Consider the following 71,280-nt stretch of genomic DNA (forward strand, 5'->3'; position numbering starts at 1 on the left):
CGCGGAGGTGAACCTCCCCTGAACGCAGAGGTGGCAGGTTTGTTGTAGACGATTGCTCAAACGCCCAAGCCTGAGCCTTTTTGTGTGCGTGATAGAAGCCAGGGCAACCTCTCCCAGATTACCCCGAAAACAAAGACACGACAAGATAAGTGACTTCGAGGGAGTAAAGGTCGTTCTGTCGGAGAACGTTCCAAACCTACGCAGACCCTCGATTCTTTGTACCTTCTTTCAAACGTGATTTCAAAGCAAAGCAAAACAAAACAAAACCAAAAACAAAGACCATCATCTTCATATTGGACTCAACAGTTTGCCTAATCCCATTAAAGGATTAGCAACTACCCGCCACTTTCCCTAAAAGACCCCAAGTTGTAAAGACGCAACCGCTTGGAGACCTCTCCGGACAGCCCCTTGTCTAGCTGAGCTAGGAATTTCTGCAGAAGGGACATTCTTGATTCCAGATGTATACTTTTTCTGGGCATTAACTGCAATTTCACGAGTTCTTTTTCTTCCTTTCAAAGAGAATGCAATGCAATGCAGCAGCGTAGGAAAATGCCCCCTAAATCAGGAGGCAAACTCATTCTGGAAATGATGGGCAGTTTGTATTTTCACGAACCTCTTTCCCGGCAGAACATCAACACCTCCCCCTTCCACCACCCCCACCCCATCTGGTCTGCTTCTCCCCGCCCCCCAGTTGTTGTCGAAGTCTGGGGGTTGGGGCTGGACCCCCTGATTGCGTAAGAGCAAAAAGCGAAGGCGCAATCTGGTTGCGTGGAGATTCAGAGCGCACGGAGTTCGAGAGAAACTTTTATTTTGAAGAGGCCAAGGAGGGGGGGGGGGCGCTTCATTTCCTGACAGCTATTTACTTAGAGCAAATGATTAGTTTTAGAAGGATGGACTATAACATTGAATCAATTACAAAACGCGGTTTTTGAGCCCATTACAGTTGGAGCTTGAGGGAGAAAAACAGAGGAGGGGACTACAGGAGAGGACTGGAAACCGTGGACACTTTTTACTCCATATGTAGGATTTTCAATACGAATTGACATAGGAGGAGAAGGTAAGAAAGGAGAAAAAAATAATTTTTGTTTCTAAGAGAAGTCCCTGATCAGGCCCTTTGGGCTACAAGAGAAGTAACTTCACTCAAACTTTGGGCGATGAGGGAAAAAACGGAGTTGAATTCCAGCTGTGTGTCCAGAGAGTCATTTATTTTGAATAAACTTCACTTGGAGGAAAGATAACCATAGAGTTAGAAAGTCTAGGGATTTAAAAAAACACATTTTCCAGACCTATTTTTAAAAGCAGTGTTTTCCTAACAACCCTATAGCCTACCAACGAAATTGTTTAGGCTTGCATTTTTGAGGTTTCTTTTGGGGTTGGGGGTGGTATTCGTGTATACTGGGACGAGCACCAAGTAATGCTGGGAGTGGGGGCAGAGGTGTTTGCCCTCTTCTTGGCAGTAGGTCCTGGAAGGCGACAGGTTTTTAATGAGTATTTTCATTCCTCGCCCGCGGTTTGGCGGGACGGCGCTGCAGCCGGTGGTGTGGAGCGCGGCTGGAGGACTGGGGGAGGTGGAGGGAGAAGAGCGCCGAGTGGGGCGCGGGAGGGGATGCGAGGAGGGGAGGCGTGAAGGGCTCGGCTGGAGAGGGCCGGACCTTGGGTGCCAGCCGGGGGCACATGGCGCCGGCCGAGGGCGCTTAGTACTGGACGGAGCAGAGCGCCGGGTGCGAGCCGGAGCCAGACACAGCACAACCGTGGCGGCTGCAGCACACGCAGAGGGGGCGCGGACGTGGGCGAGAGTCTGGGGGAGTCCCCAGCGGTTTGCGGGATCAGTGAAGTGAGAGGGAGAGCGGGCGCCAGTCCCGCGGTGCGCTGGGGTTGCGCGCCCTAGTGCGGGGGCGAAGGCGTCGCGGGCGGGCAGGCGGTCTGGAGTAATGACAAACACATTTGGCCCCGAGTGAAGAAGTCGTCGTCGCCTCGCATTCCAGCAAGTGGGATTTGAGGAATTTCGTACTGCGCTCCAAGGGGCCCTCATTGTGCGCTGTGGTCCCCACCCCCACTCGTCTCCGCGAGCCCCCTTTTCTCGGTGGAATCGTTTTCTTTGCAAAGCCGGGGGCTCTACTGCTGCCCAGTCCCGGCCACAGGAAGGAAAGAAGGAAGATCGCCAGAGAAGTTCAGAACTTCTCTCGGGGAAGTTAGGGACGACTCGGAACGGAGAAACTTGGTTCCCAGGTAAGAGAAAGATGGTAAGCGAACCGGCCTCACCATCTCCCTCCGGGCACCTGAGCTCAAGATCCCCCCCCTTGGGTGTCCCTTTCCTCGCGGGGATGCGTAGCACTCGCCGCCTGCACTCGCCCTGCGCTGCTCCATCCTCTCCAGTGCCTCTGTTTCACTCTTTGCGCCAGCCTCCTTGCCTGCTTCCCAGCCCCTCCTTCCTCCTCCGTCTATCCCCATGGAAATCGGCTTTTCCTTGTGAGATTAACTTCTCCCGGCACTGCGGGGGGGACGGGCGGCGTCCACTTGGCTCGGAAACAATTGGGGTCAGCGGTTCTGTTCGGAAAGGGTCTCAGCCAGCTCAGAGCCAGAGGGACTTGAGTACAACTGCCCTAGGGGCCAGGAACCCGGCCGCCTGGCCAGGTGTGCGGGAGCTCCAGTGTCCTGGCCAAGCGTCCCCAACGGGAAGAAGTCCTGGGCCCTCTGTCTGTTGGCTGTGCGTCTTTCCAGCAGCCGGAGCGCCAGTCCCTCTCTCAGCAGAGCCTCCCTAGCTCTGCTAAGACCTCAGGATTGCAGAACGAGTACCTTGAAGAACTTGCCACTCACTCCATCTGCCAGGGTGAGAGGCAAACCCGGGCTGGAGAGGGAGCGCGGACGACCTTTATCAGGTCCGGACTGCCCCGAGCCCGGCCCAGCTGCCTGGAAAAGCCCCGGGCTGCGCCGTGTGGGAAATGGCTTTTTGGCTCCGCAGTCGAATTGCTCAACGTTTTGGACCGACTCGTCTCGCCGCAGTCGCTCGCGACCAGAACTAGGCAGCTTTTTAGAGCAGGGAGACATCCGGGGCATCCGGGCAGGACAGTCAGCCGCACAGCTCAGGGACTAACACCCCGGAGCCCAGCGAGCGTCCGGGCTTCTGGAGGGGAGGAAGAGTCTTGCGCACCGCAGCTGCAGCCCTGGTGGCTCTGGTTTTAACATCCCCCACCGTTTACCCGCCTCTGACCCACTCGGACCCTGGCGCTTCTGCTTTGCATCTCTTCCCTGTTTCCTCTTGGTTTCCCCCCTTCCTCTTGGTTTCTCTCTTTCCACTCTCCCATGATAAAGGGGCCCTTGCTCCGCTCCCCGACAGGCGAGGGCCCGTCCATCCTCGCCTTGACACCCTGGTCAGTCCCTGCTTCGACGCTCTTACACAGTCTTGTTTATGGTTTGATCCAAGTGTAACTGGGATGAGTCCCCGCAGCGGAGGTGGGGGTGGGGGTGGGAGGCAGAAATCGGGGCACCGGGAAGGAGCGGGTAGCTGACCCTCGGACCTTGCACCAGTCCTTAGGTGGACCGAGAGGGACTCGAAGCAGAACCTCGGCTCCCGGCCGCAGGTCTGCTTTCTTCCCGGGGCGCGGACTGGGGAGGGGCGTAGGGGGAGGGGCAACGGGCCGGGCTTTCCAGCTGCAAACGCGTCTGGCGCCGAGGCGGGCCCGTTTGGTGCCTCCTGGGGACCGGCCGTGGGCGGCGCGCAGCGCCTGGACGCGTCCTGCGGACGTGGTGGCCAGCGCCTTCCTGCAGACTCCAGCGGGTGGGACTCTCTCTGGCCTCCGGGGAGCTGCGACAGGGTTACATGCTGCTGATGGACGAGTGGCAGTTCTGGGGGAAAAGCTAAAGCTTGCTTGGTGACTGAAAGGTGCGGCTCTCAGCGTCCCTTGAGTCGGGCTTCGAGGGGCCCACGCGCAGCATCGGCCGTCGGGGTGCTGGGGGGAGGTCCCGCGCGGGACGCAGGCTCCGGGCAAGTTGCTTTTCTCTGCAGCGCTCTGGTCCTGGCTCTGCCGATGCATGTCTTTTGCAGAAATGGCTCTGCGGCTTTTCCTTTTGTTTTAAACTGAACAGGGAGTGAGAAATCGGTTGGAAAAATAGATCGGAGTAGCTAAAAAGGACCTCGGATTTGGGGCGCTCCCCTCCCAGCCAACTGCAGTCCTCCCCTTCCCGGAGAAAGGGAAGCGAGGGGAGCTTGCGGGAGCGAAGGTGCGCTGGGTTGCGGGGGCAGAAGCGAGCATGCTGCAGGGCGGCGCAGGGGGAGGCCCGGTTCTTTGAAGACAGGAGGTCTCAATCTCAGCGCCCCGCGGCCTTCTTCGTGGGCAGCTGCCCGCGGCCGTGTCGTTTTCGGGCCCATAGGAGGCGCTGGCGCGCGACTGTAACCCTAAACCCCTCGGCCCCTATCCCTCCACCCCTCCCGGCCCCCTCTCAGGTCTCAGCCGAAAACAATGCAAACGCCAAGCTTCGTGCCTGGGGCTCCAGGGCCGCTGCAGCTCTGAGGCCGGGAGTGCGGCCGATAGGGACGCTAAACTCCGACCGAGCGGGCAGCCCTCGCCACCAACCCCGGAGTGGCAGAACGGCCGAGGGCGTGGGGGCGACGGGAAGGGAAGCGGCTGGCGCGGGTTCGTGTGGGGCAGCGGGGCAGTAGGCGGGACCGTGCGGAACCTCCCCGGCGAAGGTAGTCGAGCTGCCGGGCCGGGCTGCGCTGTCGGGGACCCGGAGCCTGAGCGGCCGGCGGGCGGGCCAGCGAGCGGGCGGGCCAGCGAGCGGGCGAGCCGGGTAAGATTCGCGGGGCTGCTGCGCCCTCTAGTGGCCTTCCGGGGCGCGCGACGCCCGGCTGTCCTGCCTCTGGCGCTCCGCGCTGGCGCCGCGTCGGAGCGCGGCGCTGAGCCCGAGGGCCCCGGGCCGACCCACCCTGTCGCCTTTGCGGCGGCCTGAGGCCTTGGAGAGACGCCTGCAGGCACGGTGTGTGTGACTGAGGAGGCGCTGGGGGGCGGCACGGGCGGGGTGCAGGGTTTGGGGATGGGCTGGGGGTGTCGTCGTGATTGAGCGTGGGAGAAGCGGAGGAAGGTGGAGGGTATAAGGTCCCGGGCGCTTTTGGGGGGTAGCCGCTGACTTTTGAGGCCCCTCGCAAGGTCCCCTGCCGCGCGGGAGCCCCCCGGCTGTTTGTTTTACGACCCTACGCTATTGAGCAACTGGAACAGTCGGCGCGGCCCCCGTGGAGAGAGGGTTTACGAGGGGTGACAATGGCCTGCGAGCAGGTAGGGCTGCGAGGCCAGGGTTACGGCGTTTCGGTCGCCACCCCGAGCGGCCCAGGTGGTTCCCTCCTGCGGGTGGGCGCCATCTCCCGGGTGGCGAGAGCGTGGGGGAAACAAAGCCCTGGGTCACCCGACCTCTTCTCCAGTGGCTTCTCCTGCCGAACCCTCTGAACCTGTGCGGCTGGGATGGCAGCGCCGTCTTCCGGGCTCCCGAGGCCCCTCTGCCCTGGCGGCCTCGCTCGCAGCGACGGTGCTGGTGCCTGTCCCTCACCGAATTCTCCTGGGGCCCCGAGGACAGTGAAGCGTTTTCGGTCAACAGTTGCCCTGTTCCTGCTTCCATTCTGTGGGCTCTGAACTGAAGTCACCACGACACCTAAAAGTACGATCCAAGAAAAGAAGAGATTGGAAGTTAAGATTTGGGACATTTTAGCACAGAACTAGCAGCGGCGTCTGTCTCCACGGACCCCGGGACGCACGTCCTTGGACCAACACTGTCATCTGCTGGCCACACTTGAGAACTGCAACGACCCTCTGTGGGAATGGGCTTCGTGGAGATTCGAAGCAAGTTGTGGCATGAGAAAGATGCATTTTCTGCCTGGTAGGACCAAGTGGAAGATGACTGGTTTATATTTACTACAAAGCTGCAAGAATCATTGGGCTGATCACATTTGTTTTGTGGACCTTTGTGTAGTTTTTCGCCTTAGCTCGTTCTTTGCATTTATGTAACGAGCGAAGTGCGGACCTACCACATCTGACTATCAGAGCAGATCTGTGAGGAAGCTAAGCGGATATTTGCATATCCCTTTAAGAGTGAGGCGCTGGAGTTGGGAGCTTGGTGATCTTGAGTGCGCCGTAAGTGACTACACCCAAGGGTTCTCATTAGGAGTCACACCAGTTCGGTGACAATCAAAAGGAGGTGTCATTTCAGGCTTCCGTGGCTTAAAGATCTGATGCAGGAAGAGCAGAAAGGTTTACGAGCTCAGATTGTCCCATAAAATGCTCCCAAGTAAAAATACTCCAGCCACCACCCATCACTGGAATGTCTGATGGAGCGCAGAGAGAGCAAAACAGCGCAACAGCGTCTGGTGGGGTGTAGATTCTGGTAAACACACCCTCCGTGAAGTTGCCATCAGTGCAGGCCAGCATCTGGATTGCCGGGGCTGAAGTTAGGAGACCGAGTACGACATTTGTCACAGGGATAAAGCAGGATATGTAATTTTCACAGTTAGAATTAACTTAGAGCCAAAATTAACTGAACCTTGGAAATCTGAATCTTGAAGTTGTCAGTGGCTTTGGGGACTGTGAGAGCGTCTCCTGTGGCCTTTAATCATGCCAGGGTGGGGTGAAATTCAAGATTCAGTGGCTCTGCGGCGGGATGTGTTGAGCCGTTGGCGATGGGGAAGCTGGCTTTCTGAGAAGGCTAGCGTGCTCTCACTCTGGAAATAGTGCCCAAGCTCTGTTTACTCTCTGGCTTAGTATGTTGTCTTTGGTTATGGAGTTGCCCTTCATGGCTCTTCACTTCTGTTTGCAGGGATAGGGTTGGAAGCCCATTAAGGACGGTGGGTGCAGACAGATTTCTTTTTCTGTTTTATGCGATGGTATGTATGGGTTCAAGTTCAAACAACCTTGATTGTTATCAGGCCTTGGTTGAACCTGAGTTTATTTATTATTATTTTTTAAAAGATTTATTTATTTATTTATTTATTTGAGAGAGAGAGACACAGCCAGCGAGACGGAACACAAGCAGGGGGAGTGGGAGAGGAAGAAGCAGCCTCCTGGCAGAGGAGCCTGATGGGGGGCTCGATCCCAGAACGCTGGGATCACGCCCTGAGCACAAGGCAGACGCTTAACAACTGAGCCACCCAGGCGCCCCTGAACCTGAGTTTAGATCCACCTCTCTGATATGCAGGTGATGAAGGGCAGGTCCAAAGGCCTTTGGGCCTGTCTTTCTCAGTAAGTAGAAGTTGAAGGAGTTACTCTGACACCCCTGTCATTTCAGACATCTTAGGGGGCGCCTGGGTGGTGCAGTCTGTCCACCAGGTTGAGCGTCCGTCTGACTCTTGATTCCAGCTCAGCTTATGATCTCAGGGTCGTGAGTTCGAGCCCCGCATCGGGCTCTATGCTGAGCACAGAGTCTGCTTGGGATTCTCTCTCTCCCTCTGCTCCTCCCCCCACTCACGCGTGCCCTCGCCTTTCTCAAATAATAAATAAAATCTTTACAAAACATCTTAGGGGTCTGCAGGAAAAGAGTCCATATGGAAACCAATGGCTGCAGTTTCCAAGGCACTTTTGATTAAACTATAACTTAGTCTTTACAATAACGTGGTAAGGCAAGCCAGCAATCAGGTGTTATTAGTCCCCCTTTAGAGAAAAAGAGCCGGAGGTTCAGAGAGACGGACTAGGCGTCCGATATGGCGTGAACCTAGCCAAAGCGATTTCCATCATAGTTTAGAGAGAAGGAATGAGAAAGACAAGAAAATACCACGGAGGAGCAGGTCACTTGGCCTGAGAGGGAACGTGGCAGAGGTCTCTTCTGCTTGTTTGTTTCTCTAACTCTTGGCAGCGCGTTCTGCGTTGTGGTTATAGAGGATGGAGACTGAAACCCAACTTGTAGCTGGCATGAGAAGACGTGATTACGATTTTTTAAAGACAGATTTGGGTGAAGTCCGTGGCTCTCCCTGCAGAGTGATTTGTTCCTGCTGGCTCGTGGCATCCCAGGTTTCTCCGAATTCGTGACCTCAGTTCCTCGTGCCTGCACACCTGACTTTCGGATGTGCTCTAGGATAGGGGCTACTGATGGAGGGTGAACGTTGACTCCCCGAGTGGAAAAAGCCCTGGACGTACCGAGCCGGACTCCTCGACATCCTCACTACACGGCCAATAGGCAGGGAGGCCATTCTCTCTTGTTGTTTTCCATTACCTCCCTGTAGGGCAAACACGCTGTAGTTACTCACGACGAAATTGTCTGAGTTACAGATGAGTCATGACATGAAACTTCACAAATACGCCTGGGTTTCCAGCCAGGGCACTACTCTTATCAGAGGAGGGAGGTTGAAATCTTCGGCAAACTCATTGATTCTCAGTGCTCGCATCATCGCTGGCTCTGAGGCCCTGTGTGCATCGCCCACGTTGTACGTCAGTAAAGAACCCTCCTTGGCAGCAGGACCACAGTATCTGGATGCGCAGAAGGAAAGCTGGTGGGGCTGGCCCAGGGCAAAACGCTCCTCAGAGCCTGCCCTGTGAAAGCAGCCCTTACACGGGGGGGGGGGGGGCTTTAAAGATGCGTCATTGGCAAGCCCTGCTAGAGAAATACAGGATAGAAATGTGATAAAACCCAAGACCTGAAGCTGGCCCTGGAGGCTGCTTTGAAGTTGGCTAAGTGGATTATCGTTGGGGGCTGATATGTATATGTACGAATACACAGGCCTTTACTGCTAATTGTGGTAAATCAGGCTGGCCAGCCTGGCTCTGGGGCCTGCTGTGCCAGCAGTGAGGAAACCCTGCAAACTGCCCCCCTCCACCTCCCGGGCACATGCCAGGGGCCTCAGAAGCCATCAGCCAGCCAGCATTGTGCAAATTGCATTTGGGTTCACAGCCCTGCAATTGTTCTTCTCTCACTGGGGTGAGCAGAGAAGGGAGGCAGGGCCCCAATTTGCATTAGGAAACAGTGCTGGTGGGGGGGAGGGAGGGGACACTCAAGGCTGAAGCGCTGACCTTCCCTGGAGGGAGACCATATGGTGAATTGGAGAGAGCACAGACTCCGTGTTAGAATTCTGGCTTTAGCACCAGCTGTGTGACTTGGGGTGACTTGCTGAACTTCTCTGAACCTCAGCTGGCACTTCCGAAAATCAAATATGTCTCGGGGTTATCCTTAATAGACATGGCACACATGGGAACACTTTGGCTTGTTAGTACATACTGGTTTCTTAATCCTGCCCTGGACAAAACAGAATGAGCATTTTTTTCCTGTCCATCCCTCCCCCCAACCCATTGCCAGTATTCTGCCTTTCACCCTGTCTGTCTTCCTCCTCCATTTTCCCAGTAGAATTCAATGAAGAAGAAATCTGATTGTACACATGGGCCATCTTGCCTCCGTAAAAGCGAAAATGTACGATCAGGGGCTAACCACAGGCATACACGGAACTTCTCCTTTTTTGATGTGTTTTTTGGGTTTGTTTGTTTTAGGCCAGTTTACTCAGGAGTCATGAACATGCATCTTAGTTTCCAAAGCTAGTGATGGAACAAATTAAATCCCATGAAGCCTTCTGTTGCATGTGTTGGGGGTTTGAGCAAGTCAAGGACCCAGGACATCCTAGGCCAAGGCTTAGGTGTTTTTATTTCATGGGATATCCCAAGCATTGCACCCCTGCCGGGACCCCTCTGCGGGGAGGCTCTCCAGTCAAAACTTGGGTGCTTCGCAGTGTCCACACCTGCCAGTCTGTGCACAGGTGTTTCATTGACTGCAGTCAGATCACGTCATTACTGACTTCACGTGGGGAGTGGTGGGGGCGATAAATACGGTGAGTGGGGATGAGCACGAAAAGAAAAAGATAAAAAGGGGCCTTTTCAGAGTATGACCTGAATAGACTGTTCCGTGGCTTCACCTTGGGGCTCCTTGGGTCCCTCTTTAATAAGAATTTTCCCTCCCTTTCCCTGCTTGTGTCTTGCGACATTCATTTTCAGTCCCTCTCCACTTCTCTTCCGTTCCTCCAATTTCGCGGCAGGAAATTGGAGGCAAAGACTTGGTTTCTCCCGGTCTCTACCAAATTTTATTGGGTGGTTTGCCGCATCCCCCCCAAACACGGACATTTAGGCATACTTTTCTCCCTGTTGCCTCTCCCTGCCTCACCACCCTCACGGCTCCTTCTACACCTGCGCCCTCCGTGCTGTGTTCAGCCCGACCCAGCGCACTGGGTCCTGAGTCTGCTAGGGGCCCGTGCAGGGCAAAGGGACGTCCTCCAAGTGAGCTTGGCTTTGACTTTCAGAAACTTGAGATCAGAATGCCTTGTCAATATGAAGGTGTTTGTTGCAGCCCAAGCGTCTGTTTTCCCAAAGGTCATGGATGATGTGAACTTCACATACAGTCTGTAGTGAAACACCAAGCAAATGACAGCCTGTTTTGAGTGAAAACAGCTCCAGTTTGGAAGTTGAGTAAATACATGTGTGCTTGTTTTTCACATTCTTCATTTAAATGGGTTAAAAGGAACAGTTCTGCTGGGCTCTTGGATGCATTCTGAGACCATAAAAGCCAGACTTTTTGGAATTTGAAAGCTGCGTGCAACCCAAAAGGGTTTCAGCTTCAGATGGCTCCTGTCATGATCTTGGGGTCCAATTGGGCTATGGGGTTCTTTTTTAGGTATCTTAACTGCTTTGACCATGAATCTTAAACCAAGGGGTTTTCAACTAAAATGATGCTGTTAACATTTTCCGTATCGCAAAGCACAAAAAGAACGAGGCTCACCTGGGTGGTTTTATTGGCTAACGCTGCCTCTGTTTGACATCTGGTTTTCCAGTTTTCCGGAACGATGGGGACTTCCCTTCTGGCCTTCCTGATCTTAGGCTCTCTCCTCACAGGTAAGGATCCCAGTACTCTCTGACTTCACTGTTCTGTAGGAAACCTTGCCTTCTAAGTTCTGTGCTCTGGGAGTGCTCCCTGTACTCAGCAAACACAGTCCAAAAGAGGGAAGGGAAGTTGAAAATGATGAGAAGTACCTAGAATGATCACAAATCTTCAGTTCCCTTTGACCTGTCACACTGACTCCCCGTCAGAAGGAATGCTTGCCAGTGGCAATTTTAGTATATGGACAATCCTGGCATTGACACGTGGTAGGAATAATTGCCTGAATTTGCCCACTGCTCTTTTCTTTTTACTGGGACATGGCTTTCCAGAGACATTTGTGAATATTCCAAGGAAATAAACGGTGGAAGATTCGTGACCAGGGAATCATACCTTTCTTAAGTGGAAGATGCTTAAATTGCTGGAAAAATCTTAGAGCACCTTTTCCCTTGGAATCTGATTGGTAGAATATTTGACTCGGGAAATCCTACTAACGTTTTTCTACCGGGAGGATACTACTTGGACCATTTGTGGAAATATTTATTGGCATTTTTTTAGTTTTCATCCAGATGTTTGTACATCATAGATGTTCACCATAAAACCACTGTTTTTCTGGTCTGAGGAGTTGAGTCTGTTAGTGTCTGTAGGGCTTACCTATACGGGCACGTTAGCCTTAAGCAAGGTCAGTGGTTCGGTAGTTCCAAACTCCACCAAGTATCCCCCGCCTGCAGGAGGATAGGTGACCCGATGCACTTAGGACTTCGGCCTTAAGCTGCAAGAGTCATGGTGAGTACACAGTGAAGTTGAGTGGGGTTCCCACATTGGGCTCCAAAGGAGATTTAGAGACCATTGATGAATAATTAAGTCATAACACCTCTTCTGTCGGTTTTAGAGACAGGGAAAGCTGGACTGAAAGATGAACTTAGAGTTTTCACTCTTGGGCTTTAAGTATTCTTACTTCAAAAATTAAAATCAGGAGCTCTCGGCTGGCTTAGGGAGTAGAGCTCGAGACTCTTAATCTCAGGGTCGTGAGTTCAAATCCCACCCTGGGTGTGAAGCCTACTTAAAAATAAACAAATACAATGAAATTTAAATGAAAATCCGTTGGTTTCTGGGAAGTCATTAGGGAGAAGGCATGCCAGCGTGTGGTGAGAAATGGAAAAGACGTAATTTTTTTAAAGCACAAACCTGCTTTGTGCTTCGTGCAGTCTCCTTGCCCCCCTTCTCACCCCATTTCGTACTAAGGGGAACGTCTGCAGGGAATGGGGACAATAAAGAACCCATATGTGCTCGCGTCTCTGCCCTCTTGGGATATTTTATGGGCACACACAAGAGTCTGAAATATGGAATTGGAGTCAGGCATCCTCTCTCCATTGAGTGTCTGCAGGGGTGAATCTCGGGGTTTGGTGGGTGCTTTTGAGGCCTTAGGAGCATTTGCGGCTCTCAGCAGATGCGGCGGCTGTTATAATGGGGGGCCTTTCATGGGCATCGAGGCCGGCGGGTTTTTGCGCAGAGACGCTCATTGTTCGGGTAAGCTGCTGCTGTTACTCCTCTCAGCTCTCTGGGTGAGCCTCTCCTTTCTGGCTGCACCCTATTCAGAGCCTGCTTCCTTTTACAGGGCCCAGCCGAGTCTTCTGCCAGCTTTCATTACCCTCCATCCTGCCAAACGAAAATGAAAAGGTCGTGCAGCTGAATTCATCCTTTTCTCTGAGATGCTTTGGGGAGAGTGAAGTGAGCTGGCAGTACCCCATGTCTGAAGAAGAGAACCCCAATGTGGAAATCAGAAACGAGGAGAACAACAGCGGCCTTTTTGTGGCCGTGCTGGAGGTGGTCAGCGCGGCGGCGGCGCACACGGGCTTGTACACCTGCTATTACAACCACACCCAGACGGAGGAGACCGACATCGAGGGCAGGCGTATCTACATCTACGTGCCAGGTGAGCCGTGCGCGCCCCCGCCCCGCGCTCGTGGTCCTCGTCCCTCCCGCCGACCGGATTAACGTCTGAAGAAATAGCATACTAAACGTTTATGGGAGAAAAGGTGAAAAATACGAGAGAACACACAACATTAACTCAAGGTCACTCGTGAGACCATTATCAAGAAATATGTATGGGCAACGTTTTGGAACCGTGTTAAGTTTTAAAAATCATTTTTGTCAAGGCACGTTTTATTGGCATTGTGCAAAAAATCTGAAATGCCCTCATTTCCGTTCAGTTCAACCAAGTTTGACAAGTATTTGCAGTTTATTGTGTGTCAGGCGCCATGCGAAGTGTTGGGGACACAGAAATTAAGTAGGTAGGTCCTGTCTTGGAGCTGCTTATTGTTTATTTTAATAGCTTCCACATAACCATGCTGTTTTTTCAGATGGAATGAAATATATATATTCTTGATTAATAGGTGGGCTTTTTCTTTTTGATTAAAATTTGGGGGCAAATCCATACTCATGATGCTGTCTCTGACCTGGGAGAGACAGGTGCCAAGACAGGAGAATGATGGGATGAAGCACACTGGGGTTGGATGAGGGGACAAGCCTGTGAGAGAAAATGGGGAGGCATCCCGCAGAGCCTGGGAGGGCTGTCAGCCTGCATCGGTGGTGTGACCTTGAGTGGAGGAGGGAAGGCGGGAGGGTAGAGTAGGTGACACCTAGAGCTCTGTGTCAGGGAGGTCTGGGAGCCTAAGGAACCCAAGGGCCACACAGTGCTTGACTGGGGGGACCTCTGGAGGGCGTGGCCTTGGGGTGTGATGGATTTCAGAGCCTGCCCCTAGAGTGGAGGACGGTGGGGTGCTTTCTCCCAGCAGCCCCTCTAATCAGCTAGGCTTAGCCGTCAGCTTGAGGTTCATCTGGTTTACCACCCCCTAGTATATTCCCAGCGCACTCCTGCAATGATCTAAATCTACATCCATACCTGTATGTCTGTATCTGTACCTTCATGTATCTCTGTCTGTCCGCATATCTAAATCTGTGTCATCTCTATCTGCGTCTACCTCTATCTGTATATTTTGGCTTCTACCAAGGTGAGTTGTTTAAAGCAGGGCCATGATGTTACGCAAACATTGCATAGATAGTGCATAATGGTAGGGAAGACTTGCATTTTTAATGGAAGCCCTGGCTGAGGTGTTATGATATCAAACTGTGTATTTTAACCTGAGATGGATTCATAGCTTTGTTTGCTGAAATCTTTACTAACAGAGTTCGAGGATTTGGAACTCTGAGCACAAACTCAAGCAATGGCAGTCTTCATACGTAAATTAAAAGGGGCTGTAGCTAAGTACTTGGCTTAAAACAAGCAGACATACAAACCATTGATACCTCTTGCCATCCTGTTCTGGCAGAGGTGAGGTAAGGGGGTCTCTGAAGTATGTCTTCCTATCTTTCCGCCTTTTCTTTGTAAGTTTTTTTTTTTTTTTAAATCGGCCACTCTTCTTGTCCTCTGTCACTGTGGGCACCCACAGATCTAGATAGACCCTCTTCATTTCTTTCATGACACTCAACTGTCTGAACCCTTCTTCCTAATAATAAAAGATTTTAAGAAGGGTAGGCATTGAGAATGGCACCCCAGTTTTGTTCACACATAAATGCCCCCTGCTTTGAAGAGAACAGTAGGTATATGGGCTTGTTAAAGGCATATGGTGTTTTGATCATCTTAAGATTGTCCAAAAATTCTTGTTTCTCCCCTACCCTCAGCACAAGCATACCCAGGTCGGCTCTGCACTGCCATCAATTAGAGGGTGTTTATCTGTAGTCACGGAGGGTAAGGGCCCTTCTGAGACTGAGGTCTGAGACTCTCGGTACTCCTTCCTCTAGTAGCTTACGTGCTGGTATTCTTTTGGAAATAAAATTCTCAGGCTGTGGGACTATAAAGTCTATTTATTACTCGACTGATGATTTTTTAATAGGTTTATGCCCTACTTCTCAGTAATACTGACTATAGGCAATAGGGATTTTTGAAATTATGAATATTTTCTCTTGCTTTGAACAGATTTGATTATCGATCATCTTTTTGGTAGTGCTTAAATTTTGATTTCAACTCCTGGCTAATATTTACATTCATCACCAGTCTTTTTTTACTGGGGTGCAGGCATTTTGGTGGCGTCTGTACTTTAGCCCTCTAGCTCTTAACGATGATTAAGTCAGTGTGGTGACAGTTCTGGATATATGCGAAGGTATCATTCGTACCTAATGTGATCAATGCCAGTGGGATAATGTTTCTGAATATACGTGTAAAGGTGAAATTAATGCCTGACGTGTTTCTCGTTCTTTCCTAAACCACAGACCCGGATGTAGCCTTCGTGCCTCTGGGAATGACAGATTATTTAGTCATCGTGGAGGATGATGATTCTGCCATCATACCTTGTCGCACGACTGATCCCGAGACTCCGGTCACCTTGCGCAGCAATGACGGGGTGGTGCACGCCTCCTATGACAGCAGACAGGGCTTCAATGGGACCTTCAGCGTTGGGCCCTATATCTGTGAAGCCACCGTCAGGGGAAAGAAGTTCCAGACCATCCCATTTAATGTTTATGCTTTAAAAGGTACTTGTACCCTCTCTCTCCTTCTTTAAATAGTTGAAGGTAAAATAATTAGATGTATATAGTATTTTTTAAAAAAATCATAGTCCCTGATGATGGAGACCCTGAATATTTGGGGATTTGGGACCCCACCTTTACCATACAAGGTTAGGCTGCCCTCTGTGGCTGTAATAACATTAAGCTTAGCATTACTAAAGACAAATGCTGCTTTACCCCTGTAAGATTTCATATTTCATCAGTTGACTTCGAAATACCGTAAGGAATTCTTTTCTCGCATAAGCCTCTTACTGTTGTACCCACATTCCTGACTACAGAGGCCCTAAAAACAAACACACACCTGTGGGGGCTGGACGCGTGGATTAACTTCAGTAACTTAAGAAAGGTGATTTTGATTTTAAACAAAGCTTGTTGCTACGGCCCTCCCTTTGATGTGAGTGGTTCATGGGAATGGGAAAGGATAATGCGTGTTTGGGGTCAGCAGTTTGGGGTCAGTAGAATGCCACTGAACGCTGGGTATGGGCTTCTTTGATGCCAGCGCTGTGCTCAGTTCTAGAAAAGTGCTGAAAATAGCTGGGTAGCAGGGCGGGAGAGAGAAGGAGAGAAATGGTAGGGGAGGAGCAAAGTGCCCAGAGCAGTGCTGGTCGGTAAAGGCTGGTTGATTAAATGAATAAATACATCCATAAAGGTGGTCGCAGGAGAGGAGAACCATCCTTAACCCAAATGCTTAGGAATGTGGTGTTCGTTTTTTTTTTTTTTTTTAATGATTTTTAAAAATTATATTATGTTAGTCACCATACAGTACATCCCCGGTTTCCGATGTAAAGTTCGATGATTCATTAGTTGCGTATAACACCTAGTGAACCATGCAATACATGTCCGCCTTACTACCCATCACCGGTCTATACCATTCCCCCACCCCCCTCCCCTCTGAGGCCCTCAGTTTGTTTCTCATAGTCCCTAGTCTCTCATGTTTCATTCCCCCTTCTGATTACCCCCCCTTTCTTTATCCCTTTCTTCCCCTACCGGTCTTCCTAGTTCTTATGTTCCATAGATGAGAGAAATCCTATGATAATTGTCTTTCTCTGCTTGACTTATTTCACTTAGCATTATCTCTTCCAGTGCCGTCCATGTTGCTGCAAATGTTGAGAATTCATTCTTTCTGATGGCTGAGTAATATTCCATTGTATACATGGACCACGTCTTCTTTACCCATTCCTCTGTTGAAGGGCATCTTGGCTCCTTCCACGATTTAGCTATTGTGGACAATGCTGCTATGAACATTGGGGTGCATATGGCCCTTCTCTTCACTACATCTGTATCTTTGGGGTAAACACCCAGTAGTGCAATGGCTGGGTCATAGGGTAGCTCAATTTTTAACTTTTTAAGGGACCTCCACACTGTTTTCCAGAGTGGCTGTACCAACTTGCATTCCCACCAACAAGGGAGGGATCCCCTTTCTCCACATCCTCTCCAACAATTGTTGTTTCTTGCCTTGTCAATTTTTGCCATTCTAACTGGCGTAAGGTGGTATCTTAGTGTAATTTTGATTTGAATTTCCCTGATGGCTAATGATTTTGAACATTTTTTCATGTGTCTGTTAGCCATTTGTGGTGTTCGGTTCAATTGGAACTTAGTTTTACTCTTGCTGCTGTTGTCTGTGTAGATATTTTTTTTTTAAAGATTTTATTTATTTATTTATTTGACAGAGATAGAGACAGCCAGCGAGAGAGGGAACACAAGCAGGGGGAGTGGGAGAGGAAGAAGCAGGCTCATAGCGGAAGAGCCTGATGTGGGGCTCGATCCCATAACGCCAGGATCACGCCCTGAGCCGAAGGCAGGCGCTTAACCGCTGTGCCACCCAGGCGCCCCTGTGTAGATATTTGTGTGTATGTGTGTGTGTGTTATGTTATAACTATGCGCCAAATTACGCATGCCAACACAAAATCAAAGCTTCTGAAACCTCAAAAATTTTGTCTTGATCACAGTGGTTGGAAAATTATTTTTCATGGGGCAGCTTGGTGGCTCAGTTGGTTAAGCGTCTGACTCTTAACTTGAGCTGAGGTCATGATCTGAGGGTTGTGAGTTTGAGACCCGTGTCAGGGCTTAAGATTCTCTCTCTTCCTCTCCCTGTGCTTTCCCCCTGCCCCAACAAAAACAAAAAGCTTAAAAAGAAAAAAAAATTTCAGAGTTTTAAAAAAGAAAGCAAACCCAAACCTTGTAAGGTTCTAACTGTACTACGGATGTTGAGGTCCTTGTGTTTGTTCTTCTTTTAAATAGCAACGTCAGAACTTGATCTAGAAATGGAAGCTCTTAAAACTGTGTATAAGTCAGGGGAGACGATTGTGGTCACCTGCGCCGTCTTTAACAACGAGGTGGTCGACCTTCAGTGGACTTACCCTGGAGAAGTGGTAGGTACCTGCAAGGCTCCTGGTGGCATGGAGTGGAACACAGCAGGGCTCAGAAGACCTGTCACTGATGGGGCATGACACCGAGCTTCTCCAGACCTCAGCTTCCCATCATTGCAGTGAGCCCGTCTGACTAGATCACTTTGTGGCTCTTCGGGCAGTGGGGGAGGTTGAGACGCTAGCTGGACCAGGACTTCAGAATCTATAAAGGTTGTACTCTGAGCTGCCTTTCTCATAAGTCAGAAAGAAACAGGAAGGTTCTATCTATATGGTTCTATCTGTCTATCTATTGATCTAATTCCCCTTCACTCCTGATTTGCAAATTTCTGCTCCCTGCTCTTCTTTGGCATTTGATTGCTTCTCTCCTTTTATCCATTTCTCTCCCCTGTGCTTTTGCTTCCCCTCTTCCTTTCTCTCTGGGGCATCGATTGGATATTGGACATTTTCACGTATGACCTTACGACCTCACGCATTGAAGAGACATTCTTAGTCCGATATGTGTACATCTTCCCTGAATGTGAGGCAGTTTGGTTTCACTGTCCATACTTGATTGCCTTTAATCCTTAAAGCATAAACATTTCTTCTCATTTATTGGAGATAGACATTTTCCCCCCAAACCACAGTGCGTGCTGGTGGTACTGTTTTATGAAACAAAGTTTTTAATCAGATATAAAAATAATACAGGCTTATTGTTGTAATGTTATAAAATGTAGAGAAACAGTGGAAGAGTCACTTCCCAGGACATCACCGTTAATATTTTAGGAAGATACATCCTTTCAATACTTTGTATACAAAATAAATGTAGTCATTAATAGGTATTATACTTCAAATAGTACTTTGTCCCGTCCTTTTTCCTTTGGCAGTATAGCACGAACACTTTACTATGTCATTACATATCCTTTTAAAACATGATTTTCTAAGGAGCTAGCTTAAGAGAAATTTTTTTATTAGACTTTATTTTTTAGAGCCATTGAGGTTCGTAGCAAAATTGAGCAGACAATACATGCAGTGAGCATGCACGGCTCCCCCCATTACCAGCAGCCCCACAGGGTGGGGGTGGGGAAGGACCCTAAAATCCAGGAACCTCCATTATTAGCACCTCATCCCCACCCACGGTCCACAGTGAACGTGAGGGTTCACTCTTCAGAACTAGGTTCTTACAGTTGGTTTTCCTCCCCTTCTGCTGTAGAAAGGCAAAGGCATCACCATGCTGGAGGAAATCAAGGTCCCGTCCATCAAATTGGTGTATACTCTGAGGGTCCCCGAGGCCACGGTGAAAGATAGTGGAGATTATGAATGTGCTGCCCGCCAGGCCACCAAGGAGGTCAAAGAGATGAAGAAAGTCACCATTTCTGTCCATGGTACATTCTGCTTTCTAAAACGTCAGTCCCTGCTGCTCACGGTCCCCTGTGTGGTACTCATTACTTAATGGAAACTCTTCCCTGTACAGAGAAAGGGTTCATTGAAATCAAACCCAACTTCAGCCCGTTGGAAGCTGTCGACCTGCATGAAGTCAAACATTTCGTGGTGGACGTGCAGGCCTACCCCCCTCCCAGGATATCCTGGCTGAAGGACAACCTGACTCTGATTGAAAATCTCACGGAGATCACCACGGACATAGAAAAGATTCAGGAAATAAGGTAAAGAAACACCCTTCCCAAGAATGCCTTTCTTTTACTGTGTCTCTAGATAGACTGAGCTTTGTGCATGTCTGACCACACACACCGAGACTCAATCTAGAAAATGAGCAATCTGACACAGGAGATACTTGAAATCAGGTACCTTTAATGATAGCCTTGCCACGTGCTAATACTGTGCTGATAAATATTTAACAATAAAATAAGAAAAAAGAACTAAAGAGCTCTGTTCCCACTGAAAGACCATTTCCTGCATCCAGGAAGGGATGGGGAAAGGAAGTAAAGTTGGACCCACTTGGACTGAGTATATTCCGTGATGACCACTGTCTGTGTGGCGAGTGGACGTGCATGGTGACGCCAGTTGCGGGCAGTTATCATGTCAACCTACATGAAACAAAACACCATTGGTTTCATTGGAAACACATCTGCGCCAGGGAGGCCTCCACCGCAAATAAGCGTAGTGTCCGGTTAGATCTGGTTTAGAGAAAATGTACAACGAATAGTTTGGATCCCTGCCCTCTGATGAAAGAATCTACTGCTCTCATCTCTCAACTAGGGGTGGAGTAAGTCACCTTGGCCTCAGTCTCCCCGTCCGTAAAGTAGGGTTAATAATGCCTAACATCCTCCAAGGCAAGGGGTTAGAGCAGACGCTCTCTTGAGGTCTCTTGCCGTTGTAGGCTCTGATTAGCATCCCAGAGCAGAAGGTATGTCTGGAGCGCCAGGTGCTCCGTCCCCGCCCTCATCAGAAACCATCCCAGAGAGAGACACGTCAGTCCTCTGTTCGTAGCCTTCAGGGAAGAGGGGCAGACCTTCTTTCATCGGTTCACTTAAACTTGGGATTTGCTTTCTTCTTTCTGAACTAAATCCCATGTGTCATTGAGAAGTAGTGTCAGAGAAAACAGAGTTGTACAGCCTTGGGAGAACAGCGATGGAAAAAGTGTCAAGTGCTGAATCTGGAGGGCTTTTCGGATGACACGAGATGAAGGTGTGTAAAGAGGTGGGCGGTGCGGAACTTTCCATTAGGCTGTGAGGCCAGAGAGGAACGGGGTAATCTTGGCACAGCTAGCACTTCGGACGCTTGCAGCAGCATTACACGCAGGCCATACTCCATAGTCAGGACGAGACAAAGCTCAGCAACAGAGAGGTTCTGGGAGGCTGCCTGTGAAAGTGATTCAAGAGTTCCTCTAGCACAGATTCACCTAGTTGCCGTTGGGGGCCAGGGAACGTAAGGATGAATACACTGGGTGGGGGATGTGGCTTCCTGTAACTTAGAACGAGCCGATCCCCAGTTTCCTTGGCTAAGCGCGTGTAGACAACGAGTGACCGAGGATTGCGTGGTGACCAGTAGCCAGGAGTGCCCGTGGGGACTCGCTAAGAAAATCCCAGCCCGAAGCATGTCCAGTATGGTCAGTAGAGGACAAACCAGCCCACTGTGCTCCCGTTACAGGTGCTGGTGCCCAGCATCTTGGGCTAGAAGACTCTACATTTACAAGGGTACTTTTGGGCTTTCAAAATCCTTTTGCATGTATAATTTCACGTAATTAGTTCTGAAAAGGACACTGTGCTATTGCATGTAGTTATCCCACGCTACACACACAGACGCTGAGGCTGGGGAATTTCCGTGATGCCCAAGCTCTTCTTGCCTTGTAACCAGTGCTTTTCCATCCATCCCGTTGCTTTTCAGCACTGTGATGTTTTACATATTGATTGATGGATGGATGGATTTAAAGATTTATTTATTTGACATTTGACAGAGAGCACAAGCAGGGGGAGTGGGAGAGGGAGAGGCATTCTTTCCTTCTGGGCAGGGAACCCAATGAGGGGCTCGATCCCAGGACCCTGGGATCATGACCTGAGCGGAAGGCAGACACTTAACCGACTGAGCCACCCAGGCGCCCCTGTGGTGTTTTATAAAGAAGGGCAATCGAATGGGCAAATACTTCATTGATGAACCCACACAAACACACGGAGCCAAATGTCATTTATAATACATGGAAGAAATCTTTAGGGGAAACTTCCCTTTAGTAAAGTATGAAGAAACAGGTTTTTGTAATTTATTTTTTTTAATAGGTGATGGAATCTTGTGCTTTGTAAGTATTTAAGCGTCAAGAAGGGACGTTACAAGAAACCTCGCTCCGTTCCTGCCGCCATTTGCCCCGGTCTCCCTGCCTCCCCAGGCAGAGGAAGTACTTCAGTATTATTAGTCTCATTAGGTTCTTCTGAAACCTTCCAGAGTTTCTTTAAGTGAATACCAACAAGTAGGAATGTTATATCCCAGAGACCTCTCCATGTCGGTGTGGAGACTGTGTCCTCATTCTTTCTTCCAGTGGTGTCCCATTGTTAGGCTGAACCACCTAAATCGGATATTTAGGGGAAGCAAGTATTTTTAAAAAGGTAAAAATCAAGGGTTTTGTTTTTTGTTTTTAAAGGAAAGTTGGTGGGTTGTGCCTACTTTCATTCAGAACTCAGGCCTTACCAGAACTGATCGCTGTGCTAGCCACATAAACTGTTGCTCATCTCAAGATGTCTGGTCTTCTGTTTAAGAATTAAGTGTCTAGGGAGCACCTGGGTGGCTCAGTCGGTTAAGTGTCTGCCTTTGGCTCAAACCCATGATCTGAGTCAGGGTCCTGGGATCGAGTCCCGCATCGGGGTAGCCTGCTTCTCCCTCTGCTCCCCACTTGTGCTCTCTCTCGCTTGCTCTCTCTTTCAAATAGATAAATAAAACCTAAAAAAAGAGAAAAGAATTAAGTGTCTGTAAGTCAGACCTTCAGCATATAGAAAGTGCTCCGAAAATCCCAGAAAAGTGATGATACGGACAAAAAAAAAAGATGTTTTTACTTTTTACGAAAACAAACTTTAAAGTGAACTTGGTAACTGAATGGTTGGCATCTGTTTGGCTATGACTTGCTGACACACGATCCTTTTTGTTTCAGGTATCGGAGCAAATTAAAGCTGATCCGTGCTAAGGAGGAAGACAGTGGCCATTACACGATCGTCGTTCAAAATGAAGATGACGTGAAGAGCTATACTTTCGAACTCCTAACTCAAGGTGCGTCAGTGCAGCATAAACGTAATGTTAGCTCAGTGGTGAAGTGAGTGAGTGCCCCCCAGGCAGAGCCTGGCACTTTTCTCCCAGGGTGTGGAGAGAAAAGCAACACTTCATGGGAGAAGCAGCGGGTGTAGACATCACCTGTCAGGGAGAGCTTTGTGGGCCTTATGAATTCACACAGTTCTGGGAAGTTCCAGGCTGCCCTGAAACAGTCTGGGGAATTCCTAGCTTACAACACCACCTGCTTCTCAGTCTGGCACCTCCAGTTTTTGGAAGAGTAAAGTGATGCATTTTGGTCCAAATGACCTTAGGTTGTTCCAGAAAGTTTTGGCCCTTTTGCTTCGCTTCCTTCACAGGCATCGCACGGTGGCCCTTACCAGGAGAGAGTGCCTCGGTCTATTTACGTTCAGGTCCAGCCCCGTTCACTGGGTACCTGCCGTGTGCCCAGGACTGCGTTAGGGGCCTCGCTTGACCCTCACTGTAAATCTGTGATACAAGTATTAGCATATTTCTAATTTATTTGATCATGGATTAAAAAAAATCTTTAAAACCTAGGCACATTCCACAGATGCACTTTGGGAAATGCTGCTTTAGATTATACTCGGGCTGAATCCATTAGTTGAACCCCAAGCCGTAATACAATTTTCAGAGCCTCCCTGCCTTTCAAGCCAAGTAACCACAGGGGCTTTTTGCTTTTCTCACTCCAGATTTAGAACACCACGGGATACAAATCCCTAAATACTGCAACTGTGAAAATGCTCTTACCCAAGTGGGTCTGCCCAGAGTGGAGCATTACGATCATGCACAGAATTGCTTTCAGCCCCTGCTTAGGTGCTTACTCGCCCAGCAGGTCCGGATGCGACGGGGACATGTTCTGAACCCGTGGTGCACGGGAGTTCTGGGACCCAGACTGTTTGATTCTGATCGCTTGTCACCTCTTGCAGTTCCCTCATCTATTCTGGACTTGGTGGACGACCACCACGGCTCCACGGGGGGACAGACTGTGAGATGCACCGCCGAAGGGACGCCTCTTCCTGATATCGAGTGGATGATTTGCAAGGATATTAAGAAGTACGGAAACGAGAGGTTTCTTTTTCATTTGTGATCAGAATGTTTCTTCCTCGATACAAAGAACTTCAGATGCACTTTTCTTTCTTCGGCTGGCCCTTCTTTTGTATTTGTGCCTGGGCCCAAGTCTCATAAACTACAGGATAGGGTCCTGAGCACGTGCATGGTACGCGTGCCTGTGCACCTGTGTGGTCAGGAATAGCTGTAAGGAGAAGGTCCCTGGCTCTCGCCAGACTCTCCAAAGGTGCCTAATCAGAAAAGATGACACTAAAGGACCACAGCTCTAAGAGGATTTTTACTACCCTGGGCCGCTTCACCTTATATCTCTTACAGGGTGAGCTTTATTTGGTAGCTAGACTGGCAGGTGAACATAAATGACAGTAGTGCCCATGGTGACCGCTAGCCTCATTTGCCCACCTGCTGTCTGGGGGGAGTTAACTCGCCAGTTCCTCCTTTACCCCATCCGTCCACCTTCTCTGATGGGCGCTCGAGCGACGTGCTCATGCTTCCCCCCGTGCCGACTGCTCGTATTCAGAAGCCTTGACTATTCTCCTGGAGGCTGAGACTCTAGACCTTCCCTTTCCTGGGGTAGAGGGACTGGACTCGGATCTTGACTGGGCTGGAGTCTAGGTCTCATAACTCAGCCAGGGGATCGCTCCAGCCCTAGTGACCTGAGGCACTTACAGTGCAGGTGGGCAGAAAAGGAGGGAGCCAGGCTCTTTCAAGGGGTGGGCACTTGGGATAGTTAAACATTCTTGAAGTGGATCTGTTCAGTTGGCTCATGGGTTCAAGGCTTGGGATTGGTAGTTATACTTGATGGACTTACTTCTACCTTGCCTGCTTCATAAACAGTTAACTTTCAATTATCCACATACAGGTTATCCTCTGTTGGGTCTGTGCAAACGAATTTCAGTGTTATTGTGCACATAAAATGACAGTCTGCCCGGAGCACCCCCAAATGTAGGCACGTTCAGAACTGCTTGCCCCGTAGGTGATTCTCACTGCTTTACTCGCCTCCATTATCCCAATAACTGGCTCTCTATTTATGTCCTCTTTTCTCTCCAGGTGTAATAATGAAACTTCATGGGCGATTTTGGCCAACAATATCTCAAACATCATCACGGAGGTCCACCCCCGAGACAGGAGCACTGTGGAGGGCCGAGTGACGTTCACCAGAGTGGAGGAGACCATCGCCGTTCGATGTCTGGCCAAGAATCTCCTTGGGGCCGAGAGCCGCGAGCTCAAGCTGGTGGCTCCCAGTGAGTTGCTCTTAGTCGTCAGCCAAGCCCTTCCCCCCTCAGGCAGGACTTGGAATCCCAGATGGGGTCCCAGAGGAATGAAGGTCCCAAGGCAGAAATTCAGCTCTGAATGCTCTTAAAGGGCCTTCCCTGGGCATCCACGTGGGAGCCCTTTCTTTCAGAGTCTGACCCCCAGCTGCACCTTGCAGAGGCATGCTAGCATCTGCTTGTCTCTGTGCCAGGAGTCTGAGGGGGGTGGTGGATGATGGGGAAGGAGGCTCTTCGCCTTGTTGCCCCTTACAACTGTTGAGACAGGTTGAATTAAAAAAAAAAAAAAATGAACGAGGCCAAAAGGATAGTATAAACAAAGCGCAGTCTTTCAAAATAAACGGAGCTAATGTGGCTTTCAGTCTCGATCAGTCTTCATATTCCAGTCCACATTCTTTCTAGAAGGTTAATGTTGCAGCACCTTTGGAGCGAGCGTGGCATTCTCCTGATTGAATTCTGTCCCCTTCCTCTTCTGAGGGAAGGGCCGGGGTAGTTTCACGTAGGTAGATGGGTGAGAGCGGGTGTTGCCCATCCTCGAAGTAAGCCAGGCAGCCTTGACGCCTTTCCTCGCGCCCTCCTGCGCGTTTGCGAACCGCCGCCTCGTGCGTCTCTGTCCCTCAGCGCTGCGCTCTGAGCTCACGGTGGCCGCTGCCGTCCTCGTGCTGCTGGTGATTGTCATCATCTCCCTCATCGTCCTGGTCGTCATTTGGAAACAGGTAGGTGTTTTTCTCAAAGAAGTAAAAACCTTTGAAGCCAATAAGAACAAGAAGAATAGCAGCATAGTTCCGCGCTTGGCGCAGAGAAGCTCGGTACTGAGTGTCGAAGGAACGTGCTGATCTGCTGTGCCTGGTCACTTCGCTGCGGTTAAGCTGTGCTGCGTCTGGGCTTCGGTAATTCATCGGTTACCTGTCCTGGTCATTTATAGAAACCGAGGTATGAAATTCGCTGGAGGGTCATTGAATCCATCAGCCCGGATGGACATGAATATATTTATGTGGACCCGATGCAGCTGCCTTATGACTCGAGATGGGAGTTTCCAAGAGATGGACTAGTGCTTGGTAAGCGCCTCCTGGGGTGATCTCCCAAGACTCCCCTTTGATTTGTATATGACTTTACTTTTCATAGCCTTGTGCAGTAATCAGGGATCTGACTTTGAGCCTAGTAAGAGCTAGGCAAGAGAAGTTGGCTTTCAGAAATCTTTTTCTGTCTTAAAAATGAATTAATTGCAGCACTGCCGTTGTTTTTAAAAAATCTCGGTCCAGGGGCACCTGGGTGGTTCAGTCGGTTAAATGTCTGATTTCGGCTCAGGCCATGATCTCGGGGTCCTGGGATCGAGTCCCGCATGGGGCTCTGCCCTCAGGGGGAGTCTGCTTGTCCCTCTGCCCTCCCTACCCCAGCTTGTGCTTGCTCTCTCTCAAATAAATAAAATCTTAAAAAAAAGAAAAACATAAAAAAAAGTAAAAATCTCATTCTATAGCAAATTATGGTTAAAGAAAATTTTATAAGAGGAGAAGAGAATGTGAGGAGGTCCTGCCAGAGACACTCATCGAAGTGGCTTTGCTTTGGGAGTGACACAAATTGATGAAACTCTGTGGCTGGAAAGGAACAGATGAGAATTGAATGAGAACAACCACACAGGGTATTTTCATCTAGTGCATTCTGGGATGTATTAGGTACTTCTTTAGAAATGTATATTTAGAATATAGAATATAAAAATACAGGTACTTTTCAAAGAAAAACATGTAAGAATAATCAGTGTATCACAAGCTTTTCAAATATTTCAGTCTTGAGCTGAGACCACATACATGAAGCTTTAGTCCCAGGAATTTTTTTTTAAATCACATTGTGAAGAGTGAAAACAGGACAAAGACACAGAACAGATGAACAGGGGAAGGGGAGGAAAAATAAAATACGAAAACAGGGAGAGAAACCGTAAGAGACTCCTAATCATAAGAAACAAACTGAGGGGTGCTGGAGGAGTGGGGGGTAGAGGGCTGGGGTAACTGGGTGATGGACGTTAAGGAGGGCACGGATGTCGTGAGCACTGGGTGTTACATGCAACTGATGAATCACTAAATTCTACCCCTGCAACTAATAATCCACTATATGTTAACAAAATCAAATTTAAATAAAAAATAAAAACAAGTGGAAGTTGGAGCTCGAGGTGGTATGACTGGGCGTGCGCTATCGCTGTGCCCTGGAAGGATGTCGGAGGCGGGGTTCGACGATGCGCTTGTCTCATTCCAACGTACAGCAAGCTTAGGTCTTCTTAAAGCGTTGCTTACACTGAAACCAAACAAGATGTCCTAGCTACTCCGATTTCAACCACTTGTACCTGGAAAGGAAGCTTTCTTTATCGTCTCTCCCCCCACAAATCCCACCCCTACCTGCGCCCCCCCACCCCCGATTTTTCAAAAGGAGCTGAGGAACTTAAAGTAGTAAAATGTGGGGGGAAAAGGGCAACATCACTTACATGCTAAGAGGCATTTCTGTGTGTCTCTGCTCCTGCGTGTTCCCCTAAGGCAGCTGTACCTTTCCTGGTACCGTTTCCCACAATGCAAACATACAGTCAGAGGTGCTTCGGGCTTCTAGTCCTTTACAAGCCCAGTCTTCCCCCAGTTTAGCTCTGGTGAGACTGAGACTCTGGGCGGCGTTCCTTTTAGACTGTGAGCTCTCTAAGAGTGGGTACAGCAGCTTCTGGTTCCTTACGCTGCCTCCAGCATGGAGCCATGAGTGTGCTCCCGGGGCACGGTTAGCCTTTGTCGTTCCTGGTCCTTCTAGCAAGCAGGCAGCGAGGACATCAGCCCCGAAGTTCACTTCATCACGCCTCGGAATCTGTGATGTCTCGAATACTGAAGTATTTCCAGTGGATAAGGACTCACTGATGCAAAAAGATGCCTCTGTTTGCATGTGGAGAACAGAAGGGTAGAGAGGCAGGGGGCTTGGGCGAGAGCCACAGGGAACAAGGGCCTCGGAGCCTGCGGTCTGGGCCAGCGCTGGAGCTGGGAGACAGAATGCTCACACCAGGGAGGAATGCACCCTCCTCACTCCGGCCTGAGCTTTCCGTCCCCTTGCAAATGTTATTTGACAAAAGCAATCGCACTCATTTCCTTCCCTCTGGTCCTGACTTGCTGACTGGGAGGAATCATTAGGCTTACTCCTTACTGGGAGAACAGCCCCCCCGGGCGCCTGTGCGTGCTGGCCGTGGTGAATAAAACCGAGGGGACGAAGCCACAGTCTGCCTGTGTTAATGGTTCTGATTGCTCGCAGGTCGTATCCTGGGATCTGGCGCGTTTGGGAAAGTGGTTGAAGGAACTGCCTATGGATTAAGCCGCTCCCAGCCTGTCATGAAGGTAGCAGTGAAGATGCTGAAACGTAAGTGCCCTTTCCGGGGAGGTTTTGGACATAGAGGTTAGTCACGTGAATTGCGCAAAATGACACAGCCAGTCAATGCCAAATTTAGGACCAGATCTTGGTTCTTTCGATTCTAGGTTTTACGTGTATTTAGGCTCTCTCCTCAGCCGGGTTATTTAGAGTGTTCTTATTGCCCGTATGTTGGAAAATCAAGAGGAGTTATCTTCGATGACTTCTTTTTACCCTCCAGGCTAAGCATTAGTTATTAGAGTCTAGACCAAGTCACTGTGTGTTTCTTTCTTAGACTCTTGGTAAATGAAATGATACCCAGTCATAGGAGTTGCCAGGTTATTGGCTTTTTCTGGGAAGTAAATCACTTGAACTGAATGTGATCAATTTCTTCAACAGCCACAGCCAGATCCAGTGAGAAACAGGCTCTTATGTCGGAACTGAAGATAATGACTCACCTGGGGCCGCATTTAAACATTGTGAACTTGCTGGGAGCCTGTACCAAGTCAGGTAGGCTTCCAGACCTGGGAGTAAGGACTTTTGTAGAAGACCTATAGTCGTCAGTACTGTCCAGGCTTTTTTAAGTTCTTACTCTCCACCTCCAAACATGCCAGCAAATACAAATCCCTTGAACAGAGTCGCCTGGACCCCACTGAATTGTGGCAAGCCCCTTGTTTTTAAGCACCGTCTCCTGCCAGGGCAAACCTAGCATCTCATGGCTTTTCTGTTCTTCATTTTCATGCCCATTTCTTAACTGGTTTTGGTTCCCACAGGCCCTATTTACATCATCACTGAGTACTGCTTCTATGGGGATTTGGTCAACTATTTGCATAAGAATAGGGATAGCTTCCTGAGCCGCCACCCGGAGAAGCCAAAGAAAGAGCTGGACATTTTTGGATTGAACCCTGCCGACGACAGCACACGGAGGTGGGTGCAGAGGGACACGTTGTGTGAGTCTTCGGCTTGTCCTCACCAGTAGCGAGAACCCATGTCCGCATAGAATCCATGTCTGCAGATCCAGTGCCAGCAGGCAGGAAGACTTAGAATCCCGCCACCCTGCTCGCCCTCCCCCATCCCCTGACGCAGCCGGTACATACCTGTCTGCAGGCGTTTTGGACCAGATATCACGTGGGGAGGCCTTGCTGAGAAATTTGAATGGAAGCAAGAGTTGGAATCATTCTGGGAGCCATCTTGCTGTTAATGTGTGGGCCACCTCAGATGTGTAAAATACAGCTCTGGCCAGGGATGCCTCCCTGCTGGTATCTTGTGAGAAACTGAGGATCTCCAAGTTTGAGATTCTCGCCTTGCTGAACCTGGGCCTAGAAATCCAGCCCGTGGTGGTAATCCCAACTGCAGGAACCTACACATCCCTACAGAGATCTGCGTTGGAGTTCAAGTTCTGTAGGATCAGAAAGCCCAAGTTCACCTGATATTGAATCACTTGATGGACGCCACATGGGCACTGAATTTATTGAGGCGCCCAAGCCATGGGGTCGTGTGGCCCGGGTTTGTGGCCCATGAGTTGGAAAACAGAGCAAGAATATAGACAGACACACCGGAGCTGAGGTGACCCATGCATTTGTGTGATTACTGATGGATGCTCCCGTCACCTACCAGACTGCCCCGCATGGAAGGCGCACAGGGCTTCTGCTTTTGCTCATCCCTTGCTGCCCCGCACCTGCCATGCCGCCTGGCCTACTGTCGGCCCCTGGCCATCGCCTCCTGAAGGTGCTGTGACCACCCCGAGGGGCACCCTGAATAAGGTTTCTTTTTTCTGTTGTTACAGTTACGTCATTTTATCTTTTGAAAACAACGGTGACTACATGGACATGAAGCAAGCTGACGCCACCCAGTACGTCCCCATGCTGGAAAGGAAAGAGGCTGCCAAGTACTCAGACATCCAGAGATCGCTGTATGATCGCCCGGCCTCGTCTAAGAAGAAGTCTGTGTTAGGTAAGCCTGTCCCTGCCCACTCTCTGCCTCTTCCCGTGGTTCACTACCATACACGCGTCCTCTGCGCTCCGCGGGTTGGGTTTCTGCCACTCTGCTTTTATGAAAGACCTACATTAGTACTTGCTCTCACTCACTGCAACGGGTCCGAAAAGGAGTTGTGGTTTTTATGAAGTAGTAATTGCTGCTTTGCTTTACACCATTCGGACTTACGCAGGGGTTCGTAGGAACGCTCTGCTTTCAGATAGCGGTGGAAACCTGTGCTTAAAATACTCAGAGGAAGGGGCCCCCCGGGGGACTTGGTCGATTAAGCGTCTGACTTTTTGATCTCAGCCCAGGTCTTGATGCCAGGGCTGTGAATCCGAGCCCGGTGTTGGGCTCCACGCCGGGCGTGGAGTCTACCTAAAAAAAATTCTCCGGGGAAGGTGAGCAGGCATGGTGAGCAGAACTGCCAGCCCGTGGTCCCTAACTGCATGTCTGCACAACTGCTTCTGTGACGTGTTTTCAGAAGTTTGTGGCCTATGAATTGAAAAGAAGAAAAAGAATAAAGACTTTTTTTTAAAGATTGTATTTGTTTGAGAGAGAGGGCGCGCATGCGCGCGCTCACCCCCCCACCCCATGAGTGGGGGGAGGGGCAGAGGGAGAAGCAGGCTCCCCGCTGAGCAGGGAGCCCAATGCAGGGCCCTGGGATCATGACCTGAGCTGAAGGCAGATCCTTAACCGACCATGCCACCCAGGTGCACCAAGAGTAAAGACTTAATGCAACGTATTTTCATACTTTAAGTGTAAACCTTTGAAAGGATTATTTATCTTGATATGCTTATCTTTTTTTGGTGTTAATGTGTCTTTTTTTTTTCAATGAAAGTATGATGATCGCTGATATTTTTTTTCCCCTCCATACCCTTATTGGCAAAATTAAAAGTTGGTTATCTTACGTTAGTTCCTAATATTTTTTTCAGAATTTTAGTTCTATACGTCTCTGGTATCTAGGAGTTCAGTAGCCCTTGCCTTTAGCTTTGTTAATATCCACTTTGTGATAGAAACCGGAAAGTAAACAATTGGAGGTTGTATTTTTCCGACAAGAGTGTTGGGTGTTTCTGTTGAATGTTGTTTGAAGGAAGGTCTGTCTGATCTTTCAAAACAGATGAACATGTGGCAGGGTTGCATTGATTTATAAACTCCAGGGAGCCTAGCCCATGCCCAGAGCAGATGGACCACCCCGCTTCTGCTGGGGGGGTGGACGGCCTTTCCAGGTTCTCGTCTAATCCCAGGCTTGGAGTGGGGAGGACGCTGCTATTGGGTCTCATGTTGACACATCTTGGGATTTTGTGTTATTGGGCCTGAGCCCTCTCATTAGTCAGTGTAAAAAATGTTGAGCTGCTGTGGAAATTATTTTGAAAATCACTGATATGCTCTGAATGCTTGCGGGGCTCTTCAGTGAAAGGTACAATCTGTTAAAAAAGAATGTGCTTGTTTTGCAAAGCTCAGTACACAAGAATATTTTCCACTGCTGCAGTTCCAAGTCCCATTCACTTCTCATTGCCAAATGGGTACACTTCCAGGCCCTTTTAAAATCTTAGCCAATGAGAGCTGTCGGAACCAGTGCTTCCTCTCCCCTCCCGTATTGTTAAAAATAGTTTACATTGCTTCCCAGGCTGGACCTGGCCCCAGAAGTCAGGGGAACCTGATTCATGCTCAGCCCAGGCCCTGCTGGCAGGCAGATTGCTGCTTCTGGCCTTCTCCTAGCTGGCTGGAAAAATATGAATGGCTGTAGCTACTCTTCACTTGCCTGAAAATTTTTAAAAAGAAATGAGAACTGCTGGCCTAGATTACCTCCTTCCTCGAAAACCCTGGGACCCTTCCAGATGGGACCAACTGGGGAAAGTGGACACTTACAAAAGGAACTAGAGGCGAAGTCCTTGGCACTGACCTTTAAGATTGTTACCTCTAGTCTGACTGGGGCTGGATTTTATTCAGGAGATGAGCCAAACACTATGAAGGTGGCTTTAAAAAGAGAAAGAGAAGGGGGGGGGATTCCTAGAAGCTACTTTTTCAAAGGGCCCTCATGTCTATTCATCATGGAAGATTTTGCATGTGCGTGTGTGTGTGTTAGAGGCGGCTGAGGTAACTTGCTAACGAAGGCTGAAAAAAGAAATTTTGGGAAGCAAACAACAAGATACGTGTGAGAACCCACTAGACCGGTCCTTATGGATATCTATACGTATAAACCAGAGAGATTTCTGCGAATTTCTTTTTAATGGTAGAGCCTCTGCATGGCTTACGTACCCGCCCGTAGGGCTGGAAATGCTATAGGAAAATAGTTTTAGATCCGTTCTTTGGACAAGCCTGTGCAGCCTGACAAGTGGCCCAGCCCCGTGGGAACATCCTGGTGGGGGATGTTTCACGCCATCCTCTAGGGCCAACACACGTCATTCTTTTTCTGCAGACTCAGAAGTCAAAAACCTCCTTTCGGATGATAACTCAGAAGGCCTTACTTTGTTGGATTTGTTGAGCTTTACCTATCAAGTTGCACGAGGAATGGAATTTTTGGCTTCGAAAAATGTAAGTGTGTTCGTGGAACAGAGTTCTCTGTAGATCCAGGCCACAGGTCTGAGTGAGCTGCGCGTGGAAGGTCTCGAAGAGGCCGGTAGCGATGGCTGCTGCTTTCTTCCTTTTCCCCAAAGTGTAGTGGGGAGTCTGATATCATCAGGTGTCTACTCTGCTCTAGAGCTTTCTCCCTCTTGGGAGTGGCTGGGAGGAGAGCCTGGAGGGGGTGAGCGCTCTGTGCCGGGACAGCCTCCCTGAGGTAGCTGCCAGCACCACCGGGAGGTGGCCAGTCTTGCATGGGTGACGTTGGCTAGTGGCAGATGGACAGACTGTTGTTTCTTCCCTTCCCATGCAGTGTGTCCACCGGGACCTGGCTGCTCGAAACGTCCTCCTGGCGCAAGGGAAAATCGTGAAGATCTGTGACTTCGGCCTGGCCAGAGACATCATGCACGATTCGAACTACGTGTCGAAAGGCAGTGTATGTGCTCTCTCCGCTCCCTTGACATGCTCGCCTTTCCTCACTGAATCTCCGCACCTAGGTGTTGCTGCTGGCCACTCAGTGTCCGTATTTTTAACGTGGAGTCTGTGAAATTCAGGAATGGGCTCCAGGGGATCAGTATGAGAAGCACAGGCCCTGCAGCCAGACTGCTGGGCGTGAGTACTGGCTCCGGGACTCACTCGAGTGGAGGTTTGCGGCAAGTTACTTGACCATTCTGTACCTTGGTTTTCCCTGTCCGTAGCAGTGACCTGGTAACAGTACCTATCTCCAGGATTGCCGTGGGTGATGCGGGGACTTTACTGTTCATGCTTAGACCCATGCCTGGAACATGCAAGCACTGACAAGTGCTAGCTGTTCCTCACATGTGCCTGTGTACACGCATTCGTTTCCACAGAGAGCAGCTCTGACTTCTGTCAAATTTGCAGATGGCATCTGTGACCCCTATAACATTGAGACCATTTGAGTGAATGGGTCTTAGAGGCCCAGTCTCCTGAAAGACAGTCATTCTAAATTAACCCTCGAATCGTCCTCCCCACCCCTTGCCCCTCTAAGCAGATGTGGTAGCTCGGAATGCATTTGCCGCCTGTCGGTACAGTTCCAGATCACGCCACTGCACCGGCTGTGAGACCGCTCGGGCCGCCGTGTCCGCCCACAGAAGGCCCCTGGTCTGTGTCCGGGGTCCATGTGGTTCGTGTGCTGTGTGGCTGTGACCTGGAGCTTCAGGCAGCCCGAACAGCTCAGTGGGTTTAGGTGGAGTCACTCTCTGACCTGCTTAAGAAGCCGACGATCTGAGATGTTGCCTGCCATCTCAGAGGGCCAGAGGATGCTAACGTGGTCCCTTTATGTGGTGACCTCGGTTTCGTGTTTCCACCGCAGCCGGTACCAGCCTCACAGAAGAGGCTGCAAAATTATGAAACGACTATTTCCAAAAAGTTCAGAAATGTAATTGGTTCTCAGATCACTGGATCTGTTTTTAATTTTGTTCCTAGGAACACCTGCAATAGGAGACAGGCCCATTCAGGCTGTCACGCTTTGGGTAAACATTCAGGGTTAAATATTTTTGGATGCTATTCTTGGGAGGACACAAGAGGCAGCATCGACCATCCATCCTTCATGACGCATTTATTGAGCACCCACTAGGTGCCAGGCGTGCTTCCGAGTGTGGAGAGCGTAGCGCTGAACAAAAAACACCAAGATTTTGTGGGCGAGGTTGTTAGCGCAAGTTACTATTAGTCCAGAAAGAAGCCCGGCTGTTTCTGCTGCTGGACATCATCGGGGGGTATGCTGGGTTGAATTTCCTCCCTCTCTCCATGCAGACCTTTCTCCCTGTGAAGTGGATGGCCCCTGAGAGCATCTTCGACAACCTCTACACCACACTGAGTGACGTCTGGTCTTACGGCATTCTGCTCTGGGAGATCTTTTCCCTCGGTACGGGCTTGACGTCTCCGCTCGTTGGGGTGGTTTTGCAGCAGCACTGGAAGGGAAGCACTGTTTTCCAAGCCCTGGGGTGTAAACGGTGTTAAGCTACCTGCTGTGAGTCAGGTGTACGGCAGCTGATTGACGTCACGCCCTGTGCACTTGCGATGTCTGCTGTATGCCCCCTTGGATGGAGCCGGGAGTCTTGGGGGGCTGCGCCCTCACCTCTGGCCTGTGCTCCTCCTCTCCTCTGGGCTGTGCTAGAGTGACTCTCCCACTGGAAGTGTTCCCGAGGACACCCACTCCCCAGCTGCTTTGCACCTGGGGCTTGGAGTTCCGTAGGTTCACGAGTGGAGAGTTGCCTGTCCGTGGCTTCATGGCGATCCATGCTCAGGTGGAAAATGGTACAGCGGGGGAAGGGGCGTGACTTGCCTTCCTGGTCCTCGCTCTGGAGGAGGAGAGGAACCTCCTGGTCGTCCAGGGAGTCAGTCACTAGGTCCCAAATGATACAGGTACCCCGTGCTGCCAGGCAAGGGCCCTGGGGGCGTAGGGAGGAGTGATTCACGACCCTGACCTTAGTTCGTCTGGAGAGGTAAGACCTCCATGTAGCAATGAACTGTGTGCTGCCGATGTAAACCGGTAATGGGAGAGGAAGGAGAAGGGAGGCCTGCCATAGTTTTGGAAGGTTTAGCGAGGAAACTAAGCTTGATCTGGCCTTGGCTATACACAGTGAAATGTTTCCTGAATTCTGGTATCTTAATGTGGTAGGAAAGAATTTCTTCCCTGCCCCGTCTCCTTTTTCGACCCCAGTTCTCCCTGATTGGATGTCACTGTGGGCCATCCCAGGCTGTAGCTTGACTGAGTCTCATAGTCTATTAAAAGTAGAGAATTAACTAGATATTCCAAGCCCTGACTTCGACTTTTGCTCTAGTTATTTGAACATTTTTGGTGAAAATGATTTTTTTTTTTGCCTTCAATGGCTCAATTTCTCTTGCTTTTCTATTTTGCTTTGTGTATGTAGAACCAGTAGTCAGATGCATTGAAAAACGCTTTTGTGCTTTTTCAAAAGATGCAGAATTTTTGCCTTGGGTGTCTGGACTTGACCAACATTAAGTCGTGGTTCCATTTAAAATTGGGGGGAAGTCCTGGTTCTATTTAAGATTTGGGGAAGCCTGTGAAGTGAAGGAGATGGTAACACTTAATTTCCTTGAAAGAACCTGAACTTCAAGTGGGGATCCCCAGATGTTTTCTTTAGGTTCTGTGACACCCTGAGAGTTCCAGCAGTGTCCCACCCGCAGGTTAATCCTGGTGGTTTCCCTTGGTTTTCAGGCGGCACACCCTACCCCGGCATGATGGTGGATTCTACTTTCTACAATAAGATTAAGAGTGGGTACCGGATGGCCAAGCCTGACCACGCCACCAGTGAAGTGTGAGCCCCCTCCCCATCTCGTGGGCCTTGTGTTCATGCCCAGTGGGTCTGTGGGTTGTGGGGGGTGTCCTGACACTCCTTGCTGTGCCCACTCTGAGTTCTGTGCTCCCACAGCTACGAGATCATGGTGAAATGCTGGCACAGTGAGCCGGAGAAGAGACCCTCCTTCTACCACCTGAGTGAGATTGTGGAGAACCTGCTGCCCGGACAGTATAAGAAGGTTTGTCTGGGCCCCTCAAAGATGGGTGGGTAGGAATGGGCAAAGGGAAGACGTCAGTAGCTGGTAGTTCTGCGAGCGAGCAGCACCGTTCAACACTGTTTCAAAGGAACATTTTCAGAGGAGGAAAAAGATCGCTTGATCCAGTGGCCTGGGTTTCCTGGAGTGCTCCCCAGGCCCCTGGTAGCAGTGATGTCTGAAACCCTCCCCATTGTGCAGGGCTCCCCTTTCCTCTGAAGTGTGCAACACCGGTAAGCACTTTATTCTCCAGATGTTTGCGTATCCGAAGCTACTGTGCAGCTAGAAGTCTCCAGGCGCCCACGGCCATTACATCGCTGATTTGGATGCACTTAAATCCATGTGAAATTGGCTTTTACCAGCTGACTGGAAGGAACAACCTCGGCTGTTATCTGTGGCTCCAGCTGGTTTTCTGTGGAATAGGAAGCATTGTTCAAAGGAACAAATGTCATTTCGTGGAACCAAGCAGGATATGTTAATGAATAAAACAACTTTCTGCTGAGATGCTGTGAAGGAACCCCAGACACAGTTGTATAATAAACCCAATTTCTGAGATTCGGATTAGTCCCTGTGTAGAGTCTTCGTATTTGTTACTTCTCCTTCTCAAAGAGGAGCGGCGTTAGGAGGTTGCGTCCTGAACTGGGAGTTCAATACTTTAGTCTATCGATTATTTCACTGCCCATTACAACTCCTATAAGTGTGGCAATGAGGAGGCAGAAGATGATGATGGTAGGTCAGTCAAAGAGTTCTGGCTGGGTTAAGTAAGACGTGTTGGTGGGAAGAGACTGGAACTGTTGTTGAAAATGGGGTCTTGTTAGACCAAAGGTCTCGTAAGTTTTGACTTAGATTTCTCCAACATTTAGGGATCAGGAAAGTTTCAGGGATGGTGCTCCCAGTGGAAGTCTTGCCAGCTCTTACTGGGACCCATCCAAGCCCTGGGGAGACCATGTAATGGGGACCAGAAGGGTCCATGCTAGTCCCAGAGAAGGGAGCGGGTGTATGGGTGGGGGGGTGAGGGGACACAGTCCTAGCTGCTGACTCAGAGAAGGGGCTCATTGTATCTTAGGTGAATGACATCTTACTGGCAGGATGGTGGGAGATCTCTGTCATTGGTGGCCCTTTTTCATGTCCCACATCTGTGGGGACGGTTGACATCTGACTCTCCTTCAGTCGTCTAAATACCGTTACCTGTAAGGGAGTTTGGAGACACAGGCGGTTAAATGGGAGTAAGTTCTGCGTGTCCTTTCTGCAATTTGGTCCGTGACACTTGGCTAACTGTGTCAAATGAATGTCCGCAGAGTTACGAAAAGATTCACCTGGACTTCCTGAAGAGCGACCACCCCGCCGTGGCGCGCATGCGCGTGGACGCCGACAACGCCTACATTGGCGTCACCTACAAAAACGAGGAAGACAAGCTGAAGGACTGGGAGGGCAGCCTGGACGAGCAGAGGCTGAGCGCGGACAGCGGCTACATCATCCCCCTGCCCGACATCGACCCTGTCCCTGAGGAGGAAGACCTGGGCAAGAGGAACAGACACAGGTAGGGCGTCCAGCGGAGCCCCCCTCGGCTCCCCAGCGCACGTGATGGTGAGGCTCGCCCGGTGGTGCGTCTGTTCCACGGCAGCCGGCTGCAGAGCCCCCGACGGGTCCGTTACGTTTTATAAATGCTTCCCAGAGGATCCTAACGTGGGCTCTGTGGGGCTGGGGGACGTGTAGAGCAGGCAGGGACGTGCTTCCCTGGTGGGGAGTCATTGACCTGAGTCCTCTGGTAGTTTGACCAAACCGTCCCTGTAGCCCTGATTCTTGAGATACTGTAAGCCTCTCTCACTGTTTTCTACGTCTGTCCTGGGACTGGAGGGAGAGTTGAGAGAGAGGCTAGACTGGGCTATTTGATACCGACTGTATCAGTGGATCTTAACCCCATCTGCAAGTTCAGATCTCCTGGGGCGGCTTGAAGACTGATACACACGCTTCACCCAGACCAACAAGTTAGAATGTCTGGGAACCAGGCCCAGGCGCCTCCTGGCTGATTGTTCCTTCTTTTTATAATGGGAGATTTCTAACCTGCCCGATCCAAGTCGAATAGTGAACTGTCAGTTCGTCTGTCACCCAACTTGAGCATTTATGAACTCAAGGCCAGACTGCACGAACAGCCGTATCTACGCTCCTTGGATTGTTCTGAAGCAAATCCTAGCCATCATCTCATTTCATCCATAAACATTCCATTAGATGCCTTTAAAAGATAAAGGCTCTATTTAAAAAATGACTGGAGTTACTAAGTTATTAAAAATAACCACAATACCATTATCTTGCCCTCCCCCACCAATTGACAATAAATCGTCAAGAACATCAGATATTCAGTGTTCAAATTTCTGACTCTCTCATAAATATGGTTTTGCATTTGTTTTGTTCTAATTGAGACCCAAATAGGAGTCACACATGGCATTTAGTCACTATGATTCTATACCTTTGTCCCGCCCCTTTTTACCCCCTTAGCATAGTATTTGTGAAGAAACCAGAGCATTTGCCTGGAACGTTCCCACATTCACAGTGTTGCTGATTGCATCCTGTGGTGTGTCTTAACCACATGCTTTGTCTCCTGTATTTGCTGTAAACTGGTAGTCTGGAGCCTTGAGCTGGCTCAGGTTAGATTTTTGGCAAGCGTGCTTCAAAGATGGTGCTGTGTGTGTCCAGTGGGAGCTACATGCTGTCCAGCTGTCTCCCCTTCTGTGACATTAACAGTCATTGGTGATCACCTGGATCCATTAATTTATTACCGAGACGATGCTAACACCCAGCATCTAGGACTAGCACTGTTAGTTTACACAGTCCCGATGAGGGGACCGCGTCCAGTTCCCCACTGTCTTTGCATAGATAGCCCTTGAACAGAGGTGCAAGAAAGTGATGATAGTGGTCCGAGTTGCGTATGAGTATTTTTTTTCTCTTTATTCAGGATGCTCTTGGGCCTTTTCCTCAATCTTTTGGTTAGCTAACTACAGTTATTAGGCAGAGGCACATGGCATTATTAGTCTGGAGCCTTATGATTGTGACATCCCTTGCTGTTGGTATGAACCAGGTAATTTAAAAAGTATAGTTGCATTTTTTGTTTTTGGAATGTGTTATGAGAACAGGGGAGGTTGGGCAGAATGCCCTGACTTGCCTTTGCTCAGGACAGTTTCAAAAATTTGTTTATATTCTTTTAGCAAAGTGTTTCTCCGAGCTTTGGGTATCTGTGGTGGCATCGACCCCAGATCTGCCATCCATTTTGGTTATTTTGTATGTGGGGGACTCTGAATAATATTTCAGTTATAAAAGGGTTTTGCTTCAAAGTTAAGTTAGAAAGTGGTATTGATAAATAAATAAGGTGTCCAGAACTTTTCTGGGGACACGTGAGGCTGCACTGGAGAATTTCACATCCGTTACATAGAGAGAAAAATTCTAGCTGATAGATAGTTGTTGTCTTAGATAATTAGAATTTCTGCAAGGGTGATAATGTTTCATTCTTGAATTGTGCAAAGTATGTCCCAAATAACTACCCCAGGTCAGGCGAGTCCATGGCTCTGACAGGTGGGCTGAGCATGGGGCGCGTCTTGGTCAGCTTGGCTGCCGTTACACACTGTCATAGGCTTGGGGGCTTAAACAATAGAAATCTGTTTTCTCACAGTTCTGGAGGCTGGAAGTCCCAAGATCAAGGTGTTGGCAGGTTTGGTTTTTCCTGAGGCCCCTTTCCTTGGCTTGCAGTGTGTCCCCATGTGGTCTTTCTCTGTGTGCACATTGCGAGTGTCTCTTCCTCTTACAAGGACCCCAGTGCTATTGGGTGAGGGCCCCACTTTAATGACCTCATTTAACCTTAATTACCTCCTAAAAGGCCCTATCTCCAAATATTATCACAATGGAGATTAGGGTTTCAACATGTGCATGGGGGGGGAGTTAACACAATTCATCATGGGAGTGGGGGTGCCAGAGTTGGGGTGCTCTGGGTCTATGAAGGCTTAATGGTCCTGTGGAATCCTCTCCTCGGGCTCGGAAGGCTTGGCCTTGGGAGGGGAATGGGCATGAGACCGGGCCTTGCTTGCTGTAGAGGGCTTGGGGGTGCTGGCTCAGTAACTATTAGGAGCAAGGCTCTGGGCCACAGGAACAGAATCAGAAGTAAGCCCAGTCATCAGCTCTAGGCCCGTCGTGAAGCCTGGTGAGCAGCAAGGATGATCGGGGCCTGAGTCTCCGTGCAGTTGGCTTCCTCCATGGCCACACCTCTGCCTTCTTTCAGTGACATGGACCAGCAGAGAGGAGCACACCAGGCCCAGGAGGGTCAGTGCAAGGGGGGGTGACTCCACTATAGGACTGGCCCCCAGGGAAGGGGCCATTAGTCCAAATCACAGTGTCCAAAGAAGTCTCATAACTGCACGTGCTAGTTGGGTTGGGGTCCACATTCAGGGGTTGGCTCTGGCCTCCCGCTACTGGCCGGGGCCCCAGGAAGCGGATCTGTCTGGTCCGCGGGGAGAGGGCTTGTCAGGACGACGTGATGATCAAGACCAGCCCAGTGGACTGGGGTTCACAGCAAGTCTCCGGGACCGGCGTGTAAGTTGGGGGTAGGGTGGAGTACAAATTAGGGACAGAGACGAACGCTCGGTCCTAGGGAAGAGCCCAGTCTGTGGGGTTGCGAAAGGAAACCTCAGTTTAGTAACCCTGCAGGTTCTAAGAGCCCTCTGGGCCACAGGGGCCTTGGGGTGGATGGCAGCAGACTGTGTCCCGTAGGCCCCTACCTGCCAGGCTCAGGTCTCTGCTTGGAAACGGAACTGACCTGGAGAGGAGGGGAGCAAGGCAGAGGAGTGAAGCCTGGCCCTCTTGGAAGAAAGCAGCTGGCAGGGCGAGAGCCCGGCGAGCATGTGTGTGAGCCTCCTTCCTCTGGCTGGCCAGCCAGCGGTGCGGCTTACGTGTCACTTCTGCGGCCTCACGGTGGGAAGGGACGGGCCTGTCCGCATGTAACCAGAGCAAAGAGATCCATACAGACATGTTGCAGTCCAAGGCAGGAGAATGATGAGGCAGGAGGGGTGTAGAGACAGGAAGACAGGGCATCATGACAGGCTGGAGACGAGGGAAGATTCTTCCCTAAACGTTTTCATGAGAAGTTTTAAATGTCCAGAAAAATTGACAGACTGCTTCTACCACTTAGCTTTAGTAGTTGTTGACATTTCGCCACATTTGCTTTCTCTAATTAACTATAGAATATATAGTTATGCATATTTTATGTATATACACAATATATAATTATAATACATATTTAATAACATGTAATATGTAAAATATATGTACCACACACGTACACACACATACTTTTATTCCCTTGCCGAAACATTTGAAACCCAGCAAACATCTCCTAAGAATAAGGATACTCTTGGGGACGCCTGAGTGGCTCAGTCGGTTAAGTGTCTGCTTTGGCTCAGGTCATGATCTCAGGGTCCTGGGATTGAGCCCTGCATCAGGCTCCCTGCTCGGTGAGGAGTCTGCTTCTCCCTCTCCCTCTGTCCCCTCCGCCCTGCACCCCCCAGCCACGCGCCCCCCCCCCCCCGGCTTGTGTGTGTGCACTCTGTCAAATAGATAATTAAAATCTTCAAACAATAAGGATACTGTCCTGTATAATCATAACAGCAGCTAATATTTATCGGGCACGTAGTATGTTCTAGGTACTGTGCTCAGTGCTTTACGGTTATTACCTTATTTGATCGCCCCGACAAACAGGAATATCGTCAGGCACTACTGTCATCCCATTCTGTAGACCAGGGAACAAGCTCAGGGGGTTAAGTGACTGGTGTGGCTCCGACAGCTGCTGAGTGGTGGACGATTCCAGACTTACGGCTTCCAGACTCTAGAACGCTCCCCTTCAGCCGCTCCTCTGGGGGGTAAAGAGCCTTCACGTGGCCTTCCAGACTGGGGCTGGGGGCGGTGCGGGGAGGGGGTGAGGAGGGGGAGGAAGGCATTCCCGGAACGTGGGCAAGGATCCTGAGAGCTCTGTTCGGACACTTGGGAGGTTTCATGGACAGCAAGTGACCAGCCCGGCTGTAGTTGGCAGCTGATTTCATTCCTCTGTGCTTTTCCTTCCCTGTGGTCTTCTGATCAGGCACTGCTTGCTAGCTTTTCTACTAGGACTGAGTAGGGAGGCTAGAAATGGTCACAGCTTGTTAGCAACTCTGCTGGAAGATCTGACAGAAGACGGGCGCCTGGGTGGCTCGTCGGTTAAGTGTCTGCCTTCAGCTCAGGTCTTGATCCCAGGATCCTGGGATCGAGTCCTGCATCGGGCTACCCGCTCAGCAGGGAGCCTATTCTTCCTCTGCCTGCCGCTCCCCCTGCTTGTGCTCGCTCTCTCTGACAAATAAATAAAATCTTTAAGAAAAAAAAAAAATTCGACGGAAGAGAAGGAAAGCTGAAGCGTGGAGATGACCTGCGGATCTCGGTGTTGGACGGGGCCCACCTTGGTGTGATGCCTGACGAGTAGCCACCTGGCTTGGCGGCAGAATCCTGCCCGATTGGGTGGCCTGAGGTTGAATGCCAAAGGACTCACAGGAAGAGCTCCTTTGCCTTTGGGGGGCCATCCTAGCCACCCAGCCACAGTCTCATGGGTCTGTACCTGGGCTTAGCCTTTCCTGTCCTCTCTCTCCTCCAGCTCGCAGACCTCAGAAGAGAGTGCTATCGAGACAGGTTCGAGCAGCTCCACCTTCATCAAGAGAGAGGACGAGACCATCGAGGACATCGACATGATGGACGACATTGGCATAGACTCCTCAGACCTGGTAGAGGACAGCTTCCTGTGACTGGCAGATTCGGGGGGTACCTTCCACTCCTAGAGCCACCTTGGATCCCTTTAAGAAAACCACTTTATTGCAATGCAAAAGTTTGGGAGGAGACTTGGGTGAGGTGTAAAGAGAAGTTCCCAGCCAAGGGCCTCAGGGAGCCTGCTCACGATGGATGAATGGGGGATTTTGAAATGAACTTCGTCAGCGATGCCTCTTGGCAAAGCTGCAGTAGCATCTCGGCGGCACGTGAAGTTTGGAGATGGAGGGACAAGGAAGCGATAGATAGGCCACGGAAGGTGAACGCTGTGTGTCAAGGGCATTGGTGAGATTCCAACATACACAACTTTGATAGCGAGAAAACTCCAGCATTGTAATTATGTAAATAGGTCTAACTGAGGCCGTGTTTAGAGTTCGTATGAACTGTCTTCTCTGGACTTCGGAAGAGACCACTCATCCCATCCATGTACTTCCTGCTTGAAACCTGGATCAGCTGCTGTTGAGCTCCTCTATGAAGTACATGCAAAACCACTTTCAGACCTTAAAAGGTACTGGTTCTATAGCATTTTACTTTTTGTAGTGTTAAAGAGATAAAGAATAATAATTAACCAATCTTGTTTACTAGATTTGGGTCATTTAGAAGCCCGCCAACTCATTTTCCTATTGTAGTCTACGTTTATAATACTACTGTTACCAGTAATGCTAAATGTGTAATGTGTAACACGTTTTCCCTACAGAGAAAGCACAATTAAAAAAAAAATCTTACTAAGTAGGCGACAAGTTTGACAGTTTTTGACATTTATATCAAATAACCGATGTTTCTCTAGAAAATATGATAATAGCTTTAGTGATTAAATTTAGTTGAACATAGAGAACAAAGTGAAAGTAGCATCTTCCAGAAAGTCAGTGTTTTTAACTGTGTACTGAATAGGTTCCCCAATCCGTTGTACTAAAAACACGTAACTGCCCTCTGAAGTGATGGGATTTGAAGAAACAAAACCCCTAAATCGTAAATGTTCTTAGTAGAAAGGCATAAGTCTATGCCTAACATGACTTCTCGTGTTATTACCCAATGAAAAATACAGTCATCGCTAAAAAGACTGAATTTGCAGAGGTCATTTTCATGCCTGGTGTATCCCAACATCTATATTTTTAAAATTTTACGAACCCTGGAAGAGTCAGAAGGAGGCCTTGACTGTGGCCCCCTTTCCTTCATCTCCTACCCCACAGAGAAATAGTTTGAAACTGTGAGAACATACGGGCATCGTTCAGTGAAGGCTGTGTGTGCGTCAGCCTGGATCCTTCCTTCCCAAAAGTAATCGCAGCCAGGATCACCAAATTCTAGGCCCCCACCCCAGAGCTTCTGAATTACTGAGTCTGGCCAGGAGCAGGAACCTGTATTTTTATAGACTCCCTGGCTGTTTTGATGAGCCAGGCTTGGGAAACACCAGCTTAGGTTACAGGAAGTTGCCGTGGGAAACAGATCATTGGAAATCAATGAAGTCACCCGTGCAGGAAGCCTACTATTGAAATCCTTCGCTTTGGGTCAGGGACACTAAATGCCCTGTGTCTAGCCATGGCTACCCTTCGTTTAACTTTGTCTCAGCTGAGGCTGAGAGCGCTACATCTTGGTTTGGCAGGTCTTCTAAAAGTCGAGACACTGCTTCCCACTGCATGGGGCAGCTGGACTCGCCCCCATGGCACGTACGAAAATGACGCAATTCAGTGGCCCGAGTCTCTGTGTAACCAGGTCAATATTTTGGTGAAAAAAAATTTTTTTTTGAGTTTTGCTGAATTTTTGGGGTGAGCCGGCAGGACAAATTGTCACATACATCCTAACTGTCAAATTGATCGGTGCGGGTTCATTGACATTCTTTGCGATACCATTTCATGGCTGAAAGAAACCTGGGCTGTGACGACTGCAGTCACTGTGCGCTCCTGCAGGTGCTGAGTTGGACGATGCAGCCGCGGTCACCCGGTCCTTGACGACCCGCTGGCGCAGTCTCAGTGCAAGCCTGACTTCCTCCTCCACCTTGCTCTTACGAAGTGTGAAGACTGAGCCAGATTGGCCAATTAAAAAAGAAAATCTGACTAGGTTCTGTAGAGCCAATTAGACTTGAAATACATTCGTGTTTCTAGAATCACAGCTCAAGCATTCTGTTTATCGCTCACTGCCTCTTGTACAGCCTTCTTTTGTCGGTGCTTTTGCATTTCGATGTTCCTTTGAGTTTCCTGTGACGCCATGAGGCTGGATGAAAATTCTCAGACAAGCAGGTTCCAGTCCTAATGAGTTACTCCCACCTGAGTTCGTGTGTGACTGCATTTTTTAAATTTTACAGTGTTTTCAGTGTATCACAGATTTGTTTCCTTTTTGGCCTCCTGCAAAGTCCCCAGATGAAAATTTGCCAATCCTTCCTGCTTTCTATTTTTATGAAGACAATCAAAGCTGGCCTGAGAAACACAATTGTGACTTTTTTAAATGATCGATGATGTCCTTAAAATGTGGTCTGCCAATCTGTACAAATGGTCCTATATTTGTGAAGAGGGACGTGAGATAAAACGATGTTATACATCGATATGTATATATGTATTTCTATATAGACTCGGAGAATACTGCCAAAACATTTATGACAAGCTGTATCACTGCCTTTGTTTGTATTTTTTGACTGTGATATTCCCCACAGGCACATTGACTGTTGCACTTTTGAATGTCCAAAATTTATATTTTAGAAAAATAAAGAGAAAAAATACGTTAAGTGTTTCCAAAACAGTGGTGTGGCGAATGTGTGAGAAGTAACTCAATAGGTAGGGTCTACTGATAAAAAAAAAAAATGTATTACAAAATGCCCCATTCGTGTTTTTGTTTTAAAACGTGTAAATGAAGATCTTTATATTTCAATAAATGATATATATAATTTAAAGTTATGCTAAGGTTCCAGCATTTTTGTTTTTAGCCAAATCACATAAATTAATGCCATCCCGTTCAATTTGCTTTGGTAGCAACATTTCAGTAGGACTCCTATTATGCTTTCGATGAAACCAGGAGGAAATTTAGGATTTAAACAGTATTTGAGCTAGGTAGTTTTCAGACCCAGGGTCTGATTTAAAGATGACGGGCACTTGTCTCATCTTCAAGCCTACTGTTTGTTTGTTTCAATAGCAGTGTATTGCATGGTATTTTTCTCCCCTGCAGAAGGAGTACAGGACAGAAGTTACCGTCTACAACATTCAAATATTGTACATGTATGTAATAGAAAAGATTACAGACTTTTTTCATTCTGTCGTCTTCCCTGTCTCTGTGCTGGTCCCCAGAGGCAGATACATCTGTCTTCCCAGTTCCCTTTCCATGCATCTGTTTCTATGCATATGTATACATCTCTATTTTTGCTTCATATTTTACCTAAATGGGGTTTACTTCTTTTTTTTTAAGATTATTTTTATTTTTGAGAGTGTGAGAGCATGCGCACATGAGTGGGGGAGGGGGGCAGAGGGAGAGGGAGAGAATCTCCAGCGACTCCTCGCTGAGCGGCACAGAGTGTGACGCCGGGCTCGATCCCACGACCCTGAGATGATGACCTGTGCTGAAACCAAGAGTCAGATGCTTAACCAACTGAGCCACCCAGGCACCTCCATATTACTTGGTAAAGTGCTCCCCCCCATTTTTGTAACCTAGACATTATTTTCGAGAGCAGTTTCAGGTTCACAGCAAGATTGAACAGAAGGTACAGAGGTTTCCCTTCTTCCCCCGCCTCCCCCGTCATCAGCATCTCCCAGAGTGGCGCCTTTGTGACGATCGATGAACTTGTACTGACACAGCGGTATCAGAGTTGCTGCTTTTCTCTTCCAGTGCGGTGTTGTAGAGATCTCTGTGAGAAGTACCTATAGATAGACCTCCCGCATGTTTTAAGAGCGTACAGTTTCACAGTATGTGAGTGCACCAGAATCGAGGGGCATTTCCGGTTCCCATGCTTTGCTCTTGGAATGACTTCACGAAGCTCTGCACACACATCCTTGCTCCCACATAGTAGTGTTTCGTTAGGACAGAATCCTAGGAAGGAAATGGCTAGGCCAAAGGGTGTGCAGAAATACGTTGCTGTGGAGCCCAAGTCTTCCCGTTAGGATTATAAATTTTCGAATCACCTGCTGTGCAGATTACTTTAGGAACCATAGTTTTCTAGGGTTTCCTCCGCGTCTCATTGCTCACTGGGATGTGGTACGTGTTGGGAGGATGTTGGTTTTTGTGTTCTGAAGCGTGTCGAATCAAATGACTTTAGGATTTAAAAAACAAAAATTATACAATTATTTTCAATTTCTGGATGATGGAAATGGCTTGTTATTAGTAATTGGAATGTTCCAACATAACTCCTTATTACCTATACTGGATTCGCGTGCAGATCAAAGTTCACCTCTTTGGAGTTAAGTTGGAAGACTCAGACCGTAGGCTCTGTAGGCTGGGTATTGATTGGCTCTGCTTCTGTTCCAGCCCCAAGAAGGAGACGGAACTTTGGGAACAATAATCCTACTGATGAAACGAGCTGCCTGATGTAGCATCCACACGAGGCACTAAGCCTGCAGCGATCTTTCTGTTCTTTTTAATGTATAGTTCTGCCTCTTAATACAATGCAGACGGTGCGGCCCACTTCATCTCCTCATGACGAAAAAAATGACTTTTACTATCGGAGGATTTCTTCTTTTAATTTAAATTCAATTAGGTCACATATAGTACATGATTAGTTTCAGATGTAGTGCTCAATGATTCATCAGTTGCGTGTAACACCCAGCGCTCATGACACCACGTGCCCCCCTTAATGCCCGTCACCCAGTTACCACTATCGGAGGGTTTTAAAACTCTAAAGATCCTTTTCACATTTACTTCTGATTCTTTTGAGGCAGGGAAGACATTTTATAGATGAGGAAACCCAGTGACTTCTAAACACCATACAGCTGAGTCACGAGAGCACCAGGGCTAGAAATTCCAAGTACACTAATCCCAGTGCTGTATACACCACACCAGATCATGGGAAAACGAGAGATACCGAGAAAATGTTAGTGTTCAGAAGTAGATTGCTTTGCTTCTTGAGATACTTCAAAAGATAAGTGATGGACTAGTTGGCCTGTGGAAGTACTTCCAACGTTTATAATAATTTCATTTGGGGCTATAATACAACAGCTCTAATAATGAATATTACGATTCTAATAGTTATATGCTTCATAAAATGCAGCTCAGGAAAATGACATAGAATGTCTGAATCCATCATAAACTAGGCAATTTCCCCCCACATAATGGTGATGGAAATGCTTCATTATCTCTGACTCCAAATACATGGAAGGATTAAACCCAACCACGTTGTTAACAGCAAAATTAATATACTGTGTTTATAACAGACACAATTTTTTAGCCCCACAATTAAATACATGTGAAAATAGATATGTGGCCTTCATTAGCAGATTATAATGTTCTGTTCCACCCAGCTACATAAATAGTACCCGTGCCCTAAAGAATAATGAACGCATGCTCCAAAATCTCTTCCTCCGTGGGGAATGTTTCCATTACCCCCGTTTTAGTCTACATAGAGCGATGGAGGTACCAAGGACACGTGGTTTCACATGGCAAGGGGAGCATATTTGCTCCCTGTTTCTGGTTTAAAGGCTAATTGGAATTTTAAAAAGATTTGCCACATTATCCTGGCAGATGGTATTTTGCTTTATCATTATTCATGGGTATTAATGACTTCCCTCTGGAGCATGTGTATCCTGTCTATTTTGAATTTCATTACATTTCATGCTGACTGCTCCAAACAGAATTGGATCCAGTATTTTCTGTGTGGTGCTCAAGCTGCAGATTGTTGGGTTGGTCAAAGTTTTAGACTTGATTAGAAATTAAGTAACTCTTTGGAACGAAGTGAACCGTTTTCTTCTCTGACTTGAGCATTCCGTTACATTTTTCATTTTGCGGAGCTTGCTATCCCACACGGTTGCATGTAATATCTGGCGTATATTAAGACAATTGCAAAGTACCCTTCGTTAGCCTGAGATGATTAGACAGTTTCCTTCTTCCCTAGAAGGGTTGGGGTGGGTTTCCTAAGTGCAGAAAATGCACGGGGACGTGATGTAATGATCTGGCTACAGAAAGTCGTTTTTTAATTAATCTCTTCAACAAATATTTATTGGAGAACAGCCTCTTCTTTGTTTAGTTGATCTCTAGAATATTTAAGCCTCACTGAGGCAGCTGGCAGGGTTGATTCCAACTGGCTAATTACCTGAGGGGAACATTACATCACAGAGTAGAGCAGCCCAGAGCAGAAAACTGGTGGATGGAGGGCCATGGTCTGTGCTGGGGAGTAATGAAAAGCTGGAGGAATGTATCGTGTATATTCTGTACGATATGGAGCAGAGCTTAAGGGGGCTTTCCTGCAACCAGAGGACACAAAGTGTTGGAACATTTGGGAATGGGAAGGCGGGGCTCGGTAGCCGGACCCGGTGGACTTGCTTCCTGCAGCCCCGTCCTAGCTTGATTCCAGACACTTCACGGCCCCCTTCACATCCATCCTCCCCAAATTTTATTCCCCTATTCTTAGATGTTATTGAGCTAGGCACTATTTTAGGCCCTGGGATTCAGAAATTAATACAACAGACAAAATCTCTACAACACAGAAGATAGTAGTGAGAGCAGGAAGCAGATTTGTTTGATGGCGGGTATGGTAAAGAAGATGTCCTCTTCTGGGACAAACATTGGTCAGATGTGCTTGCAGCCTGTTATAAAACACTGGTGCTTCCTAGTAAAAAAAATCAAGAGGCAGCCCACGGAATGGGAGAAGATATTTGCAAATGATACTACAGATGAAAGACTGGTATCCAAGATTTACAAAGAACTTCTCAAACTCAATACATGAGAAACAAATAAACAAATCATAAAATGGGCAGAAGATATGAACAGACACTTTTCCAATGAAGACATACAAATGGCTAACAGACACATGACAAAATGTTCAAAATCATTAGCCATCAGGGAAATTCAAATCAAAACCACACTGAGATACCACCTTACGCCAGTTAGAATGGCAAAAATAGACAAGGCAAGAAACAACAATTGTTGGAGAGGATGTGGAGAAAGGGGATCCCTCCTACATTGTTGGTGGGAATGCAAGTTGGTACAGCCACTCTGGAAAACAGTGTGGAGGTCCCTTAAAAAGTTAAAAATTGAGCTACCCTATGATCCAGCCATTGCACTACTGGGTATTTACCCCAAAGATACAGACATAGTGAAGAGAAGGGCCATATGCACCCCAATAGCTAAATCGTGGCAGGAGCCGAGATGCCCTTCAACAGATGACTGGATTAAGACGTTGTGGTCCATATATACAATGGAATATTACTCAGCTATCAGAAAGAACGATTTCTCAACATTTGCTGCAACATGGACGGCACTGGAGGAGATAATGCTAAGTGAAATAAGTCAAGCAGAGAAAGGCAATTTTCATATGATTTCTCTCATCTATGGAACATAAGAACTAGGAAGACTGGTAGGGGAAGAAAGGGATAAAGAAGGGGGGTAATCAGAAGGGGGAATGAAACATGAGAGACTATGGACTCTGAGAAACAAACTGAGGGCTTCAGGGGTGGGGTGGGGGAATGGGATAGACTGGTGATGGGTAGTAAGGAGGGCACGTATTGCATGGTACACTGGGTGTTATATGCAACTAATGAATCATCGAACTTTACATCAGAAACCAGGGATGTACTATATGGTGACTAACATAATATAATAATAATAAAAAAACCCCCAAACACTGGTATTTCCTAAGCTTAGGGTTCTTGAGCTGTGACACAAAGCCATTGCCTGTGAGCACCCACCCAGGCCACTTTGCATTACCCTCTCAGGGTTCAGGGTGCGGGAAAACTGATAAATACCAAGTTCATGCTGTTTACTGGATTGTGAGGAGAAAAGTCCTTCATTTCTGACCCAGGAGTCTCTTGTGTTTTCTGGCAGCACCCATGAAACTGTGGTAGGCCAGCTCGTAGGCTTGCAAGTAGGATAACATCTCAGAACTTCCATCGTTCTTGACACTAACTCAGCATAGTACCAGCCAGGTAAGATCTCTGTCTTCTCACTTCCTCCCAAATGATACCTCTCTTAACCTTGAAGGGACTGTGAGTTGGGAAGGAGTTAAAAAGCTCTAGTTTGGGGAAAATAGAGAAGAAACACCATAGTCATCTTTTTGCCCCTGCAGCCTTTCCTTTGCTGACTTCAGTAGGTCCAAGATGGGCAAATAGAAATTAAAACTTCACGTGAAGTTTAGAATTTGTACCGAACTGGAGGAAGTAGAGAACATTTTATTATCTAAGCATGATAAGGCATGGCAATGGGGTGATTCTAAATTTCATCCAAAGGGACCGGATGAATGAACTCTATAGAACAGGTATGTAAGGGAAGTTATGGGACAATAATTAATTAAGGTTATTTTCTATTCTTAGGCGTGTTCAACCCAATCATTACACCTCAACTCTACAGAAAACAGGAAACAAATAGCAATTTTTCTACTCCTTGCAATAATGATGTATTTTGGTGCAGCCATTCAGCTCCTACCATAACTCCTTTTGGAACCAGAGTGAGACTATAGTAATGGCAGAGTCTAAGAGATGTCCACGGTGAGGGTAAGGCTGTAACACTCTAGTTATGATTTGGGAAACAAGAATCCTTCCAAATCAAAGCATAAGGTGCTTTTGGCATACTCTTCTAAAAAGACATTTATTTAATTATTATTCAACAACCATTTCTCGTGTATTATGTTAAATCCTAGGGATACTAATATCACTAATGTTCAGTGGCTTCAGAACTATATTCCTCCCCCTCATCTTCATAGGAGTAGAAGATATTCTCACTTCATTGATGTTAGACTTGACCACGTAACTCTCTTTGACTAATGGGATATTAACAGACATGATACAGTGGATGCTTGAAATTTGTTTGTATTGAGGACTTATGCTCTTGACATCTTAGCAATATTGAATCTTCCAACCTGTGAACCTCTCTAGTTAGTTAGGTCTTCTTTATTTATACTAATATCTCAATAACATTTTATAGTTTTATGTATTTATAGACATTTTGCCAGCTTTCCTGAATATTTCATTTTTTTGATGCCATAGATAGCATTTTTTTCTATTTCTATTTGTAGCTAGTATGTGAAATGCAATTGACCTTATATTCTGCAACTCTGTAGGTTCCTAAATATTTTTTTTTACATAGAAAATGAAGTTATCTTTAAGTGAAAACAATTATACTTCTTCCTTTCCTATTTGGGTGCCTTTTATTTGTTTTACTTACCTTATTGTACTGGCTAGGAATTCCACTACAAAGTTGAATGAAAATGGTTGATTAGGAAAGCTTTTTTCTGCATCTATTGAGATGATCATATAGTTTTTCTTTTTTCATTTTTTAGTTTGGTGAGTTATATTGACTGATTTCCAAAAGCTAAACACTCTTGCATTCCTGGGTTAAAATACCCTTAGCTATGATTTATTATCCTTTTTATATATTGCTGGATTCAATATGCTAATATTTTGTTAAGGATTGTTTTTTCTTCTTGGAGCAGCTTTATTGATCACCAACTTTATTTTACTCCACAAGATTCTTAGCCAGCACATTTCAGTTATTTATCTAATGTCCTTGTTGCTTACAGTATCCTCAGGTGTCTTTATTAAAATGTTCCCTCTTCAGATGCTAAAAGGCTGGGGTCTGTTTTTGTTCGAAGGCTCTTTTTTTTTTTTAATTTTAATTTTTAATTTAATTTATTATTATTTTTTTAAATTCCAGTATAGATAACATACAATGTTATGTTAGTTTCAGGTGTACAATATAGTGATCCAACAATTCTATGCATTACTCAGTGCTCATCATTGTAAGTTACTCTTAATCCCCTTCACCTATTTCACCCATCTCCCTGCCCACCTCCCCTCTGATATGCTTTATTTTAAACAAGTACCTGCAGTTAAAGTTGTTTTTTTTCAACAAGAACATTTTTTTACTTGAAGCACACTCAGAATACATTGTTGTAAAAGGTATGTATAAAACAGTCCATCCTTGTTTATGATGGATATTGACTTGTAATTTTCTATTCTTGTCATTTCTATGCCTTGGTTTGTATAAAGGTAATAAATGGGCTTATATAATAAGTTGGGACATTTTTCCTCCTCCTCTATATTTTAGAAGAGTTTGTGTAGAATTGGCGTTATTTCTTCCTTAAATATTTGATATAATTCACCATTGAAACCACCTGGGCCTGGAAGTTTCTTTGTTGGAAGGTTACAAATTATGAGTTCAATTTCCTTAATAAATACAGGGTTCTTCAAGCTGTCTAATTGTTTTTGAGTAAGTTGGGTAGTTTGTGTTTGAAGGAATTTGTCCATATCAATTATGAATGTATTAGCAGAAAGTTTTTTATTTTATTAGCATGAAGTTGTTGATAACATTCCTTATTATTCTTTAGTTTTATAAGATCTGTAGCGTTGTCTCCTTGTTCATTCATGATACTGATAATTTGCGTCTTCCTCCTTTTTTTATTGAAGATATTCACTAGAGGTCTATTAATTTTAGGAATAATTTCAAAAAATCAGCTTTTGGTTTCATTGTTTATCTATTCTCTATTTGTCCCAATTCTATTTTGTTGATTTCTACTCCTTATTACTTTTTTCGTTCCGCTTACTTTAGGCTTAATTTGTTCTTTCTTTTCTAGTTTCTTACGGTAGAAGCTTAGATAATTTATGCGAGACCTTAAAACTTCCTAATATATAGATTTAATGCTTTAAGTTTTCTTCTAAGAGTTAATTTAGATGCATCCTACAGTTGTTGGTAAGGTGCAGTATGATATATAATTCAAAATATTATCGGAGTACAGAGGAAAGAGCCTTTAATCAATGAAGGGGATGTTGCAGAGAAATGTTTGAATTGGCCTTTGACTTTTTTTCCAGGGAGAGAAGAAGGTAAGAGCATTCTAAGCCAAAAGAACAATAAGCCCGGATTCATGAACTGACATTTCCTTGATAAAGTGTGCTCATGAATATTTAATAACTACAGTCCACAGATAGAACATCTTTGAAAGGTAGGGACAGAGCCAGTCATTCCCAAAAACCAAAAGCGATGTTAAGGCTGAAAGTTGGTTTGGGTCTTGAAGTCATCCTTTTAGCTGATACCATTTTAAATGAGAATAGTATTGGTCCAAGAGAGTGAAAAAAAAAGTACTGTCATGTGTGAAATTCTTGGATATTGATCAGAACAAAGGCAAAATGAGGTGCAAATGGAAGCAATAGAGCAGTGTCTGGTTATAACTCTTAGATATGGATCATTAAGAAACATTCATTTATTAGAGAGGTATTGTCTTGGAAATTCCCAACTTCTCATCTACTTCTACAGCCATGAGATCTTTATCACTGCATGATTTCTTACTCTTTGCAGCAGATATTATAGATTGGCCCACTCAACATCTTTCTGTATACTTTTAATGCTTTTTCAAAATATAAAGATTGGAAGGCAAAATACTCAAATTCCCTTGCAGCTAGAATTTGGCCATGTCACATGATTCTGGCCAATAAGATGTGGGTGTAATTTCTGGGGAGGACTTCCTTATTGCATTAAAAAGGCAAAGATGAGAAAAAGGTTTTGTCTTTCTTACATTGTCTTTCCTGTTTTTTCCTTTCTGGAACTTGAAGACACTTCCTAGAATTGCGGCAGCCATCTTTTGACCATGGCATTAAAAATCACATCCTAAAAATGGCAGTCCAGGAGACAGCAACAGGCTCCCTGATGACATTCTTGCACAAGTACATTAGCTCTGACTTATCTAATTCCACATTCTTTTTTTTTTTTTTTTGGCTTAAAAAAATACATGTTTAAATGACTAATTTCATGTTTTCCATCACTTGCAATAAATTCATTCATAAGTGTTGCAACCTTTTTGTAACAAGTAAAAAAGTTGTATGGGGATGTCTGTGATTCCTGTAATAACTCCCTTAACTGGGCTTCCAAGACGTCAACCTCTCTTGGTTTTCATCCTGCACTATGGGTTGATTTTATTTATTTGTTTATTTATGTATTTATTTAATTTGAGAGAGAGAGCATGAGCTGGGGGAGAGGGAGAAGGAGAAGCAGACTTACCGTTGAGCAGGGAGCCCAATGTGGGGCTCTATGCAGGGCTCGATTCCAGGACCCTGGGATCATGACCTGAGTTGAAGGCAGATGCTTAACCGACTGAGCCACCCAGGTGCCCCTACTGGTTGGTTTTAATCAGTCTCTTTGCTGATCCTTCTCTTCTCCTGGCCTCTGTTTATATTGGAGAACCCCAAGGCAAATTCTGAACCTGATTTTTTCCTGGACTTATCTAAGCTCATGGCTTCAAATACCATCTATGTGCTGGCAATTCCTAAATGCGTATTTGCAACCAGTCCTTTCTCCTGAACTACAGATTCATGTGTCCAACTGCATCAGTTTGGATGTCAAATAGTTGACCTCTTAACTTCAAAACTTGATTCTCACTTCTTCCCTCAAGCTTGATCTGTCTTCAGTTTCCTTCATCTCAGTTTGTTGGCAGCCCTAATCTTCCAATTGCTTATGCTCCAAATCTTGGAGTCATTCTTGACATGTCTCTTTCTTTTTCTCACATTCTGCTATTAATCTGTCAAGACCTTTGTTCTACCTGAAGCCTATCTAATGTATTCAGAATCTGGCCACTTCTCACTGCCTCCATTGCTATCACCATGGACCAGGGCACCATCACCTTTTGCTTGGATTACTCTTAGGTCTACCTTGCTTTGCTCTCTTCCCTCTCACAGTAGACTATTTTCAATACCACAGCCAGAGTGACCCTTTTAAAATGAAGTCAGGTCGCAGTTACTCCCCTTGGCTCAAACCTTGCAACGGTTCTCCTTTTTACTCAAAGTAAAGCATAAAGTGTTGAAAATAGGTGTCAAGGCTCTTCAAGGTCTGGCCTCTGCCAGCTCTCCAACTTCTCCTCTTCTTCCCTTTGTTCACTCCCTTGTGTCCTCACTGGCCTCATTGCTGTTGCTGGAACACAAGTACACACTCATAATATAGCTTTTGAATTGGAATCCTCGTCCCCAGCTAGGCTTGGATAATTCCTTCATTCTTTCATGTGTCTGTTCAATTTCACTTTTCCCACGAGGCCAAACCTGACCTATTTAATATTGATAGTGATTGTATGGGAGGGCTTTTTTAAAAAAAAAATCATTTATTTATATGTCAGAGAGAGAGAGCACAAGCAGGGGGAGCTGCAGAGGCAGAGGGAGAAGCAGGCTCCCCGCTGAGCAAGGAGCATGATATGGGACTCGATCCCAGGACCCTGGGATCATGACCCGAGCTGAAGGCAGATGCTTAATCAACCAGGCCACTGAGGCGTCCCTGTATGGGAGGTATTATAGTAGGACATATTTGCAAAGTACTGAAAAGTGTTTAAATAGAGCTTCTCTTAAATCCCCCAAAATCAAACCTTCCGTCGAATGCCCTCATTTATCATCATAACATCCCTTTCAGACTTATGGGAAGAATTACATTCCTTACTGTGAATAAAACCCCAACTTTTTATTTTATTTAATTAATTATTTTTTTATTTTTATTTTTTAAAGATTTTATTTATTTGACAGAGAGACAGTGAAAGAAGGAACACAAGCAGGGGGAGAAGCAGGCTTCCTGCTGAGCAGGGAGCCCAGTGCAGGGCTCAATCGCAGGACCCTGGGATCATGACCTGAGCCAAAGGCAGACGCTTAGTGACCGAGCCACCCAGATGCCCCAAAACCCCGATTTTTAAAATAATTGAAGTATAATTGGCATACAATGTTGTATTAGTTTCAGGTGTACAACAATGATTCAGTCTTTTTATACATTGCAAAATGATCACTTCAGTAAGTCTAGTCACTGTCTGTCACCATATAAAGTTACTACAATATTACTGACTATATTCCCTGTGCTATACATTACATTCATATAACTTTCATATTTTATAACTGAAAGTTTGTACTTCTTCCCTCATTTCAGTTCGTATCCCTTTTGCTCATTTTACCCCCTCCCCCTCCCCTTCCTTAGGGTAACCACCAGTCTATTCTCTGTATCTGTGAGTCTGAGTTTGTTTTGTTTGTTAGATTCCATGCGTAAGGGAAATCATGTGGTATATGTCTTTCTCTGTCTGACTTATTTCATTTAGTGTAAGATCTTCTAGGTCCATCCATGCTGTCACAAATGGCAAGATTTCATTCATTTTATAGCTGAATGGTATTCCATTGTGTGTGTGTGTGTGTGTGTGTGTGTATCTCACATCTTTATCTATTTATTTGTTTATCTATTCATCCATCTTAGATGTTTCTGTATCTCAGCTATTATAAATAGTATATATAAATAATGCTGTAATGAACCTAAGGGTACATATATCTTTCTGAGTTAGTGTTCTGTTTTCTTTGGATAGATACCCAGAAATGGAATTGTTGGATCATATGGTATGTCTTTTTTTTCTTTATTAGGAGTTTTTAGAAAATATTTTAGTTATTTATTTGAGAGAGAGAGAGCGAGTGCGCATGAGGGGGGGAGGGGCAGAGGGAGAGGGAGAAGCAGACTCCCCACTGAGTGGGGAGCCCGACATGCGGCTCAGTCCTAGGACCCCAAGATCACTACCTGAGCCGAAGGCAGATGCTTAACTGACTGAGCCGCCCAGGCACTCCTCGTATGGTATTTCTGTTTTTAATTTTTTGTGGAACTTCTGTACTGTTTTCCATGCTGGCTGCGCCTTTACATTCTCACCAATGGTGCGTAGAGGGTTTCCTTTTTACCAACGCTTGTTATTTTTTGTCTTTTTGGTAATGGCATTCTGACGGGGATAGGGAGATCCCATGGTGATATTGACTTGCGTTTCCCTGGTGATGAGTGATGTTGAGCATTTTGTCATGTGCCTGCTGGCCATCTGGATGACTTCTAGATGTCTATACAGGTACTCTGCCCATTTTTAAGTCAGATGTTTTTGTTGTTGTTATTGAGTTGTATGAGTTCTCTGTATATTTTGTATATTAACGCCTTAACAGATATATGATTTGCAAATAACTTCTCCCATTAGGGTTGGCTTCTTTTTCATTTTGTTGATGGTTTCTGTTGATGTGCAGAAGCTTTTTAGTTTGTACTCTCACTTGTTCATTTTTGCTTTTGTTGCCCTTGCCTTTGAAGTCAGATAAAAAAAAAATCTCCAAGACCTATGTCAAGGAGCTTACTGCCTATGTTTTCTTGTTTTAGGTCTCACATTCAAGTTTTTCATCCATTTTAAGTTCATTTTTGTGTGTGGTGTAAAATACTGGTTCAGTTTTACTCTTTCGCATGTTTGTCCAGTTTTCCCAGCACCATTTATTGAAGAGACTATCCTTTTCCCATTGTACATTCTCGCTGCCTTTGTGGTAAATTGATTGACCATATATTCACGGGTTAATAAAACCCAGAGCTTTGCTGTCAACCTGTCCAAGCTTGGAGTGAGGCAAAAGGGGGAAAAAAATCCCCAAAAAACCAGAGGCAAAATTCTGAGCACTATGGGAATTACGTACACGGGTGGCGTTGGGTGGTAGCTATTTTCATAAGCACCGCACATTTGTATTTGTAGATTGAGGTGAATTTCTCAGAAACATTGACTTTTACCTCACTAAGATTGAAAATTTGTTCCACTTCTGGCATGAATAAGCAAACATTGTTTAGTCTCAATTCCTCTTCAAATTCAGGACTCTCGTTAGGTTTTGATGGAGGCTACTTGGCAAAGAAACCCAGTCTGTCCATAGAGGCATGCTTCAGTGCGGAGTACAGCACACAATAGTCCGCATTATGATTATGCTACAGCTGAGGGCTAGCCACTCGATAGAACTTCTCTGTGTTAATGATGCTAGAAAGGAAATGCTTTGTCCTTGTAGCTGTATTGTAGGGTGGGGAGCAGGGGGCCCTCACAGTCAGAAATCTCAAGTGCCTCCTTAAACTTTGCACCTTTGACATCTCACTTACCTCACCCTGGTCATTGTCCTGCTATGATCTGTTCTTGTTCTGAACCAAGTGGAATTAGCATTAAGTGCTCCAGGAAATCTAGAATTTCCTCATGCTGCATTCCTTTAAATAGAGTCGCCATCTTGATTGTGATACTCTCTGACTAGTCTTGGACAAGCCCTTCCCTGTTAGCATCTTGAAACTATAGAGAACTCTCTATGGAAACTTTGTTATTTCTTGGAACAATGATAAGGCCATTTTGCTTATGGAAAAGTCCATTTTCTTTCTATTTTCTCCCTCCCTGCCCCAGATCGCCTTCCCTTTCTTCCTGAAGCATCACTTATTCCATTTATTGTGTTTAGGACAACAATAATTAAGCATCTAGTGGCAAGTTTTTATAAGCTTTTATAAACTAGCAATTGCGTTTAATGAAGGCTTAATGGCCAAGTTCTGTTTAGTTGGACTCTTGGAAAGGTCTAACTAGAATGATCATATATCCAGCCATCCTTTTATATACTAGGGGAGCACTTTTTACTGATTTTCCCTTTTTAAATTAAGCAGAATTTTATAGGTGATATTGCATCAGGTAAGTCCAAACAACTCAACTCCTTGTAGCTCTGTATCTGTTGCTTGAATTTACCTGGTTCTGAGAAGATACTCTTCACCTGGACAGGGCTGATCCTTCGTGAATATGATTCACTGACTATATTGTCAGGAAAAAAAGTCAGAAGCAGATTTTGCTATAAAAAGGCCCAAGCAGATCAGATTTGGAGGGCTAATTGTAATAATGAACACGTCCATAATGTGCAAAGACTTATCACATATTTGAAGTAAGTCTCATGACAATCATAGGAAGTAACTCATTATTATTATTCCTATATTTTAGATAAGCAAAAGAAAGTTCAAAGAAAGTAGCATGTCTAGAATTACAAAGGAAGGGGTGTGATAATTTTTCCCCTCTTAATTTATAAATATAAAGGGGACTGAGTGATGACATGGAGAGGTCAATGCCATTAAAAGAAAATTCTTAATCTGTACATTTCCTGAGAGGAGGGGGGCACACACCGCGCCATGCAGGGCCACATGGGAAACACCAGAGTCAGTCAGGAGGAGATGAAAAGGAGAAAATATAGGTAGTAGAGATATAGCCTTATTGGGATTTCTACCAGAAAGGTAAGGCAGGGCGAGGTAGTCATAGGACTCACTGGTTTGAGTAATTCCAGCAGGCTTTGGGGCTTAGCGGCTGCCCCTGGTTGTTTGGGTTGCTTTAAGATGGGGGAAATCTATGTGGTGTGTGTGAGTTGGATAAAGGAGGGTCCGGAGGTATGGACTTGGGACTGGTTGGAGGGTTTGTAATGTGATTTTTGTGTACCTGTGACATTTGGATCGTAGGGAAGATAGAGACAATTTTGGTCGTTAGTTTGGCCCTGTGACTAATGGCTGTCAAATAGATGAACACAGTCTAAGAAAATACAGTTAGAACCACACGGCATCAGGGCAGGAGCCTGACTCCAGATGCAAAGCTCTTTCCGTGGAAACCATTTAAAGTCCTCATCGGTTCTCCCTCTTGCAATCTCTACACCCCCTACTCTTCTCCAAACCTCCTACGTTTGTAACATCAGGTAGCGGCACTACCAGCCGCTTGGTTGCTTTAGTTAGAAAGCTGAGCCATCTGCTAAGCCCTTCAGTTCTACTCCTAAGTGTCTCTTCAGTGTGTTCTCTTCTTTCTTTATGTCTACCACCTTTACCTTGGGTCAGACTCTCTTGGCTTCGCTCTCTCCTAATCCGTCATTCTCCCCTATACCCATGGCCAACCCAGCTTCACCCTGTTTCCAGAAGGGGCATTGGTAAATGACAGATCTGATGACATCACATCTTTGCTGACATACTGAATGCCTCCTATCACCTTCAAATTTCTCAGCAGAATATAAAGAGTCTTTCATGATTTGACCCTTGCCTATCTGCTAGCTCTTTGCCCTACAAAAGTATGACATTGTTGTATGCATCTATTTACCTAAGCCACAGTCATAGGGTTGGTACACAGTAGGAGCTTATTAAATGTTTGGAGAATGGAGAGATAGAGACAGCAAAAGAGCTGGAGAGCTAGAGATGAAGATGAGGAGAGAGATTCTTAACTGAACTGGTTCTCTTACAGAATTGAGTTTCACTGGTGTGTAGGAAATAAACTCACTGCTAGTTTTATTTTCTTGCAAGGTCTGTAAGATTCTTGTGCCTAGGACAAGGATTCTAGTGCTTTCAAGGTCAAGAGCTGGGAGGGGGGCCTGGAACGGAGGCGCTGAACTGTAGATTGTTTCAAGTACCACAAGGGGTTGCTAGAGAGCAATAGAAGCTCTAAAGAAACCTATATTTCCCCTGTTGGCCACATCATTTCCTTAGTCTGGGGAGGAAGTGAGATGTTTTCTTCCATTTGGTATTATATTTATTGAGCAGATATGGCTCTGCCTGGGTTACCCATATTTGTCTGCTTGTAATACCAGTTGTCCTTATGTCAGTCCATCCAAGTGCTTCATCCATCTTCTCTGCTGTTTGGAGGAACTGTTAAGATGCTTTTCTGTTCTTCAACTTCTTGAATGCCATCTAAATCCATGTGGTTTTCAGAGGAAAGGAATAAGGTGGGCCCATGTATCCACCAGAGAACCAGCTGCTACATCAATCATCTTTGTGTCAATTTCTACAGGAAGCCTCTCATGGGGGAACAAATGGGCAAAAGTGCCACTGCTTCCAGTCTGACCCCATCTGACCCCAGAGCAGTTTTTAGGAATTAAATTCAAGCTTGATTTCAGCCCTCACTCACTCCTTTGGTCAGGCAACCTGGGGACAGAATTCTAGAAGAATTAAGGAACCAAAAGAACGGAGAACAGCATGAGCTTTAAATATATATTTTTAAAAAATTCTTTCCCAGAAATTTTGTGAGGGTGCTTTGTACAGAATGGGTGTGCATCCGTACAGCTGAGACGTTGCACTCTCTAAATGGCCTGAAATACTCTAAACTTCGCAATCATTCCGTTATAGTTGTTAGATCTTAATCACAATGAGCACTATTTTTGTATTTCTTTTCAGTACACGGAATTAACATTCCCGTGTGATTCAAAGATGTTCAATTGCTAATAGACTCCCAAGGGGAGGTATCTGTGCTGATCTACTTTGGCTCTCGCACTGCAAGTTCAAGACATTGCAAGAAACGTGGGAAACTTCCCTGATGATATATAAACGAGCATTTTGTTCCTTCATGCACCAGCCTAACCTGCTTTATTCTGTCCTATGCATTCCTACATGGTCTTGAATTCAGTGTCTTATCTAATTATCACATGCATGGTCTATCAGTTAGATTACATTTGACTGCATAAACCACAAAATCCAAATATCAGTAGGTTATACAATATAGAGGTTCATTTTTTAAAATTTCCCATCAAAGAAGCCTGGAAATCACCTAGGCTGGAGTGGTAGCTCTGCAGTCACCCGAGACTGAGGAACTATTTTTTCTGTCCATCTCACCACCCTTTATGTGTGTGGCTTCTATCTTCAAGATTATCTCATGGTCTAAGATGGCCACTGGAGCTCCAGCCATCAGGCCCAAGTTCCAGGGAGAAAATAAAGGAACGCAGAAGAGAAAAGGACACATGCCTCCTTGCTGAGTCAGCCCCCTTTGGAGGACTTTTCTAGAAGTCTCATTCAGCAACTTCCATTTGTATCCCATTAGCCAACCTCACTGCAAAGGATGCCCGGAAATACAGTTTTCTAGCTGGGCACACTGTGTCTTTTGACAATGCTGGTGTCTGTTATTAAGGCAGAAGGGAGAATGGATTTGGGGTAGAAAGCTAGCTGCCTCTACTACATACGAAAATTCAATTCTCTAATGCCCAGAAGAATGCAGAGATTAGAAAACAAAATGCAAGAGGAATCACCACCCAGAGAGTTGCTGTGCTGTCTTAATGTAGTCACTGAATGCCTATCTATTTAGTGGCTGTTTAGGTGCAGTCGCCTGGCCTCTCTTCTCTTGAACTCACCTGGCTTTCTTTACCATCTATATGGTCTCTATTTCCAGTGAGAATTCTCTCTGGGCTCCAGACTCAAATAGCCAATTACTGACTTGATAGCTCTTCATGGAGGACGCATAGGACCCTCAAATTCAAGAAGTCCCCAAATGAGCCCAGAGACCTGCTCCTTTTCTAGAGTCCATGCACCAACCGCTCAAGGCCCCGACCTGGAAGGCATCCCTGACATCTTCTCCCAGCTCCTAGACTCCCCCCGCTCTGCTTCCTAAGTCACTCCCGAATCTTCCCCCTACTCCACCGACCGGCCCACCACCAAGGTCAGGCCCACATTACCTGGACAGCCACCCCAGCCTCTCAACTAGTCTAGCCTTGCCAACGCTTCCCTCCCTCTGATCCGTGCTCCACACAGCAGCCGACAGATTGTTATTTTTTAAAAACACAACCCCCATTATGTCACTCCATAGCTTCCTACCAATCAATGGTTTCTTATTGCCCTCAGGGAAAAGTCCATCAATACCAAGGACTAAAAGCCACTGAGTGATCGAGCCCCTGCCCACATCACTTTGCATCACTCTCTGCTTTGCTCTGGTTTCCGCGATGGTCTTGCTAATGAGCTAAGTTCTTCCCCGTCTCAGACCAAGCTTGGCATACTCAGTTCTCGCTGCCTGGAATGCTCTTTCCTTGGATCCCTAGCTCCTTGTTTAGTGAATCTCCATGCGTTCTTTGAGGTATCAGATCCACGCATCCCTAAACCATGCCAGATTGCTGTTGGCTCCCATAGCTCACTGTACTTGTCGTTCGAATTTATCAGCTTTCGAATTACTTGCTCAGTTGTAAGTTCCTTGAAGGCAGATCTCCTGTGTCTTGTTCCTTCCTGTATCCCTGGTCCCTGGCACAGCCCTTAGCACCTATTCATTCGATGATACGATCCTTTATTCATTTACTCATTAACTCAAAAACATTTGTTGACATGCCTGTCCTCATTAACGGTGCAGGGGTGGGGAAGGACATAAATAGGAATGTGTTTGCCATCTCAACTCTAAATGTCCCCTGCATCGGGACCCTAGCCTTGCACTGGACCAACAGACAGAAACCCCGTGTGAAATGAATTCAGTTGAAACATCTTTTAACCCATTGGTTACCATAGTGCTGTCTTCTTGGAGTTTCTGATTCGAAAAAACTAATCCAGGAATTTGCTGCTGATTCCTCTGCCGTTCCCTCCACCATTTTTCTGCCCATTTTTCTACCCTCAGACTCTGCCATCTTAGACTGGTTCTGCTCTTATTGGAAACTGTAGAACAAGGCTCCATATAGTAAGCTAAACATGCCCCCTATTTACCATCCCCTAGGGTCCTGTCTTGGGCACCATGGGTAAGTGAGGCTGTGGCCCTTATAATCTTGCAGCCTGTGCTGGCCCCAGGATAGTGAACAAGAGGGCCTTAGAGATGGCAAGGGAGCTGGAAGGGGGCCCTGGGTCTTTTTTATATAAATAAAAGTAGAAGTTTCGAAAAATGCTTTTATTCAAATTTATAGAATATTGAAGGAATATATACATAACGAAAGAATAAGGACACCAAGGAGGGTTTGAGGGTGCCTCTGATGGGGATGATGGGATGGCTAACCACCAGCTAACTCACCTCCCCCAGCCGTCCTTTGACATCAGCCATTGCTGACAACCTACCGACATCCTCAAGATGCACTGAGTGTTTGAGGACAGGCAAGCACGGCTGTGTCTTTGAGAGTTGGCCCATGAGCAACCATAAAGTTCCTGGCTGAAATTTGGAGACTCCATTCGTGTGCAGAGACTCCACTCATGTGCCTAAATCTTGGGACCCTCACATTTATTGTGAGCAAACCTCCACCTCCCTTACCCATAGGGTAAGGATTTTATGTAAAATCTGTGGGCAAGGAGCTGATAGGGATGCCCTACAGACCCCTAGACTGAGACCCAGGCTTCTTACCTGAGTAGGTGAGTAATCCCTAGCAAGGAAGACCTTTGGAGAATTCATTACTTCCTGTCCAAAGCAGCAAGTTGGCCACAAGGGGGAAGCATCATACAGAGATAGTGTTCTGGCCAGACCTGCTCTTTGTTCTGGCTTTGCTATTGTCATCCACAGAAGGAAGGCAGGTGAGGCCCACCGCGGGGGCTGTTGCTCAGCTGTGACCGCGTCCTCCTGTGGTCTTGAACATAGCCCCCCAGCCAATAGACACCCAATGAATAGTAATTGACATGGATGAATATTCAGATTTAATTTATTAATGCAATTAAGCAAATCACCGAAACAGATAAGTAGAGATGGCAAATTCTTAGATTCCAAAGATTCGTCATATGCTGAAAACTGGGAATCAGAAAATCTGGTTCCATTGCTGGCCTGCAAAGCACTCCCTGTCCTGTGCTTTTAGGCAAGTCTGCTGGCCTTATCTTTCACATGCTCCCCATAATCTCTTTCTGTCTATGTTACAGGGCTGGTGTGAGGAAGAAGGGAGAGAATATGGGTGAAAATGCTTAGGAAAATGGTACAGCAGAATTAGAAATTTATTAGCACTACAAATTAGGTGAGCAAAGAAAATGCAGCTTATTATTTCTTTATACTGAATTGATCTTTCTGAGGTGGGTAGTGTTTATGTGTGTGTGTGTGTGTGTGTGTGAGAATTTGGTGCAACTGACAAGTCTTAGCTCAATTTAATCATTGAAACCATCATCTCTTCAGGCTAGGGTGCTGACATCTTCGTTTCCCTGGACTTCCCCAGTTTTAAAACGCAAAGTCCTATGCCTGAGAATCCCCCTCAGTCTCTTTGGGACCATTGCTCAGACTTCCCAATTTCCTCTGCTCCTCTCTTTTCTCCAAGAATGCACTGGTGTAACTGGGAAAGGGGTGGTTCACCTGACTTGCACCAGTGACGAGGAGCCCAGGTCTTTGGATCCCTGTGAAATTCACTGGATCCTGTCTGCCTGTCTTGGGGGTAGCCTTGGAGAATGAGCAAGGAGGACTGGGCAGGTCTGGACCATTTGGCTGGGCTCTTGCCCTGGGGCCCACTGCTGGAGGCTCTGGCTCAGAGTCCCCACCCACTCCATTCCCTTAGCTGTGCCATCAAGCCAGGACACCAGCCTTCGCGGGCCTTGCAGAATGTCTCTTTAGGCTTGGGACTTCTGAGTCATCTGCTCACCGTGGGACCAGAAGCATCATCTTGGGCTCATCTGATTATCCACCTCTACCACGATGTCATCACTGCCCTTGTCATATTAGAAAAGGCAGCATCAGCTGCAGGCTCTTCCCAGAGGCTTGAAGCCTACTTCTAGGGTTCGAGGGGAAGCATGCACTAGCCCAGATGTTTCCTGTCTCATTCATATCGGGGTGTTTGTGACTGCCTGCGGTAGGCAGAATTCTAAGATGTCCCCAGATTCCCAGCCCTTGGTGTGCTCACATATTTCCCTAGTATTCGATAAAACACTCGTCTAGGTGCTGCTGTGAAGGGATTTTGCAGATGAGTTGATCTTTAGAGAGGGACATTACCACTCTCTCAGGCCAGACACAATCACAGGAACCCTTTAATCAGATCTGGAGGTCAGAGACAGGGAGTCAGGGGCATTGGAAGTGTGAGAGAGCCTGCAGAGGGAGGATACATGGCAAGGAGCTGAGGGCCATCCCTGGGTGACAGATAGCAAGACATGGGCCCAGTCATACAGTTGCAAGAATAGGAATTCTGGTAACAATTGGAATTAGCCTGGAAGCAGATCTTTCTCTAGTTGACCCTCCAGATGGAAATACAACCAAAACCTTGAGTTTTGCCTCGAGGGACCCTGTGTTGAGGACTTGGCTAAGACATGCTGGAGTTCTGACCCATGGAAAATGTAGGGGAATAAATTTGTGTTGTTTTAAGCCACTAAATTTGTACTAATTTGTTACACTGGGTGGAAAACCCAGACAATGTCCCCAAGATGGCAAGGGGAAGCACCCTTGTATCTTCCTTCCCTCTCAACCCTTTTATCCCTTCTCCTCCCCTATGGTTCTTCTGATTGGAAGGGGCAGGCTTTCCCTCCCCTACTGCAGCCAGCCCTGTAGCCTTACTGCCGTGTGGAGAGGACCATCTTCTCTACGGTTCCAAGGAAGTCCATGATCCTAAACCTCCAGACAGGAAATGACTCTTGCTCTGGATGTTCGAGAACGATCTGGAACCGAAGACAGCCAAGGATTAATCGGGTGGTTTAGCATTCCCCAAATATTATCCTCATTATATGTTCCAGAGTTGTAATGTTATATATGACTGCAGCAAATGCTGAGGATCTGGTGGTTTTTCTGAACAATGAGCAAGACAAATTTTGCTCCTTATTTTCTGAATAGATCATCAACCCTGCTCAAAGTGGCTGGTTCTTTCTTTTCTCTTTCAAGGTAATTAGTTTCACAAGTATTGTCTCAACTCCCTGATAACGGTCAGTGCTATTGGGGCCCGAAATACCAACACAGATTTAGTATTGGCAAATTACCTACACATATTTTTGAAGTGTGTTCCCATTACGGGAGGGAGCTCAACAATGTGTTGGAGTCTATTCGAAGTCACAGAACCAAAGTAGTGTTTTACACTGGAGGGTCAGTTTTATTCAGAGATTGGGAGAATAAGCTAAGTACTTTTGATAGGTCATTTAAAATTCATTTGCAACATTTAAAAGAAACAGTCATTGGTTTTGGAAGACAATGAAACATACACATGAAACTTCCAGACAAAATCAAGTTTTCAAGATTTCAAAGAATAGGCTTGTTTCAGGCTATGATGCAGAACTCAGGGGCCACGTGGCCATTTTCTTTCACTATTGACAACCCACTGGGACAGGATTTCAGAAGACCATTGCCAAACCACATGGGGAAAATGGAAAAGGGAGGGAGAGAGGTGCCACTCAGGAGTTTATGGGAAGAATGAAAGATTGATAGTGGTGTGCTCTGTTGCCATGAGAAGATCGCTGAGCACCCAGGGCTGGTTGGGTTCAAGTCATAGAATCATAGAATGTTTGAAAAGAAAGCTTAATTATCAGCTAGTTTCTAGATATATAAATGGCATTATGTTTTGTTTTGTTTTTTTTTGTTTCTTTGAACATTATTTCCAAAATATCCAACCCGAGGCATGTCCTCAGGGAGGCTCAGGATTTTTATAGTTGGAATGCAAAAAGAAATAGAGAGTCAAAGTTGAGGTATTGACGGCCCAGATAGACTCTTGATGCCCATTTCAGCAATACTGGCTGGTTGGGAAAGCCATATATCGATTGCAAGAGCCAGGCACTTGAGAGAAAAAAGCCACTATTTTTCCAAATTCCGAAAGCTTTTCTTTAAATATTCAGTACCAGAGCTTGGAAGACCAAGCATAAATTTTTTCTTATAAACTAAAGATTTAGAAGAATGTAGGATGTGACAAATTCAATTTCTTACTACACAGAAAGGCAATTTCAAACTTTTTGAATGAGAAGGAGGAATTGGGGTGGGGGGAGAGGAGAGAAGAGAGTAAGACAAAGGACCGTGGGAGAAGGTGGGCCATAAGCACTCTATAGGTAGGCTTAGGAATGAGAGGACAGAGGAAATTTCTACCCCATATCCTGTGGGAAGGGAGCTTATCAAACATCCTGTGCCTATACAATGATAGAGTTAAATTTTTAAATTCTGTGAGATATTCCAGGTCTGAAATTTTGTGAATCTTAATCTTCCTATACAGATTGGGTAGATATTTTAAACATCCAGATTATCACCTTTGCTGGAATTTTCTGAGTTTCTTCTGATTGTGTGATATTTGTCATTTTGGGGTTGTCAGAACTATAGAGAGGTACGAGGTGGGGATCAGGATGGTTCACATCTCCCTTTTCTATCGTGAACCGAGGTGTGGATTGTCGGCTTCAGAAGATGACTTCCTTGGACCTCTATGAGAATTCTGAGTCTCATGAGCCTTTAAATTTTCTTCTTTGCGCTTAGAGAGTAATTACGGGAAGTAAAACAGTGACCCGTGGAAATAAATCCTGGTGAGAAGACCCACAGGATGTCTTGATCACTCCTCATCTTCATTTTTTAAAAACTTTTAGAAAGATTTTATTTATTTAATTGAGAGTGAGCACGAGCCAGTGGGAGGGGCAGAGGGAGGGGGAGAAGCAGGCTCCCTGCTGCGAGCTCTGATGCAGGGCTCCATCCCGGGACCCTGGGATCATGACCTGAGTCAAAGGCAAATGCTTAACCGACTGAGCCACCCAGGCGCCCCCTCATCTTCATTATTAAAAAGAGCTTTATTGCGGTATAGTTTACATACCATAAAATTCAGCCATTTACAGTGTACAATTCACTGGTTGTTAGTATATGCATAGGTGCAGTGATTACCAAGTCCATTTTCGAGCATTTTTGTCATCCTAAAAAGAAGCCTCATATAACCTTAGCTTTCATCTGCCTCCCCACCAGAATCATCCTCCCTCAGCCCTGGCGACCACTAATCTGCTTTCTGGCACTACAGAGTTCCCTGTTCTGAGCATTTCATATTTATGGAATCATATAATACGTGGTCTTTTGTGACTGCCTTTTTCATTTCTCACAACCTTTTTAAGGGCCATCCATGTGGTAGTATGTAACAGAACTTTATTCCTTCTGAAGATCAAATAATATTCCATTATATGGATATGCCATGTCTTGTTTATCTGTTTGCCTGATGATGAACATTGGGTTTGTTTCTGCGTGTACTTCCTTCTGTGTCTCCTGTAGTGTTTCGGATTCTACTACTGGGTGCCTAACAATGAGACCTACTTCCCTTTCCTGAAAACATAGGTAGACTAAGGAAACCTGGTCTGTCTGGGATCCAGACAAATCAAGTTCTCTATGTGTTGAAGTGATGCCAAAGAAAGAGGCCAGTGGCTTACAGAGGACCTTGTAGTGCTGTGTCAAGATGGCGCCCAGGACAGAGACTCAGGGAGTACCAGGGTGTCACATCCCTTCAGAGATAATCAGGCTCAAGAAACCTCACTCACATTTACCCAACTTACTAGAAGCCCTAACCCAAACTGCCAGACTGCCTGATAAACCAATAAGCTAATTTGTGAATTCACAGAGTCTCCAAACAGACCTGGAGTCAGGAATTGGTTGGTGTATCCATAATGTCCCTGTAGGGAAGTTTGCTTGAGAAGTCAAATTACCATCAGAAGGTTGTCTTGGAAGTACCACTGCAGGCATAGGGAACTGGGTAAACTGGAAGGAACTGGCATTTAAGCCATAATAGCTGGACACACTTTGATATGTGTCTGATAAACATTCTTCTGGATAAGACACCCTGTTTCTCAGTAGTGATGGATAAACACTGACCAACTCTTGCTATTTTCACCATCTCCTTGTCGTTCCAAGTTGACCACTGGCTTTCTATGCACGCCGAGATTTTACAATGGCTTAGAAGAGCAATATCTGAACTTTTTCTTATTGTAAATCCCTCTGATTAAACTTTTTGAGCACTAAAACCACATTATTTATTATACACACATACTATCAAAATTTTAAAGATGTATTTATTTTAGAGAGGGGGAGGGGCAGAAGGAGAGAGAATCTCAAGCCCACTCTGTGCTGAGTGTGGAGCCTGACGCAGGGCTTGATCTCACAACCCTGAGATCAGGACCGGAGCCAAAACCAACAGTAGGACACTCAACCGACTGCCCCACCCAGGCACCCCAGCTCCTATCAATTTGTATGTTAAAATGATTTATTTTTTATTTCTATAAATTAAGTTGAATCTAAATTGAAATGTTAAATTTTTTCCCTACCCCAAATTGTCTTGTCCTCCCCATTTAAAGGATACTGTTTTGTTTTTGCATTAAATCCATCTCAGATCTCAAGTTACACTTTAATCATCTGTTCTTTTGAGTTTGCTCTCAATTTTACCATCCTTACAAACTCATCTTTTATTTTTTCATATTTTTTCTTTTTTAAAAAATTATTTATTTGAGAGAGAGAGTGAGAGAGAGAGCCCGAGACAGGGGAGGATCAGAGGGAGAGGGAGAAGCAGACCCTCTGCTGAGCGGAGAGCCTGGCAGGGGGCTCAATCCTGGGAGTCCGAGATCGTGACCTGAGCCAAAGGTAGATGCTTAACTGACTGAGCCACCCAGGCGCCCCCAAACCCCTCTTTTAAAGTAGGTTATTTAGATGAGATCAGAAAGCCATGTGTTTTTAAATTGATTTTATTACTTTTCATTTTAGCTGAGGTGGCATTTTCTGTTTATTT

At 46.6% G+C, this 71,280-nt stretch overlaps 1 protein-coding gene across 9 annotated transcripts; it reads left to right on the top strand.

Annotated features, from left to right (window-relative positions):
- The first annotated feature begins 747 nt into the window (after positions 1–747).
- Positions 748–45,954, top strand: PDGFRA (platelet derived growth factor receptor alpha). Of its 9 annotated transcripts, none has more exons than XM_026508882.4 (23): positions 768–1,057; positions 10,784–10,844; positions 12,446–12,763; positions 15,100–15,360; positions 17,635–17,765; positions 18,952–19,123; positions 19,213–19,402; positions 22,333–22,448; positions 23,393–23,519; positions 24,582–24,775; positions 25,424–25,518; positions 25,728–25,860; positions 28,073–28,177; positions 28,565–28,675; positions 28,939–29,092; positions 29,952–30,118; positions 32,562–32,677; positions 33,018–33,140; positions 34,478–34,589; positions 35,907–36,006; positions 36,121–36,226; positions 37,540–37,781; positions 42,903–45,954. In XM_026508882.4, exons 2-23 carry the CDS (start codon positions 10,796–10,798, stop codon positions 43,048–43,050), a joined length of 3,270 nt encoding a protein of 1,089 aa, XP_026364667.1. In that variant the 5' UTR covers positions 768–1,057; positions 10,784–10,795; the 3' UTR covers positions 43,051–45,954. The 9 variants fall into 9 exon arrangements, with proteins under 9 accessions (XP_026364669.1, XP_026364667.1, XP_026364670.1 ...); XM_044387730.3 differs by lacking the exon at positions 768–1,057 and adding an exon at positions 1,685–2,229; XM_057309691.1 differs by lacking the exon at positions 768–1,057 and adding an exon at positions 2,560–2,830.
- The last annotated feature ends 25,326 nt before the right edge of the window (positions 45,955–71,280 follow it).

Source organism: Ursus arctos, unplaced genomic scaffold (assembly GCF_023065955.2).
Source record: "Ursus arctos isolate Adak ecotype North America unplaced genomic scaffold, UrsArc2.0 scaffold_9, whole genome shotgun sequence".
Taxonomy (NCBI): Eukaryota; Metazoa; Chordata; class Mammalia; order Carnivora; family Ursidae; genus Ursus; species Ursus arctos.

Excerpts from the sequence above, each read along its gene's own strand:
- PDGFRA (XM_026508882.4), top strand. The coding sequence starts at position 10,796 with ATGGGGACTTCCCTTCTGGCCTTCCTGATCTTAGGCTCTCTCCTCACA. Across the intron at positions 12,764-15,099 it reads TATCTACATCTACGTGCCAG|ACCCGGATGTAGCCTTCGTG; the intron begins GTGAGCCGTGCG and ends CCTAAACCACAG. Across the intron at positions 30,119-32,561 it reads TAAGAAGAAGTCTGTGTTAG|ACTCAGAAGTCAAAAACCTC; the intron begins GTAAGCCTGTCC and ends CTTTTTCTGCAG.